The 72,089-nt window shown below is 35.8% G+C and overlaps 1 protein-coding gene across 2 annotated transcripts; it reads right to left on the bottom strand.

The window, feature by feature from the left end:
• Positions 1-15,396: 15,396 nt before the first annotated feature.
• Positions 15,397-45,255, bottom strand: LOC100733315 (zinc finger protein 431-like). Of its 2 annotated transcripts, XM_013151440.3 has the most exons (4): positions 44,885-45,063; positions 20,896-21,022; positions 20,646-20,706; positions 15,397-18,647 (listed from the first exon to the last, which is right to left on the bottom strand). In XM_013151440.3, the coding sequence occupies exons 1-4, from the start codon at positions 44,885-44,887 to the stop codon at positions 16,988-16,990; spliced, it is 1,851 nt and encodes a 616-aa protein (XP_013006894.1). In that variant the 5' UTR covers positions 44,888-45,063; the 3' UTR covers positions 15,397-16,987. The 2 variants fall into 2 exon arrangements, 1 of the variants encoding a protein (XP_013006894.1); XR_010051197.1 differs by lacking the exons at positions 15,397-18,647; positions 20,646-20,706; positions 20,896-21,022 and adding an exon at positions 38,717-39,174 and having other exon boundaries at positions 44,885-45,255.
• Between the last annotated feature and the right edge of the window lie 26,834 nt (positions 45,256-72,089).

The raw sequence follows: 72,089 nt of genomic DNA, 5'->3' as shown, positions 1-72,089 counted from the left end.
GTCCTCACTGAATCCTATAGCACTATTTTGTACTGTGCATGGAAAACATTGTGGTTTCTCTTTCAACAATTTTAACTCTCTGCTTCTGTGAGATTGTTGATTTTTCTTTAACTTTGGACATCAAGGATTTTATCTCAGCATTAAGAGAAAAGTAACTAAGACAGAATTTGGTACCATAGAAGTAGGGTCATTGCTGTGACTACCAAGCCATGATGTTCAAGAGCTTTCAGGAATGATCTGTGGGAAAAGTTTGGAAAGGTTCAAAGATCTCACCTGAAAGAGTATCTTAGGCTGCTTTGCATGGGAGATTCTGGTAAGACGTCAGAAGACTAGAAGGCTGACAGAAACCATGTCAGTAAACACCAGGCTTGGGAGGTTTCTGATGGGAAAGACTGCATTTGTTGTTGGAGTACAGATGAGGTGTGTTATGGCTTGCTAGAAAGTTTGTCTGCATTTTGCTCATGTCAAGAGACTTTGCCTGAGACTGAAATTAATGGTGGCAGACTAATTAATTTGGCAGAAGAAATATAAACTTGAAAGAGCTTTGATGGACCCATCAGCAAAGTATTACATGTGATGTAGCCCTTGTCAGTCTCTTCTCTTTTGGTCCAGTTTGTTCCTTTTGACTTTCTTCAGACAGTCCATATTTCTTCCCTATCCAATATTTCTTTTGTGGTGCCAGGGATCAAACTCACAATTTTGTGCTTCCCAGGCAGGCACTTATACCACTGAACTAAATCCCTGGCATATTTTGAAGGCTCAGCTGCACTTTCATGTTCACTCTCACAGCTTTGCACACTGCCTTCTCATGGACACACTGACCAGACTCCTAGGCCTTCTTCTGAAATTCCAATGGAACCTGCAATATCCATGAACCCTAGCCTACTGCATACTCATAAAACCAGGGCCCTATGGATGATGCCAACATCTCAGCTCCAATAGTACTCATGCCCTTTCGCATCATGGTTGCACAGGCATGCCGGTGCTTGGATGGCTGCATAAAATTTTCTTAATTCCAAGGAATGCAATTCCCTAGTCAGCCCTTCTCTCTTCTCAGAGCAAGGCTTAGGAGGTTTCTGCTTGGAAAGATTGCATTGGTTGTTGGAGTACAGATAAAAGTGTGTTATGGCTTGCTAAAAAGTTTGTCTGAATTTTGTTCATGTCCAGAGACTTTACCTGAGGCTGAAATTAATGGTGGCAGACTAATTAATTTGGCAGAAGAATTTCCAAGACAGTCTAATATTGAGGCAGTGGCATGGCTATTGTTGGGGGCTTTTAGCTCTTGATTCTCAAAAACAAAGATCCCAGGAGAATAAAGATCCCAAACTTTATGAGTTTGACAAGAAGGGAACCTTCAGTAAACTGTGGGCTGCAAAGATAGAGCAGAAGAGATTCTGACAGCTGAGAAGGAATAGAGTAATAGAAAAGACAGCTTGAGGGTATCTCAAGAAGAAGCAAATCTTTAACCACTGAAATCTCAAAATTGAAAAGTGAAAGACTTTGAGAAAAAAGTCACAGAAAACCATGTTATAGAATGGTGGCCGCATGGAGAATCTGTTCCACAGAATTGGATGCAGAGTGCTCCATGAGCCAGGCATTGACTCTTACAGCCATGTGTGGCTCCTGTTCCTCCTGGCAGAAGACCTTGGCATTACCCACATGGCATTGATTTTATGCATATGCACAATGCAAGAGCAATGGTGTTAAGGCTTTCACCATGATTTCAGAAGGTTTTGGAAGCCAGGAAGTGTGCTCCTGAGAGGGTAATATATGAGGCTGTAAGGGTGAAACCAAAGGGGCAATAGAGAACCCAAAAGTTTTGAGAAGCCAGGAACATGGATAGTCTCAGGAAAACTGCAAGGATAACACTAAGAGGTCCCAAGAGAGAATCCATGGGAGCTAACACCAACAAAAATGTAATAGGGGCAGAGTCCCACAAGACCTTTGGAGCTCACAACTTGGCCTAAGCCCTTTGGAGCTTGGATGTGCCACATGGAACTACCATATTTAATGTATCCTCTGCTGGATTTTGGATTGTCTTTGATCCAAATCCTTTATATCTTCCTGTTGGTCACTTTTGGAATGAAAATGTTTACCTGGTGTCACTAAATGTTGGGAGTGTTTAAGTAACTTTTCATTTGTACAGGGCACACATATAAGGGTCTGCCTTACAATTTAGAGGACACTTGGAAATTGTGCTTTTCAGCAATGCAGAAACTGTTAGAACTTTGGCAACCCTTAAAGATGGACTAAATGCCTTTTTCATAAAGGAATGTGCATGAGTCTTCAGCAGACAGAAGTGGAATAGTACAGTTTTTGTCTAGATGTCCCCCCAAAGCCTCATGTGGTCATGGGGGGACAGGCTTATCAGAGGAAGCCAAATATAAATTTTTGATTGGTTCATTGTCTAGTGCTGAGGTTGTGAGTGTGAGAGCTACACTTTCCCTAGGAAGGGTAACTGGCAAACAATTACAATATAAGGGAGGAAAATAGGCTTGCACCTTCCCATTTTGCTCTTGTTTTGCTGTATTCCACTGCTATGAACAGATGCCCTCCTGTCACACCACCAACCTTTGGAGCCAGCAGAGCATGGACTAAAACCTCCAGAAACTGTGGCTAAATAGACTTTTCATTCTTCACCTCTATATTAGGTATTTTATTTCATCAATGAGAGAAAAGTAACTAAGACACATGCTTAAAAAATATGGTCAAAGTTTAATTTGTTTACATGTCACATATTTCAGTTTATGAGGCCTTGTCACAAATGAAAGGAGTCTTCACTGTAAATAAAATTTCATTCTATGAATAAACTTTATCTTATCCTTTCAACTATTATTCATTTCAATGCAAAGGCTTTGAAGGAAGTTAATTGAAGGCTAGGTGCTTGGTTTTTCCAAATTTAATGTCATGATATACTGCCTGAATCATCAGTGTATTAATTCATAGATATATTGGAGGAAAAGTGTCCCTGGATTATGCACTAAGATGATATACTTATTTCTTCCACCCTCCTTATATTTCTTCTTTTTCTACTTCTATCTTCTTTTTTATCTTCTTCCACTTCCTCCACCTCCTCCTTCTTCTGCCTCTGTCTTCACTGCTTCACTGCTTCCTCCAATTCCACATCTGCCTCTGTCTCTGCCTCTCTTGAGTTCATGAGTGGATCAGTTTTTACTTTCAAGCCTTTCTAAAGCTGTTTCCGCCTCATCACAAGACTACCACAATTAAATATGTTGAACAAGGTAGGAAACCTCTGAAATCATGGAAAAGCAACATTTCCCCTGGTAATTTATATGAGCTATTTGGACACAGGAACTGAATCAAAATTGTCTAACACAGGTATTGGTGGTGATTTAGGTCATTTTGACACCTTGGCTGTAGAAGATAGTGTGGCGATACAGATGGGTGTGCAATTCAGTGCACGTATGTCCTCTAAAGTGATCTCAGTTCAAGCCAGTTTTAATTTAGCTCCATTACTTTTCTATTTTTAAGTTTTTTTATTTTAAAAAGGGTAAAACTAAATATAACAAAACAGAACAAATCATATCAGAATAAAACAATGTAAGAGACACAGATTTCAAAGCAAGATAACAGGAGATCCACAGTGGCTACCATAATGTCTCTTGTTTTCTTCTAAATGCTTGTCTATATCTTCACAAACAATGAATTCATACAAAACAAAGTAATATAAAACTTATAAGAGCAGAGTACTAAAGGCATTATAAGCCTTCAAAAGCAGACAATAGGAAAATCAACAATGGCTGCTATAATGTCTCTTGTTCACTTCAAAATAGCTGTGCATACCTTCATGTATGTTGAAATTAAACAATACAAAACAGACTAAAACCACTCTGAACAAAAATAGAAGCATTACTGGATTTCACAGGATGACAATAGGAAATCAACAATGGATACCATAATGTCTATTTTTCTTCACAGTAGCTGTTCATTTCATCATACGTAATATAATCAATTCTGGTAAATTGTTTAGGAGATGTTCTAGGCATGTATAAGCCTCTACATGTATATCTATCCCTTCTGTATTAGAGGGAAAAACAAAACACATTACTAGACAAATAAGAAACTAAAAAGACAAATAGCAATAGTAAAGAGCCCAAAACAATGAGGAGATAGGCCTTAAAAACAAGGTGGTAGGAACAGAGCTAAGGTTGATATTTTACATAGTGATCTTCGAGTTCCTCAGGTCACCAGATGAAATTATGCAAAATTGTTTCAATTCTATGAATGTTAACTGGTTTGTTCTATAAATTTATAGAATTTGTAGCACAATCATCTTAGCTATCTTAAGTGTGTTTATATAAATTTAGATATTTTTCTTTTCCCTTCCTTTTTCATTTTCCTCCTTTACCCTGAGATATTTTTTTTTTGCTTTGAGAGATTCTTAGCCTTTCATTATATTTATTGAGGATTTTATATCTTATGTATTCTTACCATTTCTTACACTAAAGAGACAATGCAGTATTTATACATGTGAGTTTAATTTATTTCACTTATGACTATGGTCTCAAGTTGCATCCACTTACTTATAAATATCTCAATGTGATCATTCTTTATAGCTGAGTAGTACTCCAATGTATAAAAATACCACATCTTTTTATTATCTGTTTCTCAGCTGATGGGCATTTAGGTTGTTTCCAAGATCTGGCTATTATGAGTTGTGCTGATATAAACATGGGTGCAGGGGCTGGGTATTTAGCTCAGTGGCATAAGTGCCTGCCTTGCAAGTGTGTGGTCATGAGTTCAATCCCTGGTACTGATAAAAAATAAAATTAAAAAAAAAAAACATGGGTGCACATATATCACTGTGGTATGATGTTATCAGTTCTCCTGGGAATATGCCCAGAAGTGGAATAGTTGGGCCAAATGGGACTTACAATCCCAGCTTTTTGAGGAACCTCCAGACTGACTTCCATAGTCGTTGCACCAGTCTACACTCCCACCAACAGTGTAGGAGAGTTCCTTTTTCCCCACAGCCTTTCCAGCACTTGTTGTTGATAGTTTTCTTGATTCTGACCATTCTTTCTGGAATGAGATGGAATCTCAGTGTGATTTTAATTTGCATTTCTTTAATGACTAATGATGATGAACATTTTTTATGTATTTATTTGCCATTTGTATTTCTTCATCTGAGAACTGTGTATTCATCTCAGATGCCCATTTTTGGATTGGGTCTTTGAATTTCAGGGGTCTACCTAGCAAGTGTGAGGTCATGAGTTCAATCCCACAAAAAAAAAAAAGAATTGCCTTTGCTGTTCTAGGTCTTTTCTGGTATTTTTCTTAAGTCATCTTTCTTTCTGTCATATTTGTTTTTTGTGATAATGCCGTTTGTCTTAGTTACTTTTCTCTTACTGCTGAGATATCTCTTTATGGAAAACACATTTAGTCCATCTGAAAGAGTTGTCAAAGTCCTAGCAGTTTCATAATCACTGAAAAGTCCAAGTCCCAAGTCTCCTCTGAGGTTTAAGGAAAATTGTTAGCTTTGAGCCCTTGTACAAGTGAAAACAAAGTTAAACATTTCTAACATTCAATGGCACATAATAAACATTACCAGCAGGGAAAATATTAAGTCCTATAGTTCCATGTGGAACATTTGAAGCAATCTGTGATAAGTGGTGAGTTCCAAAAGTCTTGTGTGACTGAGCCCCAGGGGCATTCCATGTGGCTGTAGCTCCCATGGCTTCTCTCTTAGGCCTGGTCTACTCAGTCCTTGCAGCTTGCCTTAGATTATCTATGTTCCTGGTTTTCTCAAACTTCTTGGGTCTCCACTGCACCTTTGGGTTCAAACTCACAGCTTCACATGCTACCCTCTCAGAGGCACAGTGCCTGTTGTTTCACTCCTTTTAAAATAGGGTTTGATGTCTTTTCAGAGTTGGAAATCTTGTATCTGTATGCATCTATACTCAGTGCCATGTGATGATGCTGGGGTCTGCTGCCAGCTAGAGCAGTAGCAGATTTCCCCCTTACTTGGCTGTAGGCACTGAGTGCCTGGATCATTGAGCACTCTGCACAACATTGTAAGGAACAAATTCTTTATGCTGCTGCCATTTCAGAACCCCATGTAGCCTCTGCTGTCATTCTGGAATATGGTACTGCAGATTTCTCTTCAAAGCAAGGTCTTTCAATTTTGCAGTTTTGAAGCTCCAAAGGGTGGAGACCCATGGCTTCCCATGATGCCCCCAAGGGGCATCATGTTCTGTTCCTCTCAGCAATTGAGATTTCAGCTCTATATTTACAGTCCACAACTTTACTTATTTCTGGCCACAGTCACATTTTAAATCATTCTGTTGGGCTCTTTGCTCTTGATGCGCAACATAAATCTGGCTGAAATCCCCCAACAGTAGCCATGCCACCACCTCAACATTAAACTATAATGAAATTTCTTCTGCCAGATTAGTTATTCCACCACCCTTAATCTCTGTGTCAGGCAGTCTCTGCACATGAGCAAAATAGAGACAAACTTTCTGCCAAGTCATAACACACAATGTCCAGTCTACCAGCCAATGCAGTCCCCCTTCCCAGCAGAAACCACCTGAAACTGGTTTTTACTGGCAGGATTTCTATCAAGTTTTTGGTCTTCTGAACTCTGACCAGAATCTTACATATAGAACAGCTTAAAGCATTCTAGAACTACTCTTTCAGTCAACATCTCTGGTCCTTTCCTAATTCTTGATGCAAGCCATTTCCAAAGGCTCTAGAATGACATCACCTGGTACAGTCACAGCAACAACCAAATTCTTAGTTATTTTTCTCTCATTACTGAGACAAAATACCTGAGACTCACAATGAAGGAAAGAAAGGTTTATTTAGCTTAAAGTTCTTGGTGTTTCAGTCCATATTTGCTGGCTCCAAGGCAAGGTGACTTGGCTGAGGAGCAATCGCTGGTGTTGGCTGAGGCAAATACCAGAAGTGACCAGGGTAAAATGGGCAAAAAGGAAGATGCAAGCCTTTTTCATCCCTTAGATTTTATGCTGTCTCTCTGCCCACAGGCAGGTCCAGCACTCACACTACCAATCCCAGTACTAGACAATGAACCAATCACAAATTCTAGATTCAACTGCCTTCAAAGGGTCTGCCCACCCCATGCCTGCATGAGGCTTTGGGGGAACATCCAAATCCAAAGCATAAAAGTATTTAATCCAGTTTCCTGTATATGTGAGAAAATTGTTTTTCATATAGCTATGCTCATAGTCTTCAACTTATTTTTGAGGTAAAAATAAAAATACTAAAAATGGAATTTTATAGCATATTCACATATATACTAACACAGCCCTGTCCCAGAATTATGGCAGACCAACTTCAACAGTGTTCTCATTACTGTCTCACTAGTCTTATCTCCTCATATGGTAAGAATAGTTGATTTTAAACTATGAGCTCATGTTATTGATCCTGTCTCAATTTGACTCATCTGGCCAAGTATGATTTTTATTTGTGGGATAATCTGGTTTGCTCAACTCATCAGAGTTAGAAGCAAGTGCTTCTGATCCTCACTCAGCTCCAAATTAATACTAATCTAATCTTCATACTTTCTCTCACAGATGGAGGAAAATTAGTGAACTAACATCATATCTCATGTATTTCCTTGATCTTTCACATGGAACTAATTATCCTACCATGTTTCAGAGGCAAAAATTCATGTGTTTAAAATTCACCAAACCCTGCCTCTGCCTACTTGATGCCACCACTGGAAGGCCATCTCCTCTGCATGCCCAGCATGGGCAGAGAGAACCAGAAGAGGACTCACCTCTGCCTGCTGGGCTCTGCCACTGAAAGGCCTTTTCCTCTACATGCCCAGTGTGGGCAGAGAGAACCAGGCAATATGCCTTTGCCTGGCAAGCACCACCATTAAAAGGCCCTTTCCTCTGTATGCCCAGCCCAGGCATAGAGAACCAGGTGATCTGCCTCTGTCTAGCCAGGCACTGCCATTGGTAGGCCCTTTCCTCCATGCACCCAGTGTGGGCAGAGAGAACCAAAAGACCCACCTCTACCTGCCATGTGCCACCACTGGAAGGCCCTTTCCTCTGTGCACCCAGCATGGGCTGAAGGACACAGGCAGATCCACCTCTGCCTGCTGTGGACCACCACAAAAAGGGCACATCCTCCAGGCAGCCAGTATGGGCAGAGAGAACCATTAGATCTACCTTCACCTCCAGGGAGCTTCCATCGGAAGACTCCTCCCTACAGGCAGCCAGCAGGAGCAGGGACACATAGCTAGGTAAGCCCTGTGCATCTGTAGGCCACCATTTGAGGCCCTTGGTTCCCTCAGACAGCCATCATCCACTAGCAAAATCAGACAAACACACCCCTGTGTGGCTGCCACTGTTGTGGGAGTCCAAGTGTAGACACACAGGCTGAAAGAAGACTGCAACGCTGATCATCAGCAAAGCCCTAGTGTAGCTACATAACTCTGGAGAAGCCCACTCCACACCTTGCTACTTCCCTGAAAATTTGGAATTAGAGGAATTCAGGTGCCTGTCCCATCCCTCTACACTGCCTAGAGCCAGCCAATGTGGGAAGTCCCTGGGACCCCACAACCAGCTTGTTGGGAGGAGCTCAGGTGAATGTCAAGACAAAGAAGTAAAAGGCAAACTCAGACCTCTAGCCCACCCACAATAAGTCTGGAAGATACAGTCATGGAAGACACTGGAAGTCACACACCTGAAATCTCTGAGAGGATGGCAACTGAAGTAAGGAAACAACTTCCTGAGATTGTAAAAACAGTGAAGTCAGAAATAATGTCTAAGGTAAAAGAAGAAATCACAAACATGCTGAAAGAATTGTTCATCAGGTCTAAAGTAGACATAGACAATAAAGAAGAGCATAGGAAAATGATAAAAACCTTGAATGAATGTAGAAATACATTATAATGCATGAAACATTCAAAGAAAGATGCAGGACATTAAAAATTCAATCAAAAGCTGGCAAAACTGCTTGAAAGAGACTGAAGATAAGACTTTCAAACCTTGAAGATAGTATTGAAGCCAGTGATCATGAAAGGAAAGATCTCTTTAAAATAACATGCCATCAGGAAATACCAACTCAATGGCTGCAAGATGATGCAAAGAAGAATAATTTAAGAGTGATAGGTATCAGTGAAGAAGCAGGGGTCAACACAAATGAAATTAAAGGGATATTCACAGAAGTAATAGAAGAAAACTTCCCAAACATGGGAAATGGATCTGCATGCACATAAATGAGGCATATACGACTCCAACTAGCCATAACCAAAGTAAACCTACACCCAGACATCAAGATCCCAGAAATTCAGCACAAGAACAGAATATTAAAAGCTGTTGGAGAAAAGAGACAGACCACCTAAAAAGGAAAACCAATCAGAATCACAGCAGACTTGTCAACACAAACCATCAAGTCAGGAAGAGTTTGGAGTGAAGTGTTTCAAACCCTAAAAGAAAACAATTTCCAACCCAGATTGATCTATCCAGCAAAACTATCTTTCAAAATTGATGGAAAACTAAGATACTTCCATGATAAAGAACAACTGAAGGAATTCATGACTACCAAATCAACCCTACAGAGAGTACTAAAGAATATTCTAGAGAGAGATAAAGATGACCATAGTTCCAAGAACAGCAACAGAGGAAGATCACCAAAAAAGACTGGCAATAGAATGAAAGGGAAAAGTGGAGGGCCAACAACAGGAGGATAGCAGGACAAAGATAAACAAATATGCTGGTTGTAACCATTAATGTAGATGGCCTCAGGTCAGCAATAAAAAGAAACACAGGGAGAGTGGATCAAGAAACAAGATATCAATATAGTGCATACAAGAAACACATCTAACTGGAAAGGAAATTTGTAGACTGAAAATTAAAGGAAAGAAAACAATTTTTCCATGTGACAGGAGACCAAAAAACAAAAAGAGTAATTTGCCCATCAACCACAGAATGGATAAGAAAGTTATGGCATTTTCATGCATCTGAAAGCTACCCAGCTATAAAGTAGAATAATCTCAAGGCTCCTGTAGGTAAATGGACAGAACTGGAGATCATGTTCATGGCTGAAACAGTACACACTCATATGCGTGAACCCTAGCATAAGAAATAGAAGGAGCTAATGGGATCCAAAAGCAAAACAGTTAATGTAAGAGTGATAGGGGAGGAAACACCTGGGAGGGAAAAGTGAAACTACTGTCAATTTTTTATTGTCTGATCTCAAACTCTTGCATTGTTTACATAATTTTGTTAAGTTTGTTTTTATTCTGTCTTGTTTTGTTAGATTTTTTGCTGTCAGATGGTAGGGACAGCTATTTTGAATATTTTATGATAATCATGGTTTCCTATTATATTGCTTTGAAGTCTTGTAATGCTTTCATTCATTGGTTTGATTGGCTTTATTCAGTTTTGTTTGATTTTATTATGTGTGATGGTATGAACAGCTATTTTGAAGAAAACAAGACATTATGGAAGCCATTGCTGATTTACTATCATCTTGTTTTGAAGTCCTGCCATGCTTTTGTTCTTCTGTTTTGATTGGTTCTATCTTGTTGTGTTTTATTTTATTGAAATATTATAGTAGCCATTAATCAAAAATTGTTTATAAGAATGCATACAGCTTATTTTTTATTTGAAGTTCATGATTTCAGTGTGAATAATTCGCTGAGTAAACAGGCATACAACATATTCATGAAGTACAAATTTAAAAACAAAACATGCATTTGTGTTTCATGATAAAATATGGAGGAAACTTGAAAACATCATGATAAAAAGACACAGAAGTAAGTGCTGAATTACTCAAATTATATAAAATGGCAAGAAAAGGGATATATGTGGTATGCAGTACACTGATGGTGCATGCAAATTAAAAAATGTAGATCACTGGTGAAAGAAGTTATATTTCCTTTAGAAGATGAAAGGGCTGGAGGTTTAGCTCAGTGGCGTAAGTGCCTGCTTGGCAAATGCAATGTTGTGAGCTCGACCCCTGGTACAAAACAAAAGAAGAAGAAGAAGATATTCTAATTTGACCGTGGACTGTGGAGAAGTTTAAGTATATTTAAAGGAATAGCTAACATGTTTGCTGGATTATCTCTTACTAGAGTTGACTGAAAAGACAATCTTCAGCTGAAAATAATGCATAAAGAACAAGAGAGTATTATCAGTGTAAGTAGTAACAATGAGCCAAGCAGGAAAAGCAGAAGAAATGGTAAGACTGAGAAGAGATGGTGAGAAGACATAGGTGATTGTAGCTGCAAATTTAAACCCAGAGTTCAGAAAGGCAATTTCTGAAATATGCATTATTGTGTGTTTTATATCCAGACATTAGATATAAAAGATAGAAAATAAATGTTTATTCTGATTCAGAGGTAACTTTTACAAAATGTTCTATGACAGATAATTCCAACAACAATGGGTTGGACTCACAGGCTGTGTCCTGGATGTTTTGACAGTGTGGAAGGAAGCAACAGAGTAGCCACAGGGGACAGGCCTGGGAAATGAGAAGGATAGTTTGAAAAATGGGCTGCGCTCTTCATCAAGGCCAACTTGCACAACACTTTATGAGAAAGACTCCTAAGACACACTCAGGAAGACAGAGGAAGTGGAAATGGAGGTAATGAAGAAAGACTCACATGGAAAGACAAAATGAAGGGGAAAAACATCACACCTAAAAGAAGAAAAAGAGCTTTTCAATGGGAAGTGAGACCTTTCTTAGTCCATTGCCCAATTGCAACATATGTCCAGCTTATATTTCATCTGGGAGGAGAACAAAAACCTGAGGAAGTGAACCTGAAATTCATCAGGGGCAGGTCACTAACATAGGTTTCTAATTCTTCTACATTCCCCAGTCAAAATAGGAAAAGCAATTGATATATTTGCAGACCACTGAAAGAAAGAAATCTGAAAAAGAACTGATGGATCCCAAGAAATATTAAAAATTAGAGCATACTAAGACTCAATTTGAATGCAGAGAAAAGTGTCATCACTAGGTATTTTGTCAGTGGCAGAAACAGCAAGTGTCAACACACTTGAGAGTAACAAAAAACAAACTGGCACTCATTTATTCTTCTCCAAACTCCTTGAGGCTTGTGTTCCCAGGATATTCTGCTCAGTTCCTCAACACTCACCATCAGTAACGCATCAGGCATCCCTGCCTTCTCTACATAAAGCCGTTGAATTCCACAGTGTCCCTGAGGAAACAGCATACATATAGGCAGTTAAGAGATGCTTTTCAGAAAGAAAGGGATCACTGTGAAGAGTGCAGAGAATGGTGACTTAGCCAGAGGACAACATGCAGGGAGTGTTTCAGAAGGCTTTTAAAGTCATGAATACAATACGCCACATAAATAAATCAAGAACAAAAATCACATTATCATCTCCTTTGATGCAGAAAAAAATCTTTCACAAATTGCAATACATTCAGAGTCAAATTCTGAACTATTTACCATGAGACCTTATTTCAGTCTGATGAGTCGTTTATAATGAACTCATTCAACATCATATTAAACAGAATTTTTTAATCCTTTTGCCCTAAAATCAGACTTAAGACAAGGTTGCTAGCCCTTATCACTCCTATTTAATGTAGTATTCAAAACTTAGGCAGAACAATTGGAGAAGAGAAAGAAACATAAAGAAAACATAGAGGATAGAGTGAGTTAGCTTTATTTGTAGATGTGGTAATTCTTTTCATAGACTATTGAAAAAATTCCATGGTAGAGCTTTAGACTTATTAAACAAATATTGGAAAGTAGGATACAAAACTCAATCACAATCAATAGTATTTCTGTATAAAATGAAGCCACTGAAAGAAATCAGGAAAACAATACTAACAACTACAACACTGACATATTTAAATATGGTGACAATAATCTAAGAAAACAAGTGAAAGATTTCTATGAGGAAAACCAGTGTTCTGGAAAATGAGAACAAAGAACACTTCAAAAAGCAAAAATGCATATGCTGTTTCTGAGTATGGAGAACCAATATTGTCACAATGACCATATAACTAAGACTGATGGAAAGCCTGAATCCATTGGCAATCAAAACACCAACAGCATTTTTAACAGAAACTACTCAAAATATCAAAGATTTCCTGAGCACCAATGGTAGAGCTAGAAGAATCATAATCCCAGACTTCAAAATTTTTTTACAAAACTAGAATGACAGAATTGACATCTTAGTGGAAAAAACAGATGTGTGTATAAATGAAGCAAAATGGAGAATGCATAATCTAAGCAGGTATGTACAGTGCTCTGATCTTTGACAAATGGATCAATAACATATGCATATATATTTATTATTATTATATCTTCCTCTTGGAGTTTTCCCTCAACAAGTATGTATTGACCTTCTTTGTCTCTTTTGATCAGCCTTTGCTTGAAATTTCTATTTTGGGCAAAAATAGGTACCAGTACCTGTTTTGGGGTTCCTGTTGCAGAGAGTAGTTTCCACCCATTCACTTTTAGTTTCTGAGTTTCTTTTGGAGTTAAATGTTTTCCTTGACTGCAGGATATTGTTGGACCTTGCTTCTTGATCCATTATGTCAGTCTTATTTTTTTTTTTTTTGGACTGGAGAGTTGAGACCATTTATATTGCTGGTTGTAAATGATAAGTATTGGCTTATCTTTTTCATATTATTTTCCTGTTGTTGGTTGACTGCTTTTCCTCTGTGTTTAATTGCTGCCCTGATTGGTTGCTTCTTTCTATTGGTATTCTATCAAGAACCCTAGTTGACTAAAGAGAGAAGTTGAGTAGAAAACAAAAAGTTAAAGAATCTATGTTGTGAAATAAAGAGTGTAGAATTAAAAAAGAAGGAAAAGAGGAAAAACAAGAATAACCACACATCAGTAAACAAAACAGAAGAAAATCCTGATGTGGCAGAAAAAAGAAAGCCAGTTGAACACACAGACCAAGTCCACGGTACAGTGGGACAAGTCAGCTAAGTAGACGGGGTCCCTGTCTTGTGACCACTTCAATCTCATGAGCCTGCCAACTCTGCCTTAGGCAGATGCCTTCATCCTAATGGTTAGGGTTGAGACCATTTACATTAATGGTTATTAGCAAGCTTTGTCATGGTATTTTCCTATTGATGGTTTTTTTCTCCATTGTTTAATTGCTTGCTCTGTCTAATGGTTTCTTTCTATTGGGGTTCTATAAGGTGCAATGACTGATAGAGACAGAAGCTGAGTAGAAGAAAATAAAAATTTTTAAAACGTAACACATGAGAGTAGAAAAACAGAAGAGGAAAAACAAACTATAAAAATAACCACAAAGAGAAAACAAGACAAAACAAAACAATAAGAATCCAAATGGAACAGGAAAAAAATGTACCAGAAATAGTGAGCAGTAACAGCCCTTTAGTGTCTTTTCTGTCATAGTTCCAAGTCACACATAGAAATGAGTTCTGTGCTCCAGTCAGGTTTGCAGGGTATGGGACTGACCTTGGCCTTTGGCTGTAGGGACCTGGAACTGGTCTTCTACTGACTGAGTTCCCTCCATCCCTAAGTCTTTTGATTAAAAAAATGATGCCCCCCCCATGTCTGTGTGCCAAAGCATAACCCTGGCTCACCTAACTTAGCAACTGCTGGCTCACATTCACTGCTGTTTCATGCTTTTCCAGAGCATTGATCCTGCCTGCTCATCATGTGTACCCCCACCAGGACCTTGCTGGGTCACTGTGCTACTTTCCTAGGTATGGCGACCAATGCCACACCTTCCAGTGCCTACTTGGATGACTCTGTACTTCTTACTTGCATCCTTTTCTGATTGTGGAATGTTTGCTTTTAGGAATGACTTTGGGACTACTACTTCCATTTCTATTTCTTTATAGAATCTGAAGAACATCGGGGTTAGATTTTGTCTAAGGTTGCCATGCAATTCTGTAGTGACACTGCCACACTCAGATTTTCTACATTGCTAGTTTTAAATTTTCTCCTTTAATTTTATTATGGATATTAGACTGAAGAATTTTTATATTTTCTAAGTTCAGTTTTGATGTTAAGTATATCTATTAATCTAATCCTAATTGTAGTGGTACAAAATAATTCAAGAGTAATTTTATAAAAAAAAAACTATCTGAAGACCAATAAAGCACCATGGTGATATTCTTAAAGATGGGTTGGTTTGTGAACGGGGAAATTGAAGAAAAAAATTGAAACTTCGATATATATGCTATGACATTCCAAAGTAAGAAATGAAGCGAAGCATTTTGTTGGTACTAGAGGGATATTTATAGAATTGGGAAAATCAAAAGGAAAAAATGAAGAAAAATATATGATTTAAAAAGGAGAAAAGACTAAAAACAACTGTAAAAAAGTAAACTGGGGATGGAACTCAGTGACAGTGTTTGCATGGAAACTTTGATGCCCTGGGTTTCGCTGACAGCACCAGAAACAACAAAGGAGTAAAAACAAAAAGCATAAAGAAATAGTGAAAAAAAATGAGTGTTTTTAATGATAAACTATTTCATTATTTATAGTATGTGAGGAGACTAACAATAAATTACATACTATCTGACAAAAACACATGCTCCTTCTGGACTCTGCCATGGAGACTTATAGAAGTGCATTTTGTTTAGTGGGATGACTGACAGAAATATTACCACTAAATTATACGGCAATATGCCTAAGACAAGAAAATTTTATGTGGTAACCAATGCAGAAAATTGTATACATATGAATATAATGACACATATAATACACAATCTTGTACTATGTATTATCTGTAATTATATTGGGTAATACATAGATATCTTCAAACATAGAAAAGATATGTTAATCTACAGGTGGTTAAAAACAACTGAACATATAATCATTAAGCATTTCAATATACAAGTATTTTTTAGAAAAATGGACTATGTGAACAAGCCATTTAAATAGAATCTAGAACAAAATCAGAAAAATTAACTAAAGTTCAGTTGTGGAGTCATGTTGCCCCACATTTGTTAGTAAAATGTGTATTCTCAAAATGAGACTTATACTCCAGAAATTTTAACAGTATACTGTGTTTACAACTGAAGATATCTCCTGTTCCTGCATTTCAAGGAAAATAAGATACCCAATATTTACAATATTTCCTTGTACATATTTGCATTACATGAGAAATGTTCAAAGGATTTTCAAACTCTGAGTTATAACAGTATATTCATAGGAATTTAACTCAATATGCAATATTCTATGTATGACAAAGGTTTTTGTATATCATTTTAATGGTTTTTCACAGAATTGTGTTCAGCTGAAAAATAAAAAAAGCAAGATGACTACAGATACCCCCAAAACACTGATATTTATTTTTCCACTATGAATTGTCATATACACATGAAAGGTCAAAATGAGGACAACTCAAATCATCTATATTATCTTTTTGTGTGGATGCATGTTTTCTGAAGTTACAGGAATTACAAAATGGTTCTAAAATTACCCTCACAAGGTTTCCCTTTATTATGAATTTTTTATTTATGTTGAAGTGAAAAAAATTCAAAGATTTGCCACACTAATGACATAGATATGACTTTGCCCACATGAGAATTTTTTCAAATTCACTGAGAAACATAAAAATCTTTCCCACACTGTGCACAGATATTCAGATTCTCATCATTACTTATGCCTTAATCTATGTAGTGATGTATCTATGTATTGAAAGATTCCTTCAGTTTCTTGAAAAGACTGTCAACTGTCTTTAACTGTTTAAGTTATCTTATCTATATATGCACAATAAATTCCATTACATTTTTAAATCTGTGATGATTACTAGGTTACTGAGGCTTTTGTCCATTGCTTATTTCACAACCCACTATATGTGTGTGTAATTAATGCATTTTCATACCATTTAATTATATAAACTCAGAGAACTTGGTCTTTGGAAATGACTGACAGCAGAGCTTTCCCACACTGCTTACATAAATATGGATTCTCCTGAAACTTAGGTCTTTCATGTTTTTGACAATGTTTCTATTGAAAAATTTCCCATTCTGTTTATATATACAGGATTTCTACCTACTGTGAGTCCTTTTATGCCTTTTACAATGACTGTGTCTGGTGAAGGCTTTCCCACATTGTACATACATAAGCTTTCTCCTTAAAATGGCTTCTTTCATGTGTTTTACAGTAAGTTTTTCTGGTGAAGGCTTTCCCACATTGATTACATACATAGGGTTTCTCTCCAGTGTGAGTTCTTTCATGTCTTTTACATTGACTGTTCGTGGTATAGGTTTTTCCACATTGGTTACATACATAAGGCTTCTCCCCAGAATGAGTTCTTTCATGTCTTTTATAATGATCGTGTGTGGTGTAGGCTTTGCCACACTGGTTACATACATAGAGTTTTTCTCCAGTGTGAGTTCTTTGATGTATTCTACATCCACTTGGGGATTTAAATGCTTTTCCACATTGGTCACATACATATGGTTTCTCTCCAGTGTGAGTTCTTTGATGTATTTTACATTGAAAAAGGGAAATAAATGCTTTCCCACATTGTTTACATACATAGGGTTTATCCCCTGAGTGAGTTCTTTCATGTCTTTTCCACTGACTGTTTGTGGCATAGGCCTTCCCACACTGGTTACATACATAGGGTTTCTCTGCAGTATGAGTTCTTCGATGCATTCTACATCCACTTCGGGATTTAAATGCTTTTCCACATTGGTCACATACATACCGTACCTCTCCAGTGTGGTTTCTTTCATGTAGTTTACATTCCTTTTGGCATTTAAATGCTTTTCCACATTGGAAACAAAAATATGGTTTCTCTCCAGTATGAATTCTTTCATGTATTTGATAATACCTGTGTGTGCTAAAGGCTTTCCCACATTGGTTACATACATAGGGTTTCTCCCCACTGTGAGTTCTTTCATGACTTTTACAATTACTGTGTCTGCTAAAAGTTTTCCCACAATGCTTACATACATATGGTTTCTCTCCAGTATGAGTTCTTTCATGACTTTTACAATGACTCTGTCTTGCAAAAGCTTTCCCACACTGGTTACAAACATAGGGCTTCTCCCCAGAGTGAGTTCTTTCATGTCTTTTATAATCACTGTGTGTAGTAAAGGATTTCATACATTGCTTACATACATACCGTTTCTTCACACTGTGAATTTTTTTGCATTTCCCAAGTGAAGTGTTATTACTGAATACTGTTCCACACTGTTTACTCACATAGTGATTTTCTATTGTGTTAGCCCTTTCATGTATCTGAATATCATGCTGAGACTGGAAATGTTTTGCATATTGTATATATACATAATTATTCACTACACTGAGGTTTCTTTCCCCTGTTTGAACACTGTTGGCTGTATTGAAAGGTTCCACATTTTGCTCAAAGACAAATGACTTTTTTTCAGTGTTGCCTCCTTCAGGATAATCAGAGTGGCATTTAAAACTTTCCTGGCATTCATAGGGTTTCTCTCCAGGATTTTTGTTTGCATGCTTGTGAAAGCAGTGGAAGTCAGTGCAGGTTTTCCCATCTTCAAATTCTTGATACTCCTGTGGTTTGATACTTGTGTTAGGTATGATGGGAACTTCTGGCAACAAGTTACCAATTAAGGACTTTCTGTAAGCATACTGTTCACTTGATTTTGTACTGAATGGTTTCATGTTCATATTAACATATGGAATGCAAAATCTCATTTCTTCATGTGGATACCATAATTTATACTGCAAGTATTTTATAACTTCTTTCCTGCAAAAGAAAAATTAGTCTTTTTATTAATGATTTACTATGAAGAAATCAGGTTAGTTGTCTTCTAAAAATATTCGATCATGAATTTACTGTATATTGTGAATCATGGCTTGAAAACAACATTTATTTACCAAAAGTGTAATGCAGTGAGTTTATAATTCACATATCTAAAATATAACACTTTCTTTTTAGTAATTCATTTTTTATAATAGCATATGTTGGCAAGTGTTGATACTCATTCATCCAGGACTCAATATCCTCTGCCTTCTTCTGAATTTCTTAACATTCTCTAAATCATCCACTGGTCTATTTTATACTGTCTCTCCTCTACCACTTAATTTACATTTTTGGGTTTTCATGCAAAGGATAACGTGTAGTGATATTTATGTCTCATACATTAAGCATAAGATAATGACTACAGAATTCATTTACATTCTGTTACGTGACTTCATTTCACTCTTTTTTATGGTGAGTATTTTTCCATTAGGTAGACATACCACATTTGATTCAGTATTGGTGATGGATTCCAGAGTTTTAGCACTGAGCTATATTCCAGGCTTTTTATTAAAAAAATTTTAACACAGTCTTAGCAAATACTATTACCTAAGCTGAATATCAATGTATGTCTTTCCTAATATAGATTTACATAGTACTAAGATGCAGAACATGTTACTATTACATTGAGGATACTCATTTGCTTTAATGTGTTCATTGGTGAATGAGCATGCAGGATGCTTCCTGAGTTTAGATATTGTACATTGTACTGCTAGAAAGATGGGCAAGCATGTATTATAATATGTGTATTTTAGCCTTGAAAGGAAGATACCCAGGAGAAGCATACCTGGATAAAACAAAGGTTCTATGTTTTTTGTAAACACTGTCTCATTATACAGTCAAACTGGCTTTAACTCTCCATGTAGCCCAGCCTGACTGCTACCTCTCGGCAATCCTCATACATCAATGTCTTGATGCACCACGATTCCAAGTAAAGTAGAATTTCTCTTTTTACTCTTTTCAAAAATCTCTTTGCACATTTCCATTAATGTTATGCTTTATGAGTTGCCGACTAAGAATATGGGATGGTGTATCCTAATGTTTTTGAACATGAGTGGAATGAGTGGTATGGAGGATTTTCCAAAAGGATTTAGTTATCAAAATTATAGCATTCATTTGCTTTTTCAATATCTCCACATGATTAACAGTTAGGCAAATGTGTAAATTTTGTTGTAAAAAAGAGAGGGGAAAAAAAGAGCTCTAACGGATATAACAGCAAGTGTGTTTAGGGGTGTTAAATAGCTGACTATATTAATGTTTTTGGATCATTGAACACAGCTGTTTGCAGTCTCTCTATTTGAATGTCCACTTTGTATTCTTTGATACTGTGATTTGAGCAACTATTTCTAAGATGATAATATGTAATCTATTAACAGGTGATTTCTTACTGTTTTTTTTTTGTAGTTCTGTATTACGTGTACCCTTACACCGCTTTGTTTTGTTTTGTGTTTTTCTCTTTTTCCTTTTAAATAAAATTTAAAAAACAACAGTTAGGCACATGTTCAATGTGTTTACTATTTTTATAAACAGACAGCATTGCTTACATAATTTATTTCACATGAAAGTGGTCTTTTCAACACAGTAATATGTATACATAGATACACATAATGAACTTGAATTTTAGTCCAGACATAATGTATGTTTTATATAAGTCTATGTTCAATATTTCAGTGTAATTTCACACAATTTTTAAATAATCTCCAGCATGGAAAATAATTTGATTCTTATATATTAGATATTTTCACTTGTAGCACGTCTGAGATACTGGAATAATTTCAAACATACAATTTTCAGATTAGAGATACTCAACATGTATACATCTATGTAGAAATTTCATAAGATTAAAAACATTTGAACAGACCTCTATTGTACAGTATGCTTGGTTTTACTATTTCTGCTTGCATCCTGACCCTTAAACATTCATATTTTCAGAGTGAAAATTACCTTATATTTCTCTTGTACTCTTTGTATTCATGTTCAATTTGCTGTTCATCCCAGTTTTTCTCTAAAATGTACAAACAGAATTATAATGAACTATATTGCTTAAAAAATACATGCCAGTTATATTTATAGAATAATGTAATCATAAATGTAAAATGCATTAAGATCTCTCCATATTGCAATTAAGGAAACTGCACTGATGTGCAAGACCTTATTTTCTCATATACCATAGAGAAAATGATACTTTCCTTACCTATAGCAACCATGTTCCTAAAGTTTTCCCACATCACATCTCTATAAAGCTTCTTTTGGGAAGGATCCAGCAATGCCCACTCCTCCATAGTGAAGTTCACAGCCACATCCTCAAAGTTCACTGCCTCCTAAATAATCAGATAATTACAATGAGAACAAATATTGAGACTCCTGACCCCATGAACCACCTTAACTCATAAAAATCTGAAGTCAGGACATGACTGTTGAGCCTAGATGGGTATTTCATGAAGCTCCAGCTCAGGTGGAAACCAGAGCAAAGGAGAAAGGCCTCAGCAGAGACATAGCTGCTTGGCAAGCTGTCCCAACAGCTTGAAACTGGAATTTGAGCACAGCTGTGCAGGAGAGACAAACCCACTTGAACAAATATTGCAAAGGTTAGATCACAATAACAAGTGATTCCAGGCTCAAAAACATCAAGCCTTTAGAATGTCATATGCAGATTACTAGGCAATGGGGTTGGCTAAATGTATAGTTCCTTTTCTCACATCAGGATAGAGGGCTCCAATTAACCACAGCTTTTCTTTTCTTTATTTTTCCATGCTCTCATCATCCTTCATGCTGGGAATATGAAGGTAGGTTCTCAGAATAAACACAAAGATCAAAAAACACCTACCCAGAGAATCAAGCCCTGAACAACTGACATTTACTATGAATACTTCCATACTGGGGATAAAACCATCTATCATAAGAAATATACAAGTGTCAACACACACTAAAAATAATAAAATGAGAATGAAGAAAACAAAAGGATACAAAAGCAAAATGCAACTAAACATGCTAAGCCCAACAAAGACAAGTCCAGAGCACAATGAGATAGAGGAAATCAGAAGAAAACCACTGGAAATTCTGAAATGAGAACAACATATTTGAGAACACAATGGATGTCGGGGTTGCTAAAGGAAATGATCAAAATGAAAGACATTAAACAAGACACAGATTAAAAAAAAATACAGACCAGCTAAGGAAAATGACAGAAATCATACATGTCCAACATAGCAAAGAAATGAAAACTATGGACACATTCAAACACAAATCCTGGATGTTAAAAATTGCATTAAAAGTATACACACAGACTGAATGAAGGCAAGGACAGATCTAGAAATAGAATTGGGTAGCAATCAAAGACATTTTAAAAATAATAGGAGATAATAAAAATCAATCCAACAGCCACAAGGTGAAGTAAATAAGAACAACACAAGAAAAACAGATGCTGGAAAAAGTACTTCTGAGCCAGTGTCTCCTGAGATCCACACCATGTTGGAACTTAGGGCGCTGGGAAACAAAGCAACCTGCTCGCCTCCCTGGTAAGCAGCTGTGAGTCTACCAGCACATGAGCTGAAACTCAAACATCTCACCCTTCCCATTAGCAAATCGGAGCCACAGGTCTGAGCATCTCTTGGGAGGTTGACTATATGCAATATAGCAAATATAGGGGGTTCCCTTCTAACATCTCTTTAAGGCAAATATTGTTATCACTGTTTTGCTTTGATCTGATTAATTGTATTGTTTTATTCAATATTCTGTTTTGATAAATTCTATAATGTTCTGTATCTGGTTTGATTTTGCTATACCTGATTGAAAGGACAACTAGTGTGAAGATAATGAGATATACTATGTTACTGTTATCCCAATAACCTACTGTGATGTTCTGTACCAATTTCACTGCATTGTCTCAATTGGCTTTGTTCTGTCTTGTTCTGTTGTACTTTACTACCTTCAAAATAATTTTAAAAATGAAAAAAAAAAACAAACAACACAGGAAGGCTCAGAGTCAATTTGAAAGCCAAAGATAGCACAAAAGTCATAAAAAATAAAGCTCTTCACAGAAATAACAGCAGAAAATTTCTAGTATGGATAGAGAATTTGATATACAAGTAAATGAAACATATGTAATACCAAATAGCCACAATGACAATAAATCTACACAAAAGAATATAAAAATTAAGATTTCAAGAGGATTTAGCTCATCAGTGTATGCACCTGCCTGGGAAGTGTGAGGTTGTGAGTTTGATCCCTGGTACCAAAAAAAAAAAAAATCAAGATTCCAAAATTTCAGCAAAAGAACAGAATAGTAAAATCAGTTAGAAAAACAAAATAAAATGAATATAAGGAAAGCTTATCAGAAGCATAGCAGTTAACAGTTTGTTAACACAAACTTCAAATCAAGGAGGGCTGGCAGTGAGATATTTTAAACCTTAAAGGAAAACAACCTTACTGAAATTGATGTACCTACTAAAACTAACTTGCAAGATTAATAAGAAATAAGATATTGGCATTACAAAGGAATGTGCAATGAGACTAGAAATCAAGAGAGAACAAAAATCACTATATAACTATAGGAAAACTAAAAGAAGTGGTAAAAATTGAAATACATATGTGCCAAATATGTGTGGATTCAAATGTATAGAACAATATTAACAGACCTGAAAAACCACATAAGCATATATAATTGCAATAAGGGACCTTAAAATCCCACTCTCACAAATACATCAACAAGACAAGAAATCAACAAGTGTCAGAATTAAATCAAACCTGTGAACAAAGGGACTTAGTTGATGTCTACGCAAAGTTCCACTCTATAATATCAGAATACACATTCTTTTCAGCTGCACAGGGGATGCTCTCCAAAATAGACCAAATAACAGACATAAGTAAAAGCAGAGATACTGAAATCATCCCATGCATGCTATCTGACTACAGTGCAATGAAGTTAGACCACAGTACAATGAAGGAAATCATCAGTACCAGAAACTGAAAAACTACAGAAACACATGGAAATTAAACAACATTCTCCAGAACAAGTCAATAAGTCACAGAGGAAATTCAGTAAGACATTAAACAGTATCTTAAACAATAATGCTGAAAGAATATATCAGAAGTTAGGGGACACAAAAAAAGCACTACATGAGAGTAATTTACAGCAATGAATTCTCAAATAAATAACCTAGTTTGAGGGAAAAAAATCCCAAACCTCAAATGGCAAAGGAAATTATAAACTGAGAGCAAAAATTAATGCAATAGGGACTAAAAATAATAATTTTTAAAAATTAATGAATCAGAATTATTTGTTTGAAAGATTGATTAAAACTGATTATTCCTTTGCCAATCTCTTCAAACAGATGAAACAAAAGATCTAAATTCAAGCAGTTAGAAATAAAAGGGGAAAATCACAATGGATCCTAGAGAAATCCAAAACATCAACTCTAATTTGAAAACCTGCAGTGTAACAAGACAGAAAACAGAAAAGAAATAGTCAGATTCCTACATATACAATTGCCAAAACTAATTTAAAAATATATAAAAATTCAAAATAACCTGATATCATCAGTGAAAATAAAAATCTAATAAAAACTTGCCAATAAAGACAGGCAAAGATCTTGAAGAATTCACTGCTACTTTCAAGAAATTTAGACAAGAACTAATGACATGAATAGTGAAACACTTTAATGAAATTGAAAGGGAAGCACCTTTGAAAGTTATAAGTATTATGCTGATATCAAAACCAGAGATGGACCCAGCCACAAAAGAAAATTATAGGACAATCTCCCTAATGAACATAGAAGCAAAAATCATCAAGATACTGGAAAACACAACACAGCAAATCATCAAGAATATTATACACTATATTATACACTAAGGATCATCCCAGGAATGCAAGGCTGGTTCAACATACACAAATAAATACACATAATATATGATATTAACATAACCAGAGACAAAAATCACATTACACTCTTAATAGACTCAGAAAAATATTTGATACAACACAAAACCCATTCCTGATAAAATCCTACAGGAAGTTGGAATAAATGGTCTTTATAAGTCATGTATCACAAACCAACAAGAAACATCATAACTAAAAGCTTACACTCTGAAATCAGGAATAAGACAAGGATGTCCAATATTACCACTCCTGTTTAATGTATTTCTAGAGACATTAACCAGAGCTATTACAAAAGAGACAAAAATTTAAAAATGATAGGAATAAAAGATGTTAAAGTATTAGTATTTGTATATGACATAATATTCTACATAGAAGAAATCAAACAGTCCACCAAAAGATTTGTAGATTTAATAACCAAATTCATTATTAAAGCTGGGAAAAAGGCAATAATGAAAAATAAATAGCTTTCCTATACATGAACAACTGTGAGAAAAATTAGGGAAACCATACCCTTCACAATGGCATTCCCCAAAAATGAATCAATCTAATAAAAGGGAATCAATTAGATTGGGAATCAATCTAATAAAAGTAGCAAAAGATCTGTACATTCAAAATTATAATACTCTGAAAAAGAAGCTAGAAACAGGTATCAGAAACTAGAAAGATATTCCTTGCTTGTGGATAGGAAGAACCCACATAATGAAAATGGCCACAGTCCTCTAAGTATTCTACAGATTCAATACAATTACAATTAATACCATAAGCATACATCAGATAACTAGAGAAAACATTTCAAAATTTCATTTGGAAACAGAAGAGACAAAAAAGTAATTCTCAACAACTAAGACAAAGCAGTGGATCACCTTCTTAATTGAAATTTCACTAAAAAGCTACAGTGACAAAATCAGTATGGTACTTACAAATGAACAAATTTAATATGTTCCAAATCACTGGAACACATTAAAAGATTCAGATAAAACTCCAAACACATTCAGTGACCTTATCTTTGCCAAAGGGGCTAAACAAGTTCACTGGAAGAAAGATAGTCACGCTAATAAATGGTGCTAAAAAACTGGTTTTCTACACGCTGAAGACCAAAACTACACCCAAGTTGATCACCATTCACTAAACTAAACTCAAAATAGATCAAAGATCTAAATATTGAAACAGTGAATCTCAGCACTCAAGAGGAGAAGGCTTTACAATCACTGTGAATTTGAGGCAAGCCTGGGTTACATGTTGAGTTCAAGGCCAGCCTATACAATATAGAAAGACCCTGTCTCAAAAAAGTAAAAAGAAACCCACAGAAACACTAAATCTACTGAAAGACAAATTTGACAAAAATCTTAAAGACACAGTTGTTAAGCAGAGACTTCATGAATAAAACCAACACTGCATATGAAAAGTATAAAGAATCAAGAAGGGGGTTGCTATCATATGAAAAAGCTTTAACACAACAATATAAATCATCAACAGAGTGAAAAGACAAACCATAAAGTGGAAAAAATTTTAGTGAGTTGTCCACCAGACAAAGGACTTACATCTAGAGCATATAAACAATTGAAAAAAATTGGATCCCCCCAATTCAAAGACTGAGTCCAAAATGGTCATGAGATGAATATACTTGTTCAGATGAAGAAACACAAATGACAAATAAATACATGATAAGATGGCTAAATGTCGTTGGTCTTTTGAGAGACACATATTAAAACAACACTGAGATTCTACTTATTCCAGAAAGAATGGCGATCATCATGAAATCAACCCATAACACTTGCTGGAAGGACAGTGGGCAAAAAGGAACCTTTCTCCGCTGTTGGTGGTAGTGTAAACTGGTCCAAATACTGTGGAAATCAGTATGGAGAGTCTTCAAAAAACTAGTATTAGAGGTCTCATTTTACCCAGCTATTCCCCTTCAAAGTATCTAACCAAAAGATTTACAAACATCATGCCACAGTGATATATGTGCATCCATGTTTATGGCAGCACAATTCGTAATAGCTAAATCTTGGAATAGCCCAAATGTCCATCGACAGAGGAACAGATTACAAAGATGTTGACATTTTATGCAATGAACTGCTCAGCCATAAAGAAGGATAAAACTTAGACATTTATAGGGAAATGCATGCAACTTGAAACCATACTCATAAGTGAAATAAATCACACTCACATGTGTAAACACTGTATTGGCTCCTGGTTATGACAAATGGAAAGAGTAATTAAGGTGTACATTGTAAATTAGACATTGTAAAAGGGAAAGAAAAACTGTACAAAAGGAAAATGTAACAAAGGTGAGAAATGGGAAAGGTAGAAAAGAAAAAGAAAACAAAATACAAGATGATTATACTAGTTATTCTTTCATTGAAAAGAATGGTGTGTGCTGATATCTGAAGACATTTTTATATGCGTCTTATATTCTGAGTAAATACTTTGAAAATAACAACATGCAATGTATTAACTCATGTTTTTCTACTGTTCTTTTGTTTTGAAATTATGTTTTACTTTTTCCGTAAAATTTAAAAAACATTTGAAATGAGGCTATGTCTTCCATTGGTCATCAAACAATTATTCTCTATCCATATGTACATATCATATAGGAATTTTGATGTTGTATTGTATTTCATTGCAGAAGGCATATCAGAATGCACTCATTGGTTCTCTTGTTTGGTATCTAAAGTTTTATTTCTATACCTTATCTGAAATACGATTTACAGAGTGAGCAAAAAAGATGAGATACTACCCTGAGGGAGAAAAAAACTGGTAGATGAGTATCTGATGAATATCTCTGGCAGATCACAGAACATTCTACTGCCCAGTGGGTGGAGTGTAAAGCTAGAAATTCAAAGAGAAGACAGATGTTCAATAGGATTAGTGAATACATTTTTTACCAATGGTGCAAAATCTTCTGTCCTCTTTGAGACAAGTGTTTATGTTTATGTTGGTGGAGATATGTCCATGGGGACATGCAAAAGAGGATTATTCACACTACTGAGTGTAGGGAGCAGCTGAAGCTACAAATGATCAAAGGTGTGGTTCTAAACACCTGTAAAACAAAGTACCACAGGAACAAGCTACTCCAACTCAAAGAACACCTAGCCCCAAGGCCATCAAAGCAATGGGTTGCTAGTCAAAGAAGTTGTCATGTGATATTAACTTCCTAAATATCTAAATAAATCACACTGCTTTGGTCGAGCAGTTCTTTTTCCTCCTGCAGGAAAATGATCTCAGCTTTCCATATACTGTCTCTCATCATTATTTCTCCATCATTTGGCTGTCCTGTTTCTACCCTCCTTGGAACTTTGAAAGGTTTGCTGGACACAGGAACTAAGAACTCAGATAAATTAGGGAAAACGCTCAATCTTATACAAAGTAGTTTGAGAGTGAAGTAAAGAGTCAAGAGCTTAGAGGTTATTGAGATCAACAGGGAATGACCCCCGAGAATTCCCTCACACACCAGGATCAAAGTATATGTCCCACTCAGTGTTCTAATCAAGTATTTGATTATATGGTCTTCATTTGGGCCAAATGGAATGAATGTTGAGGACTCAACATTCATTCCAAATCTGGAACAAATGAAGTCTAAACTGGAGAAGGAGAAGGAACAATTACAGCAATTAAATTATTCTGATGAACCTCAGAAAGAGAAGAAGTTAGGATTATTTTAACAATCCTGATAAGGAAAAAAAAGAGAAATTTAAGAAACAAAAATTCTGGACATAGGTGTAAACATCCTAAAATGTGGACAATCTCATGTACATACCACTACTAGGTTTTGACAGTGATAATTGCAGAAAAACAACTTTAATCTTCTCAAAGAGAGAAGAAACAAAAGTACTTTGAAAATTCTGGTGTTTAAGTAAGTTTTAACTGCAAAATCAAACAGTTTTCTTCCCCAAATCTAAATAACTCAGATATTTCTACATCCAGATTCTTGCCAGCAAGTGAATTAACCAATTTCAGTGACTTCAACAAATCTGGCTCCATACTGAAAAGGACAGAGAATGTGCTTCTCATATTTACCTCATTGGACTATTAAAATGTTTACTATAACTAACAAATAACAATAACAACACTACCACAAACAAGAAAATTTCAAAGAATACAGAACAAATTACAGTAAAAAGTGAAAAAAAATTTGAAAAATATTGGTGAATTATCTACAGAATGACAACTCAACAACTATTTAAATTATATAAAAAGAAACTGAAATCAAAGATAAACCACAAATGATAGAATAAAAAGGCTGTTTGCATTAAATAGTAACAATAAGGACTTAGCCATTATTTTTAAAGACCATACAGAAGTTATACAAGGACAGTAATAGCTGGAAAACATGTATTACTACAGACTGTATATACATTTACCAAAACAAAACCAAAAACACTCAAATGGATAATGCCAACAGTTCTGAGAGTAATTGTTGAACTAAACCTTTCACAATAGCATAATAAAAATAAAATAGTTGGGAATAAATCTATCCTAGGAAGTGGAAATCCTATACATTGAAAAGTATTGTACTCAGAAAAGGTGATCCAAGAGGGTATCAGAATATATAAAAGTGTCCCCTACTTTTGGACAGACAAAAATTATGTAGTAAAAATGGAGATAATTACCAAACTGCTATGTTGATTTAATTCAATCTCAATTAATATAACAAAAGTATACCACACAGAAATAGAGAAAACAATTCCAAAACTCTTATGCCAAAAAAAAAACCCAGAAAAAATCTAGAATAATAAAACCACCCCTCAGCAACAAGGAAAAGGCAGAAGGCATAACAATCACTAATTTGAAGTTATCCTATAAAGTTACTATGATTTTTAAAAAAAAAACAGAATGATAGTGGCAAAAATAAACCAAAACAAAACAAAATTGAAATCAAAATTTAAAAAACAAGAAACAAAACAGACCTGAGGATGAAAGGAACAGATTGCAAAAAGCAAAAAGAACTCCAAGGATGCTTAGCTATCTTATCCTTCACAAAGGTGCCAAGTACTTCACAGGAAGAAACATAGCTCCTTTAATAGTGATGCTAGAAACACTAGCTTTCTGCATCTCTTACCATACAATAAACTGAAACTGGTATTGATCACATATGTAAATATTAAACCAGAAACACAACCTACTATGAGATGAAATATGTAAAACTGACACATTTAGGTATAGGTGAAGATTCAGTGACAAAGCCAAAGTAGCTCAAGTAATAGTACAAAGAAAATACAACTGGGAGCACATCAAATTAAAAAGCTTTTGCACATCCAAAGAATCCAACAACAGAGTACAGATACAACCTACAAAATGTTGAGAAATTTTTAATAGCTACTCCCCAGAAAAAGGACTAATATCTTGAATGTATGAACAAGTAAAACAAAATTACAATCCCTCCAAGTTTAAAGACCTATTCCATACATGGACATATAAAAATGAGTAGACATTTCTCAGATGAAGAAGTTCAAATTACATCTAAAAATGCTCAACATCCCTGGTCAGTTGAGAAATGCAATTAAAATAATACTGAGATTTCACCTGACTCCAAAAATAATGGCTATTATGAAGAAATGAACCAGTAACAAAGGCTGGTGGGGATGTAGGGGGAAAAGCAACACTTCTCCACTGCTGATGAGTGTATAAACTGGTACAACCAGGGCAGAAATTAGTATGTAGATTTTTCAAAAAACTAAATGAGACCTTCCATTTGATCCATCTATCTTCCTGAAACAGTTCGAAGCATGATACCACAGGGATATATGCATACAAATGTTTATAACCACACAACTTGCTATACTTAAGTCTTACAGACAGCCTAGGTGCACATCAAAAGATGAAGGAGCCAGGAGTGAGTGTAATGCTCAGAATAGTTTTTGAAAATTGTTTGCTGAAATATTGGAAATGGTATCAACTGACATAAAGAAATATCTTCATGACATTGAGTTCTATCTATATGAACTCAAAACTGAAATATTAATACAAGTAAGATATAAGAAGATTAATAAAGAAATGCTAAGCACCACTCAAGAAGACACAGATGGAAGAATGGAGGAACACCAAAAAAGGAGAGAAACATTTGATGAAGAATATTTTTAAAAACCTAGAATACATAAAACAGATTCAAAGAGATTACCAGGAAATTAAAAACTTCATTGAAAGCTTGCAAAACTGCCTGAAACTAGAGATGGATTAACCAATCTTTGATACAGGTTTGAAATGTGTGATTGTGAAAGGAAAGATCTCTTTAAAATAACAAGGAAATAGGCAGTAACAATACAAAGACTAGAAGAGGACAAGAGGATCGATCTATAACTGAAGAATAAAAAATGTGAGTAAAGAAGAAAGGGTAAACACAAAGAAAATACAGAGGTTATTCACAGAAATAATTAAGGAAAACTTCCCAAACATAGGAAAAGGAAATGATATTCAGATGTATGAGGCATGTAAAACTCCAGCTGCCTACAATCAAAACAGAGCTACACCCAGACATTTAATAGTCAAGATCCCAGAAATTCATCACAAGAACAGAATAGTAAAAGCCATTAGAGAAAAGAAACAGATCACCTTTAAAGGAAAAGCCATCAAAATCATGACAGACTTCTCAACACAAACTATCATATCAAGAAGAGCTTGGAGTGAAGTATTCCAAGCCCTGAAAGAAAATAACCTCCAACCCAGATTGATGGACTCTGAAAAACTGTCTCTCAAAATTAATGGAGGAAAAAGATGCTTCCAAAGAGAAATTGGGGGAGTTCGTGACCACCAATCCAACCCTACAAAAAATACTTAAGGACATTCTAGAGAGAGAGAGAGAGAGAAAAAACCAGGATGTCAGGAACAGTGGCAGAGAAGCCTCAATGAATGGGGGAGACAGTGGAATGAAGGAGAAAAGTAGACAACCAATGGCAGAAAAATAGCATAACAGAAACGAGGCAGAGAAGGTTGGCTAAAATCTCTAACATAGATGGCCTTCATACACTAACCAAAAGAAACATACACAGAGTAGATCAAGAGATTGGGTCCATCAAGATGCTCTATATAGGAAATATAATCAACCTGAAAGAGGGTTTATGGACCGAAAGTCAAATATGAGAAACAATGCTCTCTATGTGACAGGGAATCAGAGAGAAATAGGGGCAACTTGACCAACTCCTCCAGATAAGTTGGAAAGACATGATACTTTTGTGCAGTAGAGAACTACTTAGCTATAATGAAGGAAACCTTGGGCTTTTGTAGGTAAAGGAATACAACTTAAGATCAAGACCAGTGGTAAATAGGTTCAGAACCCCTTAAGTAAATAGCGGTTACATCCCTAACCTAAAAACCAAAGGAGTTAGTGGGACCCAAAAGGTACAATACACCCTGTGAAAGAGAAAAGAAAGGAATTGTCTAAAAGAGGAAGGCAGAGGATATTGCTAATAGTGTATCAGGATTTAAAATCCACATTATTCTCACCACTCTGTTTAGTTTGATTATATTCTGTTCCAGTTTGTCTACTTGTACTAGATTTGAGGGCACAGACAACTATCCCCAAAATAGCAAGATATATTATGGTAACCATCCTTAATTTCCTATTAACTCAATCTGAATCTCTGTATAACTTACACTATCTTATTATGACTGATCTTATTTGAATCTGGTTAGACCACTGTTTTGTATTGACTGATTTTATTCAAATCTGTTATGACTGATAGTATTAAGTCTGAGAGTATAGGCAACTTCTCTGAAGTTGACAAGATTCACTAGGATACCCACTGTGGTTTGACTATTACCTGCTTTTGAAGTCTTATAATGCCTCCAATGTTTTGTTTTTATTAATATTATTATGTACTGCTATGTTCAATTATACTATGCCTGATGATATAGACAATTCTATTGAAGATAACAAGAGACATCATAGTAACCATCATAGATCACCTTGTATTGTGATCACCCATATGACTTTTTTGTTTCATGTTTTTCTAGGATTTGTTATTTTGTCTTGCTTTGTTCTGTTTTTCCTTCTAATACAGAAAGGATAGGTACACATGTAGAGACTCATGCATGTGTAGAGCTCCTAAACAGTTTATGAGAACTGATTACATAATTCATGATGAAATGAACACCTACTTTGAAGAAAAAGAGACCCCATGGTACCCGGTGCTGATTCTGTAGTGTTATGATGTGAAATCCAGCAATGCTATTATGCTTTGCTCAGAGTGATTTTAGTCTGTTTTGTTTTGTTTAATTTCAACATACATGAAGGTGTGGAGAGCTCTTTTGAGGAGAATGAGAGACACTATGACTTGTTGACTTGATTACTCTGGTCTTGAAGACCTAAAAAGCCTTCATCATCCTGTTCAGATCAGTTTTATACTATGTTGTTTTGTATGAATTCACTGTATGTGAAGATATGGACAACTATTTGGAAGAAAACAAGAGACAATATGATAGTGAAGATCTCCGGTTGTCTTGCTTTGAAATTTGTGTCTCTTACATTGCTTTCTTATGTTCCGTTTTGCTCCATTATGTTGTACTTAATTTTACCCTCTCTAAAATAAAATTTTAAAAAAAGAAAATTCTTTGTTGCATATTGATTACTATCTCCTGCCACTTCCATTCCTTAATAAGAGAAATTATAACTCAGATGACATGATTGTGTTTCTCTTAGTGAAGGGTACTATTTTTGAAATACTCTTTTTTTCACACTAGATGCCTTCAGAAATATATGAAATTCCATTCAGGTAGGCTGAAGTTTTATTACAATGAAAAAGTCCTGAATCTTTGGGCATAATTTCAAATTCAATAAGATCTATAATATTTAAAGACAGGAAAATGAAAATCAGCTTTCGAAAATTCAAACAACTTTTTAACTAGGGAAACAAAGTCCTTTGAGATTTATGACATGTCTCAACCAGAAATCCTACCTTATGACAGACAATTGTTAGATTAAGTATTCCTTAGGAGTATAAAAACAAAATGCATACCAATAGTATAACTTCTGATTGTATGCAAGGTATGTCTATGTGTGTAGTTTTATTTGTATATCATTCAGATGGTACCAGAATGATTAAAAAATAAGAGCACTAAGTAACAAAAGAAAAAAATAATACAATCATTTCATTTACATGACTGAAAAATGTGTTAAAAGATCTGATAAAAGTGTCCTCAACTCTTAACCATATATATTATTCATAAAGGCCAATCAATTATACATTAGGTGTTCAAATTTAAGAAAAATTTAAGTTTTATAAAGCTTATAAGAAAGATTAGAGAACACAAAGGGGAAATAATTAAATTCTTTGAGTTTGTTAGGATCTTAAAGATTCTTGAGAATCAGATTCAGACATAGAAATAATGTGCCATTCATAATACAGCACAGACATAGAATTGTTTTTATTTAAATGTTTTATTTAAATTTTTACATCTGTAATCCTGGTATTATAGACACCTAAGTTAGTCAGTGGTATTATAGGCAGTCAGATAGGGTTAGGCTCTCAAAGAATACAGAAGCACATTGCAACTGTGGTGACAGTCGCATTAGTTGTCTGACAGGCTTCAGGATAAAGGAAACAAGTATACCCACATATTTCTCAGAGGAAGTATCAGCAATGATTGATATTCTAAACAGATATATAATTTGGATGGGGGAGCAAAAACTTGTTGATCCAACTCTTCTGGAAAATTTCCGCATTCACTCCATGTACATTTGTTTTGTGTCTTGCTTCCCCATTGGGTCAATATTACATAACCAATTATACTTGTATTATTGGCACTTGACCATAATATTGTCCCACCACACTATGATTTCATATCCACCTTATGATTTTCCCTTACATAGCTTCCCACAAGAAATGGTGTCCTTTATAATTTACTTTCTGGGTTCCCTTCTGTGTCTCTTAGACAAAACCTATTTCCCCTTAATAAATATTCCCTCCTGTTCACCTCCATTGTTTTTTTGACTTTTTCTTTGATTTAGGGGAACACAAATTCAGTGCATTTGACATCTAAGAAGCTAGGAGGTAAACTACTTCCTTTATATATTCTGGATTATTTTTATTCTTACATCATCCCTATATCAGCAGCACATTGGAGTTTCTTGTATAAGGTTGGCTATTTCAAGTCTGTTTGAACTACATAGCTTGATTCTGTCTTTAAAAAACTTTAAATTGTTCAAATTCTCAGAAATTACTTTGAATTAATTTAAAGGTTCTAGTATTAGTTGGAGGGCTTCTAAGAGGATATACTTTGCAAAATGTTGAGTTACATTGTGCTGGGGGTTTAGCTCAGTGGCATAAGTGCCTGCTTGGCAAACGAGGTCATGAGGTCGTGAGTTTGATCCCTGGTACAAAAAAAAGTTATGTTGTACACCCCCCAAAAATGGCTTTTAAATCTTTGAGGCAATCAAAAGTAAATCATCCATATAATAAGCAACAGGAAATCCCCAGCCAGGTCTATTTCCCATCATTACAATGCTTGTTATATCATGACTGCATCAAGACTGGTTTCTTCCAAAGGACTGCTTTCTTAAAGAGTGAATTATCAAGACTGGCAACTTCTACTTGGTTATTCTACTCAACAATTATTGATTTGGATAACAGTCATCTCCACTGACTTATAACACAGAAGTAGAAGCACTTAAGATTCTGTTTATTAGATATTACCTAATATAAGTCCATTTGAGAGCTTTCTACCTTTGTCTATGGGAAGGAGAGACAGTTTTGTTTCTTGCATTAACTTGTGTCTGAGTAAACATATAGCCATGCTGCACTTTTTCTTAATTGCTAAATAGTTGGGCATGTGGTCATGTAAGCAAAAAACTACACAACAGTTAAATGATGAAGCCAGGAAAAATCAAAATAGGCTGGCTATTTCTCTTTGCAGTTCTTGGGAATTTCTTCAATTTTTGAATGCCCATGATTAATAAAGTTCTTTTGTAGTCCTATAAGTCAATTCACCTATGCTCATCTTTATTATATAAGAGAGTTTGCTTTTGGAGACAATGGGAGAGGCCCATCATCCACACCTCCAAAGTAAAAGGATTGAGATGTCAAGCGCAGAGTAAGTGAAACTTTGATGGTGAATCTGCAGAAATGGCTTTCTGACCAAACCCACATAACACTGATCCAAACAATCAGTAACCTTTCTGACCATAGCTTGCAAGCTCCCTCTCTCTTCTAATCTCATTGACTGAAATCAGGGAGGTGCTATCTTTTCAACTGCCTTTTCAGTTTTTTGCTAAATCTACCGTTCTCTGTGCATTCCTTTGTTTGTGGAATATCATTTGCTTATCAATTGGTCTAGTTCTAAAAGCCTGTTCTGGGATTTCTGGGTGGGGGTCATTCTTTGAGATTATACCCACAATAACTACCTTCACTGTTTTTGGGTAAGTGTGAAAATTTCATCCACAGCTAAATAAAAATGACCATCTATTTCTCTATTTCTTAAAGTGACTTCATTAGCACTATTTTTTTTTTTTGTAGCAGTGATCGAACTCATAACCTCACACTTGTCAGGCAGGTGTTTATGCCACTGAGCTAAATCCCCAGCCCTCTTACAATGACTTCAAAATTTAGTTAAAAATAATTTCTTGGAGGCCATGTAAATTTTCAGTTTCAAAAGCTCCACAAATCACTTCACAGATTTTTAAAACAGCTTTTAATCGTAGCCTACATAGACTCAAATTTCATGTACTGAGTATAACTTTTATTTTTATTCTCCAGAAAATATTATTTAGGTCAATAACTACTTTGTGCCAGACATGATACATTTTGTGGACAACACAATGATAAATGTAAAAAATTTAATTAGATAGCTATATATATAAAATATCTGAATTATTTATAATAAAATACTAAAAACATTTGTGAAGTATAAATTTATGTATTGTTTGCTTTTTAAAGTTCACAAATGGTGCATTTGGGTTTACTATGTTTTATACTATTTTTTATTTGCACATGTGAGTCTGTGTGACACTGATATAAAATCAAAAGGCTAACCTTTAATAAATTTGAGTAAATTCTACTAAAACTATACACATTGAAAATAAAGCCTTTTATCAACTTATAGGTCAAATTAAAAATAAGCATTAAAGAATGAGTTTCAAAGTGAATGAGGATTATATTTGGTCATCATTTTATTAAGAATATTTATGAAGTTTATTAAGCACAGCTCATTTAATACCTTAAAATGATTTTTTTTTTTTTAAAAGTGCCCCGAATGGTTAATAGCTGTGGCTTACCTTACAGTTCTTGGGTTTGTTTATATGGTTTAACAGTTTATATGATTAGTTTTAAGAGATGCTAAAGGCTTTTTTCTTTAATGCATAAATTGCTTTTATTTTACTCTTTACTGTGATTAAGAAAATGAGATTTTTAAAAATCAGGGTTTGAGACCAGCATGGTGGAACTCAGGTAGCTTATTCTTTGTCCTGTTGATAAGCGCCCCCGGCCATGGGTCAGGAGTAGAATCCTTGGTTCCTATGAGCCTACCAGCAGGCCGGCTGAAAATCAAACACCCTTTCCTTCCCCCCCCCCCACCCCCCAGCTACTGGGGATAGATGTCTCAGCATCTTTTGGGAGGATGACCATATGCAGTAGAGCAAATATGGGGGATTTCCTTCCATCTTCTGTTTGAAGGCAAAGGTTGTTTTCACTGTTTTGTTTTGTTGTTTCTTTTGCTCTATTTAATACTCTCAATTGGTTTTATAACATTCTGTTTTTGGATTGATTTTGCAGTACCTAATTGACTGGACAACTATTGTGAAGTTAACGAGATATACCATAGTACCTATTACTACTATCCCAGTATCCTACTGTGAAATTCTGTACCAATATCACTGAATTTTCTCGATTGGCTTTGTTCTGTCTTGTGCTGTTGCATTTTTACTACTTTCAAATAAAATTTAAAAAAAATAAAAATAAAAATGTGTTTTTTCCAGATCATTTTAAAGCTATGGTTTAAAAACAAATGATTATGAATTTTTCCCATTCTCACATATGTGATACACTCTTTTGCAGATGAACAGTGTTCGTATCTGTATATGAGAAATTTGGGGGCACAAATATGTGTTGGTAACAAGTTTTAAATAACTGGTAACCTATGTGTGGCATGATATAATTATGTAATAATATGAAAGTTATATTCTTATAAATTGATCAAACATCTTGACAGTGTAAATCTTGAGTAAAATATTTCTAATTAGGAGAATTTTTTCTAAAAAGTTTTCAATAATTTAAAACAGGGAGATGGTACTATCTTTTTTAAAACAACAAGCCTTTGATTATTGATCTCTTCTTAAGAAAATATAGAAAAAAGCTTTTTAAAGCGAGACTTCGAATTTTCCAAATAGTTCTAGTGTTTTCCAGTTCTGTTATAATTAAACCATTAAAAACAACTGAAATCTCAGTTGGGTGTGTTTGTACATACCAGAAAATTCCAGGACTTTGGAGAACAAGGGATAAGAATCACCACAATTCTGAGCACAACCTGGACTACATAGTAAGTTCAAGTCTGTCCTAAACTACATGGTAAAATCCTGTCTCAAAAAAAATTAAGTCTTAGGACTTCGTATATATTTGGGTATCATCTTTTAATAATCTTTTATATTTGTGGCTGTACAAACAACTACTATGTAATTTTCTTGATTTTTAAAAATATTGTTCAAACATAATGCAATCATGATTATTAATGTTGTAAATTGTTTTGCTACACATGTATTGTTTATAGTCACACAAATGACTAAAGTTATACTCCTCTGGGGATACATCAATCTTGCTCAAAAATGTTTTTAGTTGGCAAAATATACATTAATTTTTGCATACTTTTCAAAATTATTTAGTTTTGTATATGTACCTAAAAATTCTATAATTTTTACTAAACAATAATTTTTAGTTTCAGCATTTGTAAATTGTGTGCTTTTCCCATCAGTTTATCAGAGGTGATCCTTCAGTGTGTCCTTGACATACCATTCTGACAAATAAGCTTGCTTCACAGAAACACTGGCATTTTTCAATTACCTTCATCACTATGTTTGTTAGTTCAAGTCTAATATAGAGACAGGATTTCCTTTATGCTTTTTGGCTTGTTTCATTCCCACTATAAACTTTGAAACAGTTTGTCACAATTTTAAACTTTTAGCATGCAGACTCCAGAATTAACAAGACTAAACTGAAACGTCTTTTGTTTGTTTAATGACCAGTTTTTAACTTATTTGAAGTGAAACTAGGAAAACATATTTCATAATTTAACAGAAACAAAAGTCAAGAATTTATCTATGACATGAATTTGATGGACATTTTAAGAAACAGCTACATTTTGGAAAGCAAATTGAATTAGCCAGGCGCGGTAGCACAGGTCTCAAATCCCAGCACTGAGGCGACTAAGGCAGATGATTGCTGTGCGTTCAAGGCCAGCTGTGGCTTCACAGTGAATTCAAGGTGTGCCTGCACTACAAAGTCAGACTCTGTCTCAAAACAAACAAACAAAAATAAGTTTATTAGAAGACTGAACTTTTATGAATTCTTTGTAAAAACTTCTAATGTCAGCCTTGAAAGAAGATGACAGGTGTTGCACTCTGCCCCTTTTCTCAATTTCAGCCAGTTTTCCAGAAGAAAATCCTTTTCAATCCTATAATTGGAAAGGAGGAATTTTATTGACACCTAGAAATAGTCATATACTTCCAATTATTTATATATAGATCTTATATAACAACAAATTCTTTCATGAAATCTGCATTTATTCATAGCTAAAAATACAACATACAATTACAGTAGCAAAGAAAAGGATTATATAAAGGCTGCAAAACAGGCTCATGATGAATTCCTTGCAGCTTCACCCTCTGATAATCAGCCAACTGCAGCATTATTTGGGTCTCAGGAAGGGCCTGAGTGAAACTGTGACACTAAAGGCACAGAAGGAAAGTTATACAGCAAGGCCTTTTTAGTTGATATGTGACAACACATGCCAAAAAACAATGGTCTATTAGTTAGTGGCTCAATGAGAACCTAGCTGCTTTTCAGCTTTGGCTTGAAGAGGTCTTCCAAAGACATACTCATTTAAGACTCCCTGTCTGGGGAAGGCAGTACTTATCAGTCAATCAGCTCCATTAGGAAAAGCTCCAAAAAAGGAAAAAAAAAAAAAAAAAAAAAAAATCCCCAACTGAGCCCACAAACCAAAATACGCCAATTGGTTGATGGAACTTATTCAGTGTTTAATAACAATAATAACAAAGGAGAACTAGATAAGGAAAAGAGAAAAGGAATTAAAAATTGTCCTTTAGAAAAAAAAAAACTGTCTCTTTGGGCTCAGTTTCCTTTTTACTTTCTTCTAAAATAGCAACCTTGGGCAAATCCTTTTCAGCTGCAAGTGGACCTGCCCATTCCCTCTTACTTACAAGTAGTTCTCTTTCACACGTAAATGGTCCACCCTTTGGGAACTTTCCATAGGAACAAATAATTATTTCACTAGGCTAGGGCTATCCTCTTCCACTCACTAAGACTAGAACTAAGACCACGACATTATCAAACTGAATGGAATCCCACTTTCCAAAACATAAAGGACACCAGGCCTCCACTATACAGTCTGATTTATTTCCTCCACTGCTGAATATGTCCTACATTTATCTCTAATAAATCTTTCCTGTGCATATTTTCCTCACATATCCTGAAAGTTCTTTTTTCATGACAGGAGTCAGCGAACCTGCATATTTATTGTAAAAGGATTTCAGCCTGGGGGACTCACGATAAAACAAACCACCTAAGACATCAGAAGATTAACAATGAACACAAACTTCATGCACCTATAACAAACAGAAAATATCAACTTTTTTTTTTTTCAGGAGAGAAAATACCTACCATTCTCCTGATCTACATGGATAAAATGTTTTGCCACTCCTAAATTGATTGTGTGAATAGTCTCATTACTGTCTTCTTTACCACAGTTATTAAAACATTAGTTCTACATCAGTAATAAAAAAGCATAGTCAAATACATCTGAGTGCATTCTGTTTAATTAAAAAAAAAAAAAAGTTCCATAGCCACACGTAGGGCTCAGGTTATAATGCTGGCCTTGGGAGTCTGAAACAGGACTGTCACCACTAGTACTTTGTCAGTCTGGATCACAGTTTTACATCATGTGTGTTTACTGCGATACTTGGTCTCAAATACCAAAAAAAAAAAAAAAAAAAAAAAAAAAAAACTATAGAGGGTACAACATGTACCTTTTATAATGAGCAGAAAAATATTATGTGTTCTAAATATTTCATATTTTATTCTTAATACAACTATGTTATAGCACCAAACAATTAATTACATATGTGACAAAAATCTTCTAAAATTCCTTTTGAAAAACCAAAGAACACTATACTTTTCAAATCTCAGCTTAAAAAGTAAAGAGCTGGGGATTTAGTTCAGTGGCATAAGCGCCTGCCTTGCAAGTGCATGGTGGTGAGTTCAATTCCCAGTACCAAAAAAAAAAAAAGTAAGAGATTTGCCTTCCCTTTCCTTTTATTTGGACACAGGGTAACTACAGACATTTAATTCTGAACTTGAAACAACATATACAGACACAAAATTCATCGAAGACATCAAGCCATAATTTTGAATCATTCTAAACTGAGATTTGATTTGGCTGGCAACACAAATCAAGAGAAAGTAGAGATGAATCATCCACTTATGGTAGTAAATTGTGCATTTTAGAAGCTAAGTAAATGTGAGAAAACAAGGGAAAAGAAAAAAGATAACCAATTTGTATATATGTATAAAATAGCTAAGATGATTATACTACTAATTCTATTAGTTCTTATAAAAGAACAGTTAATACTCATGAGTAGATCAATTCTGAGTATTGATATCTGGTAATCTAAGCAACTCTTTTGATGATAACAATATGCAATATAACAACCATTATTAAATTCTAAAAAAAAAAAAAAAAACCCTAAGTAAATCTGACTTTTTAGCACTGCAAACAAGCTGCACTCCATTCAGATATAAAACAAACTATAAAATAAGAAACTGTAAACTGCAGAAAAAAGTATACGAATATGAGTTTGTGATCTAGGAGTGAAGAAAGTATCAAGATATAAAAGTACAAAGCAATAAATGTTTAGGTGACTTTAAAAAGATTCAAAAACAGTAAAAGGACTTCTGTTCAGCAAAGAAAATTCGTGATATTAACTTACAGATTAAAAATCATGCAAAGTATATTTAGTGTCAAATGTCACAAACAACTGAAGGGAAGACTTTATTTTAAAAAAAGTACCCTCATGGGAAACACATACACATAATACAAGAAAGTACTTCAAAGGAAAGGAAAAAATTAAAGAAATATAAAAAAGAGGAACAAACTCAAAAAGCATATCAATTTAAATTCATAAAATTCACTAAGCTAGAAAAATTCTAGAGTTGGAGGTTATCAGAATTAGGATTTATTGCCCACTGTTGGTGCTAGTAAGGATATTCTGTGATTTTACATAGACACACACTCTGCATCTATGACATTTTCTCAAATCTGTTTCTATGGAGAAAGAGAAGGCCTGCTGTATATTTATATCTTTGACAAAATATAGTCTCTGTTAGATTTTACATGGACCCACACACACTAAATATATTCCTGAGTATCTATGGCATTTTCTCAAATCTGTTTCTAGGGCAGAAGAAAAAGAAGGCCTGCCTTATATTCATACCTTGGACAAAACTGAAAAATCCTGCTTTCTGATAAAAAGAAAACTAGGTAAAACTTGTAAAAAGAAAACTAGGTATCATAATCCATCCTCATTTTTTATGAAGTATGGAATCACTAGTGGCTGAAAACTTCTAACTTAGTTGGTGAATTGGACACATAAATTCCTGAATGATATTGCTCCTCCAAGTGAACTAACAGCTCAAAACAGCAACACTTAGGAGAATCCACAACACCTCGCTCTTCTTCTCCATGTCTCTAGTTATGCTGGTAACTTTCCTCAAGTGAACCATCTACACTCAGCACCACACTGATTTAATTCAGCTGGTGTTAGTTGACCACCAGTTTTTTAATTCATATCGGCCTGAAATCTTTATCTTTGCACCACAAATTCAAGCTGAGTAACACCAAGTAACTCTTAGTCTGTTTCCTTCTTGTGCTCCCACTATTCTGCTTTTTTGATGCCTCTACAGTGAAAACCTACAAGTCTTCACTGCTTGGTGTATTATATAGACATATGAGTGTAGGGAGGTTGAGTATACAGGCTAAGCAAAGTGGGGCCATGAACTGAAGCTCTGAGCATTATCTCAGCTGTGCCCTTCTTCTCCATGGGCCATTCCCATGGGCTTCTGCAGGGTACCAACATGAAAGAATTGCCCAGTGTATGAGAAATTCAGGAGTGCTTGGCTGGGAGGCATTGCAGGGATGGCAGCATCCAACCATACATAGAACATGTAATCAAGGCTCATGATCACTTCTTTTACAGACAGTGAAGTTATTGCAAAGAAAAACAGAGCCCCAACTCACCCAGGAGACAGTGCCTCACAGATAAGTTCCTCATTTGCAAGGAAAGAAAAATAGGAAAAGGCATGAAGAAAGCCAAATATTTGCACCAGCAGTTAGGCCGGGAGAATGGTTCCCAGAGTCAGGATCAATTCAATCTACAGACAGAAATCTTTTCTGATCAACATTGTGCATGTTCAGTGTCTTATAACAAACTGCTCTGCCTCCCTGCGTCTATTCACTTACATTTTCTATCCTGGCTCATTGTATGGCTGAAGCAAGCCACGCAGTAGCACCAGAGTGGTGCCCTTCTCTATAATACAAAAGAAAAAGGGAACTAAACCACCAAAACAAAATGAGAAGACAAACTCAAATTTGTGCTTTTTTTTTTATACAAACAGTTTCTCCTGAAACTGATTCATACTGCCCTCAACACAAGAAACTATTTCATCAGTTTCATATTTTGCAGTGAAACATTTTACAGAGTTCAAAGAATGCTGCTTTACAAAGAGTTTATTGAATGCTGCTCCAGGTACCAAGGAAAAATACCCTGATCAACTCAGTCAGTTGAAAAATAAAAGCTACCAAAAATGCTCTGAACACCCCTGATCTAGCAAACATGATTAAGCTGTGGGTGCTTTAAAACAGCTCAACACTTACTTGTACTGACCTATATTGGAGAAAAATCTATGCAACACATACCAAGTTTCATAGTAAAATAAATATCTTGTGGACTTTATAGAACATGATGTACTGGAAATCACATGCTGTTTTCATATGGTTTGCTATTGCTGACGAGCAGTGACTCACAGCTACTGGCCACAATTTTGAGCAAGTATTGTATTAACACCACTAGTGTGCCAACAGCATGACATGCAACAATTGAGGCGCATTTCAACTGAATGCTTATCCTTTTTTCAAAAAAATACTTCAGCACTGGAGATTAAATTCAGGGCCTAATGCATGTTACACAAGTTTCCACAAACTGGAGACACAGTCTCAGTATTTCTACTTTATGTTGTAATGGGACTTGCTCAGCTTTACAGACTGCCTTTGGTATAGCCATCCTCGTGCCTTAGTGTCCCAGATGGCTGAGATGCAAGTTGGGTGTTTAAAAACAAACAAATGAAAATGAAAACCAGTGGTGATAGAGCACCCCCATCTTAGCCAGGCAGGTCGGCACAAGTCTGTCTTCTCAGCACTCCAAGAAACTGAGTCAAGTTCAAAAGTTCACTGCAAGCCTGGCGAGGTGGTACATGTCTGTAATGCCCAGCACTTGTGAGTCCCAGGCAAAAGGTCACCTAAATTTGAGGCCAGGGTGGACTGCATAGTAATTTCGAGCTAGCTTGAACTTCACAGCTAGACTCTGTCTCAAAAATCAAAAAACAGGAACAAAAAAGAATCAAGCGAAAAGATTCAATGCAGCCTGGGAACGTAGTGAGATGCGATCACAAATTTTAAAAAGAAATTATTAAAAAGTGTGGGGAATCTACTTCAGAGTAAAAGTCCTGAGTTCAATATTCGGTAAAATACAAACATCAGGGAATGAGATCGGGAAAGCAGTAGCACTGCTCCCCTAGCTTTTTCTTTCTCGTGACGCGCAACTCCCACCCTGGTACAATTGGTGACGCAGCTGCCCTCTGTGGCTTCCTGTGCCCTGGCAACACTGTCATTGGAAAACAAGGTGCTGATTATCCAAAATGTACCTGCCTTAGCCAGGGCAGGACACTCACTGTACACAACATTACAGAACGGGGAGCTCGCAGTGACGCCGGCAGAGCGGTTCCAGGCGCCATTGCCGTTCCCACCGCTTCCATCCGGACCTCAGCTCCATCCCCTCCCGATCCATCTCAGGGCACCCATCCCACAACCTCACCATTGTGTGGCTTGAGGGTCTCTTCACGGTCCTTCTCCTACAGACTGTAGCCAGTACAAATCCAAAAGAAGACAGTTTAATCAGACAGAAATCCTCCTAGCAACGGGTTCGGGATCTGGACTTCCGCCCTGGGAAACAGAGCCCTCCTCCCTCGGCCCACCTGATTGGACAGTCCACGCAGCCCGCCCCTCAACAGTGATTTGCTCCTGCTATTTGACTCTCCCTTTAATCTGGGCTTGACAAAATTTTAGGATTCTACCGGTGTAAATAGAACATAAGTGGTAGACTGTAACCCAGGATTTTCTGTACTTTCTTATGCGGATCTGCACTAACGTTTCTTAGAGCAGTGCTTTCTCCAGCTTTTGCAGAGCCGTCTCTCCCTTTTTTTTGTGACAGGGTGTCTGTGTAATTTAGTCTGTTTCATTATGTTGCCAATTTTCTCTGATCCTAATGCATCAACTGCCTCAGGTCTGGGATTACTGGCATGCACCACCATCCCTGGCTCCTCCCGTTTTCTCACTAAACTACAGGGACTTTTCCTGGGTGTTGTCTGCAAAATGGGGTCATAGGTGACCTAAGCCAGTTCTGGAGTTAAAATACCATGGAGAAAGTAGAGTTAGAGAGCATCAGGAGTTCAGGCAAGGCCAGAAAACAACGAATAAAGGGAGGGCTTGACATTGTGAGAGGTAAAAACTTGCAATAAGGGAGTTTGCTTTATGGAAAACATTTTTCTCACATTGATATATCGATTTACTCATTTCAATAAAAGTTCATAAATATATATGCCAGAAGAGAAATATAATAATTGATAAATGCATTTCAACTTGTCAAGGCAGAGAAACTCAGACTTCAGACTGTTAGCTTCCATTTCCTACAGTTCTCTTTGCCAACGAGAAACTCTCCATCTATTTTTTTTATTTGTTTAAAGGAAAAAACAAAAACAAAACAGTGTATGGGTCGAAGGGTAGAAGTAATACAGAATTACAAAAAAAAAAAAAGGTAAGAAATCACTAGTTAATAGATCACATATTGTCATCTTGGAGATAGTTGTTCAAGTTACAGGATTAAAGCATACAAAGTGGACATTCAAACAGTGAGACTGCAAATAGTTGTGTTCAGTGATCCCACAAAAACTTAGTAATATGGTCATCTGTCTTAACACACCTAAACACACTTCCAGTTGTATCCTTTGGAGCACTTTTTTTTCCTCTCTTTTTTACAACAAAATTTACACATTTTGGGTTTTATTACTCCCACAGTTCTTATTACTTTTTTTGGAAGAGAATAAAACCAAATATGACAAAACAAAGCAGTCAGTCCAAACAAAGGATAGACTTAGCACATGATATAAAAACAGAATACAAGGTTATCAACAATGGTTACCAAAATGCCTCTTGCTTCCGTAAAAAGAATTGTCTATATCATTAGATATAATAAACTTGAACAGAACAGTAAAGAACAAGACCAATAAAACTTAAACAATGGAAATATTACAGGACTTCAAAAGAAGGTAATAGTCAAACCACAATGGGCAACATAGTGAATCTTATTGCTTTCAAAGTAGTTGTCTATACCCTCAAACGTGATACTATCAAACAGAACGGAATAGAATATAATCAGTCAAAACAAGATAGTGGGAGTAATACAAGGCTTCAAAACAAGTTAATAGGAAATCAAAAAAGTTACAATAATGTATCCTGCTAATTTTTTTATTTTTCCCTTAATTAAAAAAATGGTAAATAAATAAATTTTTTTATGAAAAAGGGAGATTAAGATAAAAGAGGACATAAGAACATAACAACACAGGTCAAAGCAAGACAATTTCAGCAACCTAGTGCTTCACCACAAGATAACCTGGCTTATAGTAGTTACCATAGTATCTTTTTCCTTGAAATATTTTAATATAACTTCATACACTATAGCATCAAACGTATCAAGACAGTGTGAAACCATTCAAGAGGATGAAAGTATTACAGGGTATTTAGAACCAGCTAATGGAAAACGAATAATGGTTTCTATATAATCTTTTTGCCTATAAAAATTTTTGTTTACACTATCACATATACTAAAATCCAGTAAGATACAAAATGATAAAACCAATGGAGACAGAGGAACAACAGTGTGGTGGGACTTCAAAACAAGATGATATTAAATTAGCACTAGCTATTATGATGTCTTGTTTTCTTCAAAACAGCTGTTCATTTCACCAGAGGCAATATATCAAACAGCCCAGAATAAAGCCATTCCAATCAATGAGTGAAAACTTTACAAGGTATCAAAGCCACATAATGGGGAATCATGATTACCACACACTTTTATATATTTGAATCATTTCTTACAATAGGAAAACTATTTAGTACTCATACATGTGAGTTTTATTTATTTCACTTATGAGTATGGTCTCCAGCTGTGCCCATTCATTGATAAATATGTCATTGGGATCCTTCTTTATAGCTGAGTAGTACTCCATTGTATAAAAAAACCACAACTTTTTTACCCATTCCTCTGTTGATGGACACTTAGGTTGTTTCCAAGATCTGGCAATTACAAATTGTGCTGCTAGATACAGCTTACTGGAATTTGTGGGATGCAATGAAAGCCGTCCTAAGAGGAAAATTTATTGCACTGAGTTCCCACATCAGGAAATCAGAACGAATAAAAATAAATAACTTGATGCTACACCTCAAACAGCTAGAAAAAGAAGAGCAAGTCAAGCCAAAAGCCAAAAGAAGGGAGGAAATTATAAACATCAGAGTAGAAATCAATGCAATAGAGACTAAAAAAACAATCCAAAGAATCAACGAATCAAAGAGTTGGTTCTTTGAAAGAATAAATAAAATTGATAAGCCCCTAGCCAACCTTATTTAAAAAAGGGAAGAAAAAGCTCAAATTCATGCAATAAGAAATGAAAAAGGTGAAATCACTACAGACCCAATAGAAATACAGAAGATCATCAACACCTATTTTGAAAACCTCTACTCTCAAAGGCTTGATAACACAGAAGAAATTGACAGATTCTTAGAAACATATGAAGTACCAAAGCTAGATAAAGATGATGTAAAACTGTTGAATAACCCAATCTCTGTTAATGAAATTGAAAATGTAATTAAGTCCTTACCTACAAAGAAGAGCCCAGGCCCAGATGGATTCACTGTGGAATTCTACAAGAAATACAAAGGAGACCTAATGCCGACACTCCTCAATTCAATGAAATTGAAAGGGAAGCAATCCTTCTTAAGTCATTCCTGAAAGCAAACATTACTCTAGTACCAAAACCTGAGAAAGACGCAACTAAAAAAGAGAACTATAGACCGATCTCCCTAATGAACACAGATGCAAAAATCCTCAATAAAATATTGGCAAATAGGATGCAGCAAATCATCAAGAAGATTACACATCATGACCAAGTGGGATTCATCCCAGGAATGCAAGGATGGTTCAACATACATTAATCAATAAATGTAATCCACCATATCAATAAAGCCAAAAGTAAGAATCACATAATCATTTCTATAGATGCAGAAAAAGCCTTCCATAAGGTCCAACATTCATTCATGATAAGAACTTTACAGAAAACTGGAATAGATGGTCTTTATCTCAATATAATAAAGGCCATTGATGACAAACCAACAGCCAGCATCATACTAAATGGCCAAAAATTGAAAGCCTTTTCTTTAAAATCGGGCACAAGACAAGGATGTCCTTTATCACCACTCCTATTTAATATAGTACTGGAAGTACTAGCCAGGGCAATTAGGCAAGAGAGAGGAATAAAAGGGGTAAAGATAGGAAAAGAGGAAGTTAAATTATCATTGTTTGCAGATGACATGACACTCTACATAGAAGACCCCCTAAACTTCATTAAAAGACTCTTAGATACAATAAATAAATTCAGTAATGTAGCTGGATACAAAATCAATACTCAGCATTCCTATACATGAACAACAAAATCACAGAGAGGGAAATAAGAGAAACCACACTCTTCACATTAGCAAGTAAAAAAATGAAATATTTAGGAATTACTCTTATGAAAGAAGTGAAAGACCTATACAAGGAAAATTATAATACACTGAAAAAAGAAATTGAAGATGATCTCAGAAAATGGCCATTCTTTCAGGAGTGAGATGGTATCAGGAGTGAGAATGGCCTTGCTCATGGATAGGAAGAACAAACATTGTGAAAATGGCCATTCTCCCAAAACTGTTACACAGATTCAGTGAAATCCCCCCCCCAAATACCATCAACATACCTTATAGATCTAGAGAAATCACTTCTAAAATTCATCTGGAACCAGAAGACACCTAGAATAGCAAAGGCAACTCTAAGCAGCAAAGGCAAGTCAGGAGGCATCACAATCCCTGACTTGAAGTTATACTATAAAGCAACAGTAGTAAAATCAACATGGTACTGGAATCAAAACAGAGCCGAAGATCAATGGAATAGATTAGAAGATACAACCACGACTACAAACACACTCAACCACCTTATCTTTCATAAAGGAGCCAAGCAGGTTCACTGGAAAAACGACAGTCTCTTTAATAAATGGTGCTGGAAAAACTGGCTCTCCATTTGCCAAAAACTAAAGCTAGACCCATGCGTATCACCATGTACTAAAATAAAATCTAACTGAATCAAAGATCTCAATATTAAAACAGAAACACTAAATCTATTGGAAGACAAATTGGGTAGAAACTTTAAAGACATAGGAGTAGGTAGAGAATTCATGAACAGGACTCAAACCACATGGGAAATACTTCCCAGAATCAATAACTGGGACCACCTCTTATTAAAAAGTTCCTGCATGTCAAAAGAAATCTCCAGCATAGTGAAAAAAAAACCCCACAAACTGGGAAAATATCTTAGTGAACTCTCTCTCAGAGAAGGACTCTTTTCTGAAACATAAAAGAATTTTAAAAACTCAGACCCCCAAAATTCAAAGATCCAATCCAAAAATGGGCATCTGAGATGAATACACACTTCTCAGATGAAGAAATACAAATGGCAAATAAATACATGAAAAAATGTTCATCATCATTGGTCATTAGAGAAATGCAAATCAAAACCACACTGAGATACCATCTCACTCCTGAAAGAATGGCCGAGATCAAGAATACCAACAACAAATGCTGGAGAGGCTGTGGGGAAAAAGGAACTCTCCTACACTGTTGGTGGGAGTGTAGACTGGTACAACCTTTGTGGAGGTCAGTCTGGAGATTTCTCAAAAAGCTGGGATTGGAAGTCCATTTATTCCAGCTCTTCCACTTCTAGGCATATTCCCAGAAGAACTGAAAGCATCATACCACAGTGATATATGTGCACCTATGTTTATAGCAGCACAATTTGTAATCACCAGATCTTGGAAACAACCCAAGTGTCCATCAACTGAAGAATGGATAAAAAAGTTGTGCTATTTCTATACAACGGAGTATTATTCAGCTATAAAGAAGGATCACATTGAGATATTTATCAATAAATGGGCGCAGCTTGAGACCATACTCATAAGTGAAATAAATGAAGCTCGCATGAGTGAATACCGAATAGTTTCCCTAATGTAAATAATAATTCAAATATATAAAAATACGTGATAATCATGATTCCCCATTATGTGGCCTTGAAGCCTTATAAAGTTTTCACTTATTAATTGGAAAGGCTTTATTCTGGGCTTCTTGATATGGAAATATTTGAAGCTATAGTATATGAAGTTATATTCAAATATTTCAAGGAAAAAGACAGACACTATGGTAACTACTATTAAGTCAGGTTATTTGGTAGTGAAGTACTAGGTTGCTGAAACAGTCATGCTTTGACCTGTATTGTTATATTTATGTCCTTTTTATCTCAATCTCTCCCTTATTCATTAAAAAATTTAGTTATTTTTATGATTTTTTTAAATAAGGGGAAAAATTTTAAAAATTAGCAGGATATATAATAGTACCTTTTTTTTATTTCCTATTAACTTGTTTTGAAGTCCTGTAATATTCCCACTATCTTGTTTTGACTGATTAGACTCTGTTCCATTCTGTATGATAGTATCTAGTTTGAAGGTATAGGCAACTACTTTGAAGGCAATAAGATTCACTAAGACGCCCATTCTGGTTTGACTATTTTCTCCTTTGGAAGTCCTGTAATGTTTACAATGCTTAAGTTTTATTGGTCTTGTTCTCTACTGTTTTGTTCAACTTTATAATACCTAATGAGATATACAGTTCTTTTTAAAGAAACAAGAGACATTATGGTAACCATTGTTGATAACCTTGTACTCTGTTTTTACATCATGTGCTATGTCTATCCTTGGTTTTAAATGGCAGCTTTCTTTTGCCATATTTGACTTTATTCTCTCCCCCCCAAAAAAGTAATAAGAACTAAGGCGTAATAAAACCCAAAGTGTGTAAAGTTGTTGTAAAAAAGAGAAGGAAAAAAAGTGCTCTAAAAGATACAACAGCAAGTGTGTTTAGGGGTGTTAAATAGTTGACCATATTAGTATTTTTGGTTGGATCATTGAACACAACTGTTTGCAGTCTCACTGTTTGAATGTCCACTTTGTATGCTTTGATACTGTGACTTGAACAACTGTCTCTAGGATGATAATAAGTAATCTATTAACTGGTGATTTCTTACTGGTTTTTTTTTTTTTTTGTAGTTCTGTATTACTTGTACCCTTGCACCACTTTGTTTTGTTTTGTTTTTTCTCTTTTTCCTTTTAAATAAAATTAAACAAAAAACAAATTGTGCTGGTATAAACATAGGTGCAATACATCACTGTGGTATGATGCTTTCAGTTCTTCTGGGAATATGCCTAGAAGTGGAAGAGCTGGAACAAATGGTACTTCCAATCCCAGCTTTTTGAGAAATCTCCAGACTGACTTCCACAATGGTTGTACCAGTCTACACTCCCTCCAACAGTGTAGGAGAGTTCCTTTTTCCCCACAGCCTCTCCAGCATTTGTTATTGATGGTTTTCTTGATCCTGGCCATCCTTTCAGGAGTGAGATGGAATCTCAGTGTGGTTTTAATTTGCATTTCTCTAATGACTAATGATGATGAACATTTTTTCATGTATTTATTTGCCATTTGTATTTCTTCATCTGAGAAGTGTGTATTCATCTCAGATGCCCATTTTTGGATTGGATCTTTGAATTTGATTTTTTTTTAATTCTTTATATGTTTTAGACAGAAGTCCTTTGTCTTAGGGAGAGTTCACCAAGGTATTTTCCCAGTTTGTGGGTTTTTTTTCTCACTATGCTGGAGATTTCTTTTGACATGCAGGAACTTTTTAATAAGAGGTGGTCCCAGTTATTGATTCTGGGAAGTATTTCCTATGCAGTGTGAGTCCTGTTCATGAATTCTCTACCTACCCCTATGTCATCAAGGTTTCTACCCAATTTGTCTTATAATAGACTTAGTGTTCCTGCTTTAATATTCAGATCTTTGATCCACTTAGATTTTAACTTAGTACATGTTGATAGGCATGGGTCTAGTTTTAGTTTTCAGGATATGGAGAGCCAGTTTTTCCAATACCATTTATTAAAGAGACTCGTTCTTCCAGTGAACCTGTTTGGCTCCTTTATCAAAGATAAGGTGGTTACGTGTGTTTGTAGTTGTGGTTTTATCTTCTGATCTAGTCCACTGATCTTCAGCTCTGTTTTGATTCCAGTACCATGTTGATTTTACTACAGTTGCTTTGTAGTATAACTTCAAGTCAGGGATTCTGATGCCTCCTGCCTTGCCTTTGTTGCTTAGAACTGTGTTTGATATTCTAGGTCTCTTCTCGATCCAGATGAAATTTAGCAGTAATTTCTCTATATCTATGAGATATGTTGATGGTATTTTGATTGGGATTGCATTGAATCTGTATAAGAGTTTTGAGAAAATGGCCATTTTCACAATATTTATTCTTTCTATCCATGAGCAAGGGATGTCTTTCCATTTTCTGAGATCATCTTCAATTTTTTTTAGTGTATTATAATTTTCTCTGTATAGGTCTTTCGCTTCTTTCATAAGAGTGATTTTAAATATTTCATTTTTTTGGTTGCTAGTGTGAAGGGTGTGGCTTCTCTTTTTCTCTCTGTGTGATTTTGTTGTTAGCATGTAGGGAATGCTATTGATTTCTGAGTATTGATTTTGTATCCAGCTCCATTACTGAATTCATTTATTATATCTAAGAGTCTTTCAATGGAGTTTTGGGGGTCTTCTATGTAGAGTGTCATGTCATTTGCAAATAATAATTTTACTTACTCTTTTCCTGTCTTTACCCCTTTTATTTCTGTGTCTTGTCTTGCTCTGGCTAGTATTTCCAGTACTATATTAAATAGGAGCAGTGATAAGAGACATCCTTGTCTTGTGCCTGATTTTAAAGTAAAGGCCTTCAATATTTTTCCACTTAGTATGATACTGGCTGTTTGTCATAGATGGCATTTATTATATTGAGGTAAAGACCATCTATTCCAATTTTCTGTAAAGTTCTTATCATAAATGAATGATGGACCTTATCAAAAGCATTTCTGCATCTATAGAAATGATCATGTGTTTCTTACTTTTAGCTTTATTGATATGGTGGATTACATTTATTGATTAATGTATGTTGAACCATCCCTGTATGCCTGGGATGAATCCCACTTGGTCATGGTGTATAATCTTCTTGATGATTTGCTGCAACCTATTTTCCAATATTTTATTGAGGATCTTTGTATCTGTGTTCATTAGGGAGATCGGTCTATAGTTCTCTTTTTTAGTTGCGTCTTTCTCAGGTTTTGGTACTAGAGTAATATTTGCTTCCAGGAATGACTTAGGAAGGATTGCTTCCCTTTCAATTTCATTGAAGAGTTTGAGGAGTGTCAGCATTAAGTCTTCTTTTTATTTCTTGTAGAATTCTGCAGTGAATCCGTCTGGGCCTGGGGTCTTCTTTGTAGGTAAGGACTTAATTACATTTTCAATTTCATTCATAGAAATTGGGTTATTCAGCATGTTACATCCTCTTGACCTAGCTTTGGTACTTCATATGTTTCTAGGAATCTGTCAATTTCTTCTGTGTTATCAAACCTTTGAGAGTAGAGGTTTTTGAAATAGGTGTCAATGATCTTCTCTATTTCTATAGAGTCTGTAGTGATCTCATCTTTTTCATTTCTTATTGCATGAATTTGAGCTTTTTCTTCCCTTTTTTAATAAGGTTGGCAGGGGCTTATCAATTTTATTTATTCTTTCAAAGAATCAACTCTTTGATTCATTGATTCTTTGAATTATTTTCTTAGTCTCTATTGCATTAATTCCTGCTCTGATTTTTATAATTTCCTCTCTTCTTTTTGCTTTGTGCTTGACTTGCTCTTCTTTTCCTAGCTGTTCAAGGTGTAGCATTCGTTTTGTTTTCCTGATGTGTAAACTCAGTGCAGTAAATTTTCCTCTGAGGGCGGCTTTCATTGCATCCCACAGATTCTGGTAAGTTGTATTTGTATTTTCATTTTCTTGTTGGTGTTGGTTAATTTCTTCTTTAATTTCCCCGGAGACCCACTGATTACTCGAGTGTGTTATTCACACTCGAGTTATAAACATGCGTTTGTGGGATTTTTGCAGCATCTTTTATCATTAATTTCTAATTTCAAAGTGCTATGATCCAGTAACATGCAAGGGATAATTTCAGCTCTTTTGCATTTATTTAAATATGTTCTGTGAGCTAATATATGGTCTGTTTTAGAGAATGACTCATATCTCATATACTCCTGAGAAGAATGAGTATTCTGATATTGTTGGATGGAACACTCTGTATATGTCTATCAAGTCCATTTGTTCACATTTGTGATTCAGTTCTTTGCTGATTTTCTGTCTGGTTGATCTGTCCATTGGTGTCAATGGTGTGTTAAGGTCTCCTGTTACAATTGTGTTACTGATAATTTAATTTTTCATTTCTGTTAATACTTGTTTTATATAACTGGGGTGCTCTGGAATTTGATACATATATATTTAAGATAGTTATCCCTTCCTCTTGAAGTTTTCCCCTAACGAATATGTAGTGACCTTCTTTGTCTCTAGTGATCATTATTGTTTTTTTTAAAATTTTGTTTAAGGATAAAAGGAAACAAAACAGAAAAGGGGTATAAGTTATACAGAATTTCAAAAAAATAAACAGTAGGAAATCACTTCCTTATTGGTTTAAAGTTCCCATTGTCTGCTAGCAGAATGCCTACTCGTGCTTTTTTGGGGGTTCCTGTTCCGTGAAGTATTGTTTTCCATCCTTTGACTTTCGTCTGTGAGTATCCTTCTGGGTTAGATGGGTTTCTTGTAGACAGCATATTGTTGGATTTTGTTTCTTGATCCATTCTTCCAGTCTGTTTCTTTTAATTGGTGCATTGATACCAGTTACATTAATGGTTATAACTGTTACATGTTGGTTTATTGTTGACATGTTGTATTTCTGCTGTTGTATCTTTATCTTTCTGTTCTGCTTAATTTCTGCTTTGCTTGGTGTAAGTGTAAACTGTCTTTCAGTGTTTTCTGCATGGTTGGCTTGTTGATCATGAAGTTCTTCAGCTGTTCTTTGTCATAGAAGTATCTTATTTCACGATCGATTTTGAAGGATAGTTTTGCAGGGTACATCAGTCTAGGTTGGAAACCATTTTCCTTTAGGATCTGGAATACTTCACTCCATGTTCTTCTTGACTTTATTGTTTGTGCTGAGAAGTGTGCTGTGATTCTGATAGGTTTTCTTTTATAAGTGATCTGTCTTTTCTCTCTGATAGTTTTTAATAATCTATTCTTTTGTTTGACTTCTGGGATGGTGATTATTATATGTCTGGGTGTAGTTTTATTTTGGTTATGACTATGTAGAGTTCTATATGTTTCACTGAACCTTATGTCAGTTTCCAATCTCATGCTTGGGAAATTTTCAGCTATTACTTCTGTAAATATCCTCTTGACGTCCTTTTTTTTGTCCCTTCTTTTTCATTAATCCCTATCAATCTTATGTTGTTTTTCTTTGCATCATCTTGCAGTTGTTGAATTGTTATTTCCTGATTCTTTGTTATTTTTAAAAGATCTCTCCTTTCATGTTCACTAGCTGCAATCTTGTCTTCAAGGTCTGAAATTCTATCTTCACTTTCATTGAGGCGGCTTTTACAGCTTTCAGTGGAATTTGATTTCCTGTATATCTCTGTGCATCTGTTTTATGTATTCTGTTTGTTTCTTACATTATTCATCTAGGGATTCTATCTTTTTATTTAGTTCCTCCAATTTTTAAACTGTGTTTTCTTTAGATATATTCAGCATCTCTATCATTTGTTTTATCATTTCTTCTTTTACCTGGGAGATTATTTCTAGTTTGAATTCCTTTAAAGCTTCCTGTTGCTTGTTTATTTCAGTTGCTATTATGCCCGATATTTGAGTTGTATGGCATATATTTTCTTCTATGTAAATCGCCCCTAAGGTTTCTTGGGGTGGGCTGGAGGTTTGAGGTTGTAATTTGGTCTTTTTTTTGTCATTTTCCTATATTTCTGTGTTTCAAGTGTTTCAAGTGCTATTCAAAAACTTCCTCAGGGTCTGTTGGAAATCCACTTCTATGCCCTAAGCTCCTGGGACTCTGGTACCCAGTTCCCCCAGGCCACGAGTCCTCTGGAACCAGTGGCACTTGCCTGCTTGCTTAGAACTCCACAGTCCTCCAAGCACATGGGGAGACAGATACAGGCACCCCAGACCCGCCTAGCTGTTCCAGTGCATTCAGAAGGTGCAAGGGTCCCAAACAAGCTGGGTTCTGGGGAAAGTGGGCACCTGCTTCCTTGCTTAGATATCCACAGTTCTCCAAGCACAGCCAGAACAAGGAGGTGAATGTAGGCACCCAGAACTGCCTAGCTGTTCCAGTGCACCCAGAAGGCTTGAGGGTCCCAAACAAGCTGGGCTCGGGGGAAGTGCATGGGGCACTTACCCCAGGATGCCGGGCCTCTGGAACCAGTGGTGCTCACCTGCTTGCTTAGACCTCCACAGTCCTCCAAGCACACAGGGAGGTGGATGCAGGCGCCCCAGACTTGCCTATATGTTCCAGTGCACCCAGAAGGTGCGAGGGTCCCAAACAAGCTGGCCTCTGGGGAAAGTGGGCACCTGCCTGCTTGCTTAGAATTCCACAGTTCTCCAAGCACAGCCAGAACGAGAAGGCAGATGCAGGCGCCCCAGACCCGCCTAGCTGTTCCAGTAACTCTCTATCTTTTAATACATTACAAATCCTAGAAAAAAATAATATCTGGAATCATGTGATAGTATTAGTGTCTTGTTAGGTATGAGAGATGGATAGAATATCAGCAAATTTGTGGTGCTTTGAGTTGAGTCATAAACATGGTAAGTTGAAGACCATAACTTCTCCCAGCCACTTCTTCCTTGGCACTTGTATTTTGAGCTTCTCAATTCTTATATACTAGTTACCTTTCCTTTCTCATGATCTTCCAATCTGATATTTCTGCTTTTGATTCAAATAAGTGACTTCAATCTCCAAAACCCTAAGCTAATATACTTTTATTCTTAAATTCTGGATGTCAGGTATGTTGGACCTACATTAAGAAACATAAAATCAATAAGTGTCTTAGCAAAATAATCTGCAAAATGTATCAAACCTTTCTTTAGAAAACTGTATAAGTGAGCTTTCTCTACAACTATTCTTCATTGATTTCCTGCATATAAACATATTTCAGTCTGACTCCAGCAATACTTTGCATACTGAACAACTTTCGAGGAAAAAGTCTATGTTAGCCACCGAATCCCTCTGAAAGGACAAACACTTCACCACCATTTTCACATGTGTCACTTACTTTCCACATGTCAACTGTGGCTGTCAGCACTCCTAGATTCATTCGGAGTAGTTGGAAACAACACACCAAACAGGTCTGCAGCTGAGGAGACCCTGAGAGGATGGTCCTGACTTACCTGGGTTTCAGATCACTGGCCTTCTGACTCTGCTCCCCACTACAGTTTGTCCACGTGCTTTATACCAACAGTGATGGGTTGGGTGATATAAATATACTCAAGTCAAGTATCTAAATTTAAATCAGGAGAGCCTTTGCTTTCCTTATGTTATTACTACCGAATAAGGAAAAGCAAATTCTAAGGTGCTGTGCTTGCATTTAAAAAATCCAAGAATTAATACTTATTGAAAAGCTAAAATGAAACATTTCCTTATAATGAAACTTGTGGGAAAATGCTAATTGAATTTAAATTATCCTCTTTCCTGTGCTTTTAAGTTCCATCATCATTTCAGTTGAATATTGTCATAAGATGCTCCCAGCAGAGGAATTTATATATTCTATTTACCATTTTAGAAGACCAACATCTCTGTGGGGACTCTAGTGCATGACCCTTACCTGCCACACCAAATCAACACAGCCACTACACTGGTGAAAATCACTAATCCTCTTGTTTGCAATATTCCATTGCCTTTTACTTGTTTCATCATAGCCATGCATAGTCAATTTTTCATGGAAAGCCTGACCTCATAGGAATATCGTCCTGAAACCTGCTCACATTCTATCTCATTCAGCCTGAAAGCCAAGTTTGTTTCTGGCACATGTTGCTACTCTGATGTCATCTCCCTGCCTCTTTGAAAGGCCTCTCCTTCTCTTGTGTACTCACTGTGTTCCAGTCACGCTAGCACTTCCTCTAGAGATTCTTGCAATTATGTGACATACTCCTCTGGTAGCCCACATCATTCAATCCTCAAGTAAATAATGCCTCACCCCATTGTTTGTTCTATTCAAATTTTTTAAACAAACTTTCCATTGACCAACCTGTTAATTATCAAAACATCCCAAGGAAGTTTAAATCCCCTTTCCTCTTCTTGTTTAATTATTCCTATAGTATTCATCATGGTATGATAAAACATACTGTTCTACTTAATCACGTGCCTTAGTTAAGCATTACACACATTGCCTCTATTTCTTTAGAATGCAACTTTCATGAGTGCATGTTCAAATGTTTAGCCAAATGCCTATTTGTAATAGTATTCTGAGCATAGACATTGTTTCTCAAATGAATTTATTAGCATATGTAGATCCTCTAGAAATTGTCTCAGAAGAAAGGCAGTCAGCAAATCACATGAACAGGTGTGGAGACTCATAATTATTCTTAATGTGTTGCAACAAGCCTTTGTTGCAATTACAGGATCTTATTATAGAAAAGAGAGTCAGATCCTCTCCCAGAGAAGACGCTCCTATGCATGTATTTGAGAGTACTACAGGTTCTCTCTCTCTCTCTGTGACAAAAGAAAAAGCCATGAATTCAGGACCAGGCCCCTACAACCTCACCTTTATCCTCTGCTACTTCAACAGGTTCCCCTCTGTTAAGGCTCTGACCATCACATGACTATTCCCCACAGAGCAAAAAAAACAAACCAAAACAAAACAAACAGATATTAAAATTAGTTACCACCTCCTGGAAAAGCAGAGCAGTATTCATGGAACAGGTCATGTTCCTCACTGAGGAGTCTCTGGTAATCACAACTGTGACTGAAGCAGCCACATCTGTCCTCAGTGCAAGCCTTCCTCTAGGTAGGTGTGACCCCACCATAGGAGTCCCTCCATACTGCATGAATAATACCATGTGGATGCATGCATTTAGTGGAGGCCCCAATTCTTGTAGCCCTTCATTTCAGTGAAGAGCTTGGAGCCCATGCTTAGAGAGGGAGAACAAGAGCTCAGGACAAACTGTGGTGCTATCTCAGCCATCATGTCTTAGAGAATCAACAAACACTTAGCTGTGAGCCTCTGTAAAACTGAAAAGGAGAATTAAACACTGTTGATATTCAGCAACACAGTGCAAATATTCCTACTTAAAAAAATGAAAAATAGGGTGAGAAAAACAAATGAAAAGAAAGTAAGCCTGAATTCCCAAGGACAACGTTAATGCCCATAGTTTCTTGTTCCACACACAGCTCAAGCTGTTGTGAGAATCAACTCTGACAGGGCTTTGATGGACCCATGTCTAAAGTATTACTTGTGGCGCAGCCCTTGTGACTCTCTTCTCTTGGGCCAGATTTGGTCAGTCTTTGTTGCTGTCTTCACACAGTCTGTATTTCTGCCCTCAACAACTATTTGTGGTCTCCATTACACTTCCACATTCACATTCACATCTTTACACACTGCTTTTTCAAGGGCACACTTCACAGTTGTGAAATTTCCTCCCACAGATTAATTAGTCAACATGCTTAATCTCAAAGTCCAACAAAGCCTGAGGACATGAGCAAAATATATGTAACACAAATGCCCTAAAATCCAACTTCCAATGCAGTTTTTGTCAGCATTGTGGTCTTCTGAGATTTGACAATACTCTCCTTTCAAGTTCAGCTTATAGCACTGAATCTTCTCTATTCTAAATCAACAAAAATTTATAAACTCCATGTGCAAAACCATGCCAAAGTCTTGAACCACATGCTCATGCAGTACCACAGTGATTAACACATATTCTGGTACAAAATCTCTTGGTCACATCCTCAATGATGAGACACAATACCCAATATCTATAATTTAAGAGTGACAGTTTTATTTGGAGTCACAGTTTGCAGAGGTTTTAGGTAGTGACCCTGGTGGAAGGCCCTTCTGTGGAAAAAGCTGTCCAACTCATAAGCATCAGGAAACAGAAAGAGAGATACATTTTACCAGGCCATTCCTCCAAAAAGCAGTCATTACAATCACCTTTTACTGGAGACAGCATTGTGCATTTTGAAAGTGACACTTTTGTTAAAATATAAAAGAAGATGGTTGACTTGAAATTGAGGGAAACAAAAAGAGAGATACACGCAGAATAAGCTACTCTTCATGAACAGGGAACATTCAAAAGTGAAATACAGAACTAGGGGTGTAGCTCAGTGGCACAGCACCTACCTGGCAAGTGAGACATCCTGAATTGGATTCCTGGTACTTAAAAAAAGAAAAGTGAAATACTCCAGGAAACTCACCCTTTTGCTATCCCTCCATTTGTATTCCATAAAACCTTCAGTATATGAAAATGTCAAGCCATGAGTATCAGGCCATGTAACACATAGCAGAATTTTAGTCTGTGAATGAAGCCATTTCCCTTTCCTGTACTCTCCATTCCTGTCAACTTTTCTATAACTCCCAAATGTTCATTCACTATACAATTCTCATTGAGCCAAGAACTCAGAGGGTTTTAGTGAGAAGCTTCAGTCTGTTCATAAATATCTAAAATTACATGATTTTTATTTGAAATCTGAGTGTGGAAGATTGCTAAGTTTTATCTTCTAAGAATTTTGAAGTCTGTATAGTATGTCAGCATATAAATTTTTAGGGATGCATAAAGTTTCAAGCAAGCCACAACAATGTTCAACACACACAGAACCTCATGCAATGGCTCCTGTTGACTGAATGCCCATGTATCCAAAAATATGTGTTTGGGAATTTTAGTCCCAAGCTCGTGGCATGGTAAGGTGGTGTCTTTGGGAATTACTATGTAATGAAGTGAGAACCTCAATCATGACACATAGGTATTTTAAAAAAGGTCAAAAACACCAAGGCCACCCTTTTGTAATATGAGTTATTATCTATTAACAGTGTTTCATTTGATATTGAACTGCCACTGCCATGAGATTGTATTCCCTAACCTTTACAACTGTAGAAAGAAATTGCTTCATAAAATGACTAACTCTATGGTGTTTCTCTTAGTTGGCTACAGTGCAATAAAGCAGTTTCCAGAAACACTTTTTGGTCAACCATATGGTACACTAGTAGCCATGCTAGGAGCAGGAGAACAAAGAAATACTATATTTCCATATGCTCACTCAATCTGAATTATGTATATATCCCAGCACATGTGTATACTTACAACCTCTCCCTATACAATCATTGCTCTGGTGACCAATGGAAGTTCATGCAATGGACTGCTGCTTAATTCAGTCATTGCCAGTACATTCAGATGGAGCCAGTAACAGAACTGAATTACATTGAATTCAAAACTACAGAAATCAGCAGTATGCAGATCAGTTCCCAGAGACCCATAGGCATAATTACATAATGCTCTCAATACCTCTGCTGAAAAATCATTAGGAAGCAAAAAGATGTATGAACTATCTCTAAACAAAACTATTAAAGTGTTTTTCTTAATTTATTAATCCATATTGGTAGTACATGATATTTACATTCATCTTAGGGAGGATATATATTTACATAACATATCTTGATTCTTTTTAGTACAATTCCTTCCACACTCTTCATATTCCACCTGCAATGAAGTGTCCTTTATCCATTTGATTTATTATTATTCTACTTATTACTGTTTAGCCCATGTTTCTGATATATAAATATTACAGTCCTTGTAAGAAGTTGGCACATGTATATGTCTTAAATATTTTTCACATGCTCTTCACTTTCCCTTGGCCCTTGGTTTCTTGGTCTAGTCCCCATATGGCAAAGATCTATCTTTTCTTTCTTCCTTTATGTCAATCAACAGATAAAAGGATTAAAAATATATGCTTACAGTAAATAATAGAATACAAATTGACTAGAAAGAATAATTTTTAGATACTTGTAGGAAATGGATACACTTTGAAAACATAATGATAAGTGAGATAAAGTAACCTTTAGTGACTTTCAAATACAGAACTTTTCTGAACATATGTATAACATATTTCTGTCATGAATGCCTAAATTTAAGTTCCGATAATGTCAACTGTTTCCGTAACCCACGCAGCCAACAGGGTACTTTAAAAGGGGCAGACAGCAGATTAAGAAGAATCTAGACACATATTCAAAGGAAAGTTGGGCCTGGATGGGACCTGACCTGTCTGATGGAGAGATAATCACAAGTCAGCTTGGTCTGCCTCTTTATTTATACACAATTAAAATGCAGGTTGTGGGGTAGCCTGTGACAGGGCTGAGAGTGCAAGGTCTCAAAGTTTTCCTTAGAAGACTAAAAGCAAAATATTCTCAGAGCTATATGTGCTATAGTCAACAGAAAACAACACTTTCCTGGACTGGCTTAGTTCGAGTTCCAAAAACTTGTTTACCAGGCTCACCTCTGAAACTCCAAATTCTTGGGGCTTGCCTTGCTCTAGCATCTAATGTGTGATCACTCCCCAGCTCTTCTTCACAAATTGTTTCCCCACTTATATCCTCAAAGAACTTATTTTATATTCATAATGAGTCAAGTACAAATTTCGTTAAACTATTAAATCTTTCAGAAATAAATACAGTGCAAATGAAATTTGTAATTAGTGAAGAAAGGCAAAGTTCTGTGGACAAATAGAACTACTGTCATGTTAACTTGCCTACAGTGCCGTAGCTAACTAATTTAAGAATTGTGTATTTAATTGAGCAAAATAATATTAATACAAATATTTAAAGTATACAATGTGATATGTTGCTATGTTTATGTTGTGAAATGATTGCAGGCATATGGAGAAAACACTAGAACAATACTCTTAGCAAATGCTAATGCTCTATGGCTCACTACACCAATGACTGATCTCACTATGAGATATAGCCCTATTTTGTACTGTACAAGGACAACATTGTGCTTTCTCATTGAACAGCTTATACTCTCAACTTTTGTGAGGTTGTCAGTTTTACATGCTGTTATTGTTTGTATCTGGATGTCCTCTAAATCCACACATAGTAATAGGGGGTGGGCTTTTCAGGAGCACCTGAATTTAGAGTTTGTGATTGGTTTATTGTCTAGTGCTAGGATTGGGGGTATAAGTGCTATACCTGCCTTAGGATGGGTAGCCACATACAACATAAGGGAGGAAAAGCAGCTTGCCCCTCCCCCTTTCGTTCTTATCACTTTTCCAGGCTTTGGCTAATATGAACAGTTACCTCTCTGCCACACTGTACCTCTCTGCCACACTGTACCATACCCTGCACTGTAGCCAGCTGGGTATGAACTGAAACTTCCACAAATTGTGAGCTAAATAAACCTTTCCTTCATTATCTTTGCATGTCAGGTATTTTGTCTTAGCAATGAGAGAAAAGTAACCAAGACAGAATTTGGTACCAGAGAGGTGGGGTTGTTGCTGTGAGTGCCTGACCATGTGGTTCAAGAGCATTTAGGAATAGCTCATTGGAAGAGTTTGTAAAAGTCTGGGTATGTTGCCTGAAGAGTACAGCTGGAGCACCTTAGTAATGCTTTGGAGACTTTGGTTAGACTTCAGAAGACCTGAAAGCTGATAGAAATCTTCCCAATAAAGACCTGGCTTGAGGGCTGGGGATTTAGCTCAGTGGAGTGAGCACTTGCCTGGCAAGCATGAGGCCATGAGTTTGATTCCCAGTACAAAAAATAAGAAAAGACCAGGCTTGGGAAATTTCTGCTAGGAAGAAGGACTACATTGGCAGCTGGACTCCAGAAGATGTGTATTATGGCTTGGCAGAAAGTTGGTCTGCATTTTGCTCAAGTCCAGACACTTTGAGACCAAGATTACAGGTGGTAGAATATTAAATCTGGAGGAAGAAATTTCAAAGCAACCTAATGTTGAGGTAGTGGTATGGCTATTGTTTAGGGCCCTTTGCTCTTGATTCTCAAGAGAAAAATCCCAGCAAGATGATTTAGAACATTGTGAGTTTAGCCAGAAGGGAACCTCCAGTAAAGCTTTGGACTGCAAAGATACAGCAAAAGAGATCTTGATTTCTTGGGAGGAATAGAATAAGGCCAAAGATGACCTGAGGTCACCACAAAAAGCATCAAGTCTCCAACCTTTGCAGCCTCAAAACTGTCAAAGTGAAAGACTTTGAGAAGAAAGCCACAACCTGCCATATTCAAGAATGGGACAAGGCAGCAGACCATGGCATTAACCACATGTCACTGGTTTTAGGCACATGCAGAATGCAAGAGTCATGGGGTTAATAATGCTTCCATAGTTATTTCAGAGGAAGATCTGGGAAGCCATACAGTGTGCTCCTGAGAGGGCAATATATGAAACTGTGAGGGTAAAACCAAAGGTGCAGTGGAGAACTCACAAGTTTGGAGAAACCAGGAAAATGGATAGCCTAAAGAAAACTCCAAGGATGGGGAAAGTGCCCCAATAGAGATACTTTGGGAGCAATATCCAACAGGCAGAGTCACATAGGCCCTTTGGATCATATATTTTGTCACAGATTGCCTCAGATATGGCACATAGATGTACAAGATTTCATGTTTACCCTGTTGGATTTCGGATTTGCTTTGATCCTAATCCTATGTATCTTCCTGTTTATTACATTTGGAATGACAATGTTTCCCTTGTGTCATTGAATGTTTGAAGTATTTAACTAACTTTTGATTTGTATAGGGCCTCACACCTAAGAGCTTTCCATACATCACAGAGGAGACTTGCAACTTGGACTTTTCAGCAATGCTGATTCTCTCAGCACTTTGGAAACTCATAGAGATGCACTAAATGCCCTTTTCATAAAGGAGTATGCATGAGTCTTTGAGGGGCCAGGACCAGAATGTTGTGGTTTGTGTCTGGTTGTCCCTGCAAAGCCTCATATGGTCATGGGGGACAGGCTTAAAATGCAGCTGAATCTAGGGTTTGTCATTAGTTCATTGTCTAGTTTTGGGCTTATGGGTGTGAATGCTTCACTTCTTCACTTCTCTTAGGGTGGGTAGCCCACAAAATACAAGGGTGAGAAAGAGGCCTATTCCTCTTCTTTTTGCTCTTTTTGCTTTTGCTATCTTCCACCACCATGAACAGTTGCCCCACTGCTACACCAGTGTGCCTTGGAGCCAGCAGAGTGTGGACTAAAACTTTGACAAACTGTGAGCTAAATAAACCTGTCCTTCTTTAAGTTTGGGTATCAGGTATTTTGTGTCAGCCAGGGGAGAAAAGTAACTAAGATACAAGCTAAAAAAAAATATGGTCAAACTTCAATTTGTCTATGCATGGAATATTTTAGTTGATGATCTTTTGATTAATCCATATTGTCACAAATGCAAGCAGTTTCTTTTCTTTCAGTCTAAATAAAATTTCATCACATGCATGAAGATGATTTTATCCTTTCAACTATCATTGAGATTTGAATGTAAAAGTTCTGAAAGTCATGTACTAAAGGCTTGGTTGCAAGATGCTTGGTTTTTCCAAATTTAATATCATCATATACTTCCTGAATCATCAGTGTATTAATCCACAGAGATACTGGAGGAAGTTTATTCCTTGATTGTGCACTGAAACAATACATCGTATTCCCTTTTTTCCCATTCTTATATCTCTTTTCTAATTATCCTCTTCTTCCTTCTCTTCTTCTCTTCCTCTTCTTTCTCTCCTTCTTCCTCCTCCTCTTGTTCTTCTTCTTCTCTTTCTTCTTGATTTCTTGACTAGGTTTCACCTTGATGTCTTTTTAATGATATTTCTGCCTTACTACAGACTATTATGATTAAATATGTAGAACAAGAAACCTCTGAAACTAAGAAAAAAAACATACCTGTCCTCCTGGAAAGTTATGTAAGCTATTTGTTCACATAAACTGAGTCAAAATTGTCTAACGCAAGCCTTGGTGGTGATTTAGGACTTTTCTTCTCATTGACTACTGAAGATAGTGTGCCAATGCACTTGGGAGTGTAGGTTGGTGCACACATGTTCCCTGTAGTGATTTCAGTTCAACATACTTTCAATTTAGCTCCATTACTTTTTGTAATTCATCTTTATTTCTTTATTTATTTTTTGTGATTTAAGTATTTAACCCAGGTTCTTGCACATATGGGAAAGGTGCTCTGCATGTAACTACACTTCTAGTTTTCAACTTATTATTGAGATAAAAATAATAACATAAAAATGGCATTCTGTAGTATATTCACACATATGCCAACATAGGGCTGTCCTAGTATAGTGGCAGGCCAAAATCAATAGAGTTCTCATTACTCTCTCACTAGTGTTTTCTTCTCAACATATGAAAATATTTGATTTTAACTCAGTTCATTGTATTGATGCTGGCTCAATTTGACTCATCCCATCCAAGTATGATTTTTATTTGTGGGATATTTTGGCCTTCCTAACATGTTGAGGTAGAAGCAAGTGCTTCTCATCCTCTCTCAGATCCTAATAAATAAGCTAAATTTTATACTTCTTGTGGATGGAGGAAACTTAGTGAACTAACACCATACTTCATGTGTTTCCTCAATCTTTCATAAGGAGGTAATAGTCTTATTATTTTGAGGCAAGAATTCATATTTGAAATTCATCAAATCATGCCACCACTCAGGTCCCAATAATAGCAGGGTAAAAATATTTCCAGGAACACAGAAAGAACAGGCACAACTTTTGGTAAAGATGTAAAGAAAACTCAGGCAGATACTGTACATATAAAGTGAATGGTCATGATGAAAACTGATCTGACAGTTCCTGCAACAGTGAAACATAAAATTATTGTCAATCAATTCAGTACTGCACAATGTTGCACACTCAGCAAATCATAAATTACGCAATAATTTTGGCCCATCATTTCATTTCAACATCAAAAACTTGTATCTGGTGACATTTTTGCTGAGAATCCTGATATCCTATAGAAAAAAAGACAAAGTGTGTATATGTACACTCTGCTCAAATCTATTTTCACTTTAATTTATAGGAAGGCCCACTAAGCTAACATGTCTAGGTATAATCAACTCTGAAGGTCCCAGCTATATGTTAGAGAATAAATCTTTAATTTCTTAGTATTTCTCCTTGGAGTTTAGATTTCAATATGTTCATGGAGTGGAAAGTTTCACTTAGATATCTGAAAATTTTTTATGTGACTCTTCACTTCTTTCATAGATATACACATAATAATGAAAAATGTTTATAAAAATGCTGTTTATTAGGGGCTGAGGATTTAGCTCAGCGGCATAAGCACCTTGCCTTGCAAGCAGGCAGTCGTGAGTTCGATCCCCAGTACTGGAAAAAAGGAAAAAAAAAATGCTGTTTATTTTTCATTGAAGTTCACAGGTAGTAATGATTCTAAAGTTAATAATTTGCTGAATCAACAAGAATGTAAAGTATACACGGAATAGACATTTAAAAATTAAAAATGAGGTTGAGGGTCTGAGGATTTAGCTCAGTGCTATAAGCACCTTCCTGGAAAGTGTGAAAGTACAAGTTCATGAGTTCCGACCTTGGTACCAAAAAAGAGAGAGAGGGAGAGAGGTGATGTTTCATGATAAAGGGGGATGCATCTATGAAATATCATGATAAAAATAAGAATCAGAAAGAAGTGTTGAATTACTCAACTTACATAAAATAACACATTATATTGGAGGTTCATACAACTTAGAAAATATAGATAACTGGTGAAAGAAAATGTGATTCTTTAGAAGATGAAAAAAATATTCTAAATTGACTGCACAGAAGTTTATGTATATTTTAAATGGGTAACTAATAAGTTTAGTGGATTATCCCTTATTAAAGTGGACCAAAAATTAAAAAGAAAAATTGATAAGTAGATGATTTAAAAAGGAGAAAAGAGAAATTATATATAGAATAAAATAAGAAAAATATTCATCTCTGAAAAATTGAAAGGGAAAAATGACTAAAGAAAAACAACTATATGCCCCCAGGCCCTGATACTGTCATGGGTCACCCCTGCCAAAACCCAGAGAAGCGACTCCATGCTACCCTGCCAAAATCAGGGTATCATATGTGAGATGCCACTCTGTACCTCTCTGCCATCCCATGAACCTCAGACGGGAGAAATCTAAGTGCCTAGCCCAATGCCCTGCACCGTGGGATGGGAAGCCAGTGCAGTAAGCACCCAGGACTCAGCAACTGGCTGATTCAAAGGAACACAGGGAAATGTTAAGATGAAATGAGCAAAATGCTCACTATCAGATCTCCAGCCCACTGAGGACAAGTCCAGGAGACACAGTTATAGTAGGAATTAGAAATCACATACCTGAAATTTCTGAAGTCAAACAACTTAGTGATGTATTGTTTAATATTCTATGCCTATGTCAGGTAATCTGAGCAACCATTTGGAAGATAACAATATACATTATGGTAGGTATTGTTGATGTCCTACTATATTGTTTTGAGATTCTGTACCATTGTCATTTTTTGTTTTGTTCCCTTAAAAATAAAAAAAACTAAAACAAAGAAAACTGGGGATGAAGCTAAGTGACACAGTGTTTGCCTGACAAGTTTGATGCATTGGGTTCTACTGCCAGCACCAAAACCAAACAGCAATGTAAAAACACAAAGCAAATTATAAAAAAAGTGAATGTTTTTAATGACAAATTATTCTGTGATTTATAGTGTGTCAATAGAATAATAAAAATTACATTACATGTTGTCTGAGAATGAAAATACCATCATGCTGGACTCTGTCATGGAAACTCACAGAAGTGAATTTTGTTTAATGAGATGACTGACAGAAAACTTACTACCAAATTATATGGCAATATGTCTATGAAAAAATAATTTTATGTGGTAAACTGCATAAAGTTGTACACATATGAAACTAATGGCTCTGATATCAAATGAAACAGATACAATCTTGTATATTGTCTGTAATTATGTTGAGTAATACATAGATAACATCTTCAATCATATGTATTAATCTACAAGTTGACTGAAAACAGCTGAACATGTAGAAAACAATATAAAATATTATAATGATGAAGGATTTTAATATCAAAATTCTTTTAGAAAAATGGACTATATGCACAAACAATTTAAATGGAATATTACAAAATGAGAAAAATTAACAAAAGTTCAGTTTGGGGATTATATTACCCCACAATTACTAAAAACAAAACCAAAAGAAACAAAAAGAGCTTTAAATTCTTAAGCTTCCTAGTACATCAGTAATATATGTAAACTCACCTGCAGATCTGTCACTGTAAAAAATAAATTGTGACCTGATTTTGAGTAAAGCCAATACTAAACTCACACATTATTGCTTACAATAGCATACACATTTATGTCAGTACAATGTATATTCTGTAAACTATCTACTCTAGAGATCTACTTTAACAGTGAGTTTGCTATATTTATAATTTAGGATATCTCCTCTGTTTCTGTATTTCATAGAAAATAATAGATAACATGCTTTTATATGATTTACTTGTATGTATTTGCACTATGTGAGAAATGTTCAAAAGATTTTCAAACTCTGAAGTATAACTGAGACTGCACATTCACAGAAATTTAATTCAATAGTATTCTTTGATGTATGGTAAATAAAGACTTATATGTATCATTTTTTCATGGTTTCTCAGAACAGTGTTTACTTGTAATAAGAAAGAAACCAAGATGACAAGAGATCCCCCAGTGCCAGACATGGTGGCGCATGCTTGCAGTAATCCTAGCATTTGAGAGGTGCAGGCAGAAGAATTGCTAGGAGGTTTGAAGATAGCCCAAACTACAAAGTAAGATTTGTCTCAAAAGAAAAAAAGATAAATTGATGTGCATTAATAAATTATATCCCCCAAACAGAAATGGATATGCATTTCTCCACTATGAATTGCTATGTTTACATGAAAGGTCACATGAACATAATGACAACTTGACTACTAATTATACTTTCCTTTTGTATGAACACGTTTTGTGAGATTACATGAATCACAAAATGGTTTCTAAAATTATCCACATAGGGTTTCTGCTTAGTGTGAGTTTCTTAATCTATTTCAAAGTAAAGGGAAAAATGGAAAGGTTTGCCACATTAATTACATACATACGGTTTTGCTCATATGAGAATTCTTTCCTATATTTAAATGCATTGGGAAACATAAAACTCTTCCTACATTACTCAGATGTTCACATTCTGTTCATAATGTATTCCTTCATGTACGTAGTGATGTTCTCATGTGTTGATTCTTTAAATTGCTTACAGAGAAGACGTCTCTCTATTGTCCTTTAATGTTTGTGTAAATTACCTTATATATGCACACGTAACTTCCCTTACATTTTTAAGTCTGTGATGATTACTAGCTTACTAAAGGCTTTTGTCCATTGTTTCTTTCACAAATTTCACAATACATTTGTGCAATATATACATTTTCAAACTATTTAAATACATAAACTTAGGTACCCTCAGAGAATTTTCATGTCTTTGACAATGACTGGGTCTGAAGAGAGAATTTTCACATTCCTTATATACATAGCATTTCTTCCCAGAGTAAGTTCTTTCATGTTTTTGACAATAAACATTTCTGTTCAAAACTTTCCCACATTGTTTACATAGACAGGGTTTCTATCCAATGAGTACTTTTATATCTTTTACAATGGCTGTGTTTATTGAAGGCTTTGCAACAGTGGTTACATATTTAGTGTTTCTCCTCATTGTGAATTCTTTCATGTCTTTCACAATGACTCTGTGAGCCAAATGCATTCCCACAGTGGTTATATGCATAGGGTTTCAACCGAAGAGTAAATTCAATAACAGATTGACAGATTACCAATCTGTCAATCGATACATCAATCTGTCAATCTGTTATTGACTGTGCATGGTGAGGATTTCCCACATTGCTTACATATACAAGGTTTCACCATACTGTGAGTTATTTCATGAATTTCACAATAACTGTGCATGCTGAAAGGTTTCTCACATCACTTACTTACACTGAGTTCCTCCCCAGTGTGAGTTCTTTCATGACTTTCACAATCACTGGGTATGCTGAAAGTTTTCCGTGCTGGGAACACACATAAAGCTTTATGGTTCTTTGATGTCTTTAACAATTACTGTGTGTGGTAAAGACTTTCCCACATTGGTAACACACATAGGTTTTCTCCCCAGTGTGAGTCCTTTGATATTTTTGAAAATAACCAAATGGTCAAAAGCTTTCCCACATTCCTTTCCTAGATAGTATTTCTCTACAGTTTGAATTTTTTCATATACTGGATAATTACTGCTTTCATAGAAAGCCTTCCACATTGTTTGTGTATATAGGATTTCTTCCCAGGGTGAGTATTTTTATTAATTTGACACTCTGTGTGCTACAGACTTTCCCACCCTGACTTACATGTATGGGGTTTCCCCCTAGATTGAGTTCTTTCATACATTTGAAACACTGGTGTCTGCTGAAAGCATTCCCACCTTGTTTACACACATAGTGTTTTAATCTAGTGAGAATTCTTTCATGTGTTTGATAATTATTTTGAGATCTGAAAGCTTTCCCACACTGGTTACAAATATAGGGCTTCTCTGCAGTGTCATTTCTCTTGAATATTTGAGAATGATCTCATGTACTGAAAGCTTTTGCACATTGCTTATCTATACATGGCTTCTTCACAGTGTGAAATTTTTGCATTTTCAAAATGAAATTTTATTACTAAACACTGTCACATA

The sequence above is a fragment of the Cavia porcellus genome, unplaced genomic scaffold (genome assembly GCF_034190915.1).
Source record: "Cavia porcellus strain 051 isolate PalLab524CR breed Dunkin Hartley unplaced genomic scaffold, mCavPor4.1 scaffold_13, whole genome shotgun sequence".
Lineage (NCBI taxonomy): Eukaryota > Metazoa > Chordata > Mammalia > Rodentia > Caviidae > Cavia > Cavia porcellus.
This window is presented reverse-complemented; position numbering and strand designations above follow the sequence as displayed.

Bases quoted from the DNA above. Each gene is read 5' to 3' on its own strand.
- LOC100733315 (XM_013151440.3), bottom strand. The intron at 20,707-20,895 runs GTAAGGAAAGTA...TGTACATTTTAG, and splicing joins TAGGAACATGGTTGCTATAG to AGAAAAACTGGGATGAACAG. The intron at 18,648-20,645 runs GTAATTTTCACT...TTTCTTTTGCAG, and splicing joins GAGTACAAGAGAAATATAAG to GAAAGAAGTTATAAAATACT.